Source organism: Myripristis murdjan, chromosome 12 (assembly GCF_902150065.1).
Source record: "Myripristis murdjan chromosome 12, fMyrMur1.1, whole genome shotgun sequence".
Lineage (NCBI taxonomy): Eukaryota > Metazoa > Chordata > Actinopteri > Holocentriformes > Holocentridae > Myripristis > Myripristis murdjan.
The window spans coordinates 30,055,270-30,120,864 of record NC_043991.1 but is presented as its reverse complement, the minus strand read 5'-3'; the positions used below and the strand labels follow the sequence as shown (position 1 = coordinate 30,120,864).

The window sequence follows — 65,595 nt, the reverse complement described above, 5'->3', positions numbered from 1 at the left end:
GGGAGCTGCTGCAAGAGGCTGCCACACTGGGGGGTGCCGGAAGTTCAGTATCCAACCAGGATTTTGACTCTGACATACAGTAAGCTCTTCTAATTAATATACTTTGATATGGGCTGAATCAGCGAGGAGATGAAAACAGCCTGTCTGGTCCTGACACAGAAACCCAGGGTTTGTTGAAGAAAACCTACCAGCAAGCAGGTCAGCGTCACACAGTTCTCATGCTTACTGAGCCAGAGTTTGAGTTACCTCTTTCTGGAACTGAAAGCCCAGAGTTTCTCTCATCTCAGGGTAACCAACTCAGAGTTTTCACTAAACTGGCTTCCTGGAAAACAGCCCCGGTGGAGCGGGGCGCCTTGGGTTCAAATCCAGCCTGATTCTGTTGCTGCATGTCATCTCCTCTTGTTCAACAGCTTTCCAAAGCTGATTTGACAGTGAATTTTTTTGTGTACAACTTTAGATGGTTTGGCCCACTTTTTTGTGTCTCTGCAGGTGAGGAGCCTGAGTCAGACAGTTTTCTCCTTTGCTATCGTCCTGAAACACTCTGCTGTTTTCAAATTCCATAATGTGGCTTTAACAATAAATTATTATCAAAAGGGAGATTTCCACAGTCAGACATATTCAATTCCATTAAACATACAGTGAAATTACTACTTTGGTGATTTCTACAATAACAACCCTTTTTTTGAGACATATTCAGAGTGTTTATTTTGAAAGGTAAATGTGGGAGGCAACAACAGCAGGGGATGAACTGTGATTAGTTTAATTCATGTTTACTCCTAGAGTGCATCCAAATTCTCCAGCAAAGAACCCTCTTTGAGAATGGACGTGACCTGTAAATATTTTGGATGGCAGCCGTGACAAGCAGCATCCAACTTGTCTGTCTCATGATGGAAAGGAGGCAGTTAGCTCCTTTGTTGCTTCCTTCCAGCAAGGAAACACGGGACCCACCTTGGAAGAAAGGAATGATCGATTATGGCCCATAATCTATCAAAGCTTGACAAACTGAAAACAGGATGGCCAGGTGCTCTCCCAGGCCATTTGCAAGATTACATGGCCTCACTGTGTAAATTAGGCAAGTTTACATTATGCAGCACAATGTATGTGCCTATTATTTTTAGGCTCTGAATGCTGAATTTATATGTCCCACAATACTGTAACACCGATGAACAACCGAACTAATGACATCATCAATAAAATGTTACAGTGACATTTCTAAAAAAAAAAAATAAAAAAATAAAAAAAAATTCTATAGGTGACTTGTCATGGCAACCCTGTCATCTAAACATTATGTTCCATGAAACTAAAACTAAAATCTAGCTCTTAATTCCGTTTCATGCTGTATTTTGCTGTGGATTACATTCTGACGTATCACAAGTATGTTTCTAACCAACATATTGTATCTTGTACATCATGTCAGTTGGCATTTTAGCAATTTTTGTTACTTTAGCCACCAAAAGTACTTGGTTAAGGTTAGAGAAAGTTTAGGTTGAGATATTTTGTTAAAGCTGAGACTGTGCCCTCACAATCAATTTCCTACAGATAAGCAAACAGGCTTTTAGACCGGTTCACTTTATTGGTGCTTTATTCATTCATATGTAGGCTTCATGCAATCAGTGTAGCTGCTCTGGGTTCTTTTAAAGTACTGAAACTTAATAATGGTAAGCCATCATAAATGATCCTTTAAAAGATGTATGCTTATGACATACAGGGTAGACCCATCACATAATCAGTTTTTCCTTCCTTTTTCTTTGTAGGATGTTTGTTTTAGATTGTAGACAATGGAGCATAGTCGCTGTTTATGCACTTCCATTACTACTGAGCACGGCTACATTTCAATTGGGGATTTGGGTTGGCTTTATATTGATTTAAAATAATATGCAATACATTGATACATTACATTTAAAACCTTGATAATTATGTATAAAGCAGCGAAAAAACAAGGTTCACTTCCTATAAATATTCAGACATTATTCTCTTTGTGACCAGGACCATACAAGAACATATACCTTTCAAAATAAATATGCTCAAGCCATCTTTAACACAAATGTGTATCTTGGCAAAGGAATAAACAAATGATAAGGACCAATATTCATCATTTATGTGAAAGGAAAAATGTAAAAACTATTTCTGAAGTGTCTTTGGTTATTTCACTTGAAAGTGCGTTAAAGTGTCTGAGTACTGCACACACATTATTGCACAAGAAAATTAAAAAAAAAAAAAATCATGAGTAATCACTAAGCAGCATGTATGGTTCACAGTACTCGTGAGTTTGGGAGGGTAAGGGAGAAAGAGAGAGAGAGAGAGAGAGAGAGAGAGAGAGAGAGAGCATGTGTTTGTGCATGTAGGTGACTGTGGATTTTCAGGAAGTCCTGGGCTATCACCATATGAGATATTAGCAGGTACGAGAACAGTGAAGCAAAGATTAGAGATGCAGAAGTGCAGTGGACTTGTGAAATGTGAAATGTTCATCGATTCACCATCTGTTCATATCAAATCTGCCCTGCCCCGCCCACTTGTGGGTGTGTTCCTCCCTTCTCTACCAGCCCCCCACACAAGAGTTGTATTTTCAAACAATAAACAAAACCAACTGTAAATGGCTGCTCCACATGAACAATATTAGTAATATTACTAAGTGATTTGCTTTTTTTTTTTTCTTTTTTGACATGGATAGAGTATCAACTATGGCACAAGATTCACAAGTCTCACTTTGGCAGACACTCACTCAGCAAGTGAACCAAGCCATTCTTTTGCAGGTGAAACGGGCTGGAGTGTGTTCAAGAAAGCAAACACACAGCCGATTTGGGTTGTTAACATTTAGCTACAGTGATTCAACAGAATTGGTCTTGGACTGCAGTCCACATATATAACATCCCTCGCCTGGAGGCTGAGCTCAAACAGAGAGACAAACGTGCCATGGATTTCTCAGCTGCCACTACTGCCCAAGCTAAACACCTTGCTTATCAGCATTAACATAAACATTGGTATGAATGACATTCCTAAGCAGCAGACCTACCTTTTAAAACGTGATTTCACTCACCTGTTTAACAATCTCAAACCTCTCAATGTTAAAATCTACATTTCCGGACCAATCCCCACATTTGGTCGTGGGAGGGGTGTTGAAGCAGGCTGTCATATGCCTGTGAAGCTCACAGTGTGGTTTTCATTGACAATTTTAATGTCATCTCGGAATGAGGCAAACTTTTTGGCAGGGACAGTCTCCACCTGAACAAAACTTATTTCATGGAAACCTCCATTTGGCTGCTCTCCACAGAAACCAACCATGCTACACTGCAGCTTTATTGACCAGAAATGGATGGTCCATCAGAGACTGATGCTCATTGGGCCCAGTCCCTATCTGTTTATTTCCACATTTAACACCGGTAATTATTCTATCAGACTTGGACCAAACACAATCACCTCCAAGAATCCTGTGAAAATCATTGATGCCCCGTGAGACCTGCAGGCCAACAATGCGGCACATGTCCAGGGAACCTGCCTAAAGCCTGCTCCATTTGCTCTCTCAACTCTAAAGCTGACTACTTCCAGGTCTTCCTCACTCCTTACTTCAGATATTAATTTAAACAATCCACCGGCTTTTAAGGCTGGAACTGCTTTTGGATTCATACATTTAAATATTTGTAGCTTATTAAGTTATAACAAATACGGTCACTTGGCTATTCTACTTCCTCAAACTTATCCAGATGTTATTTTTTTAATTGAGACTTGGCTGAAAAAAGAGATAAATAATCAAACTGTCTCTTTTAATGGTTTTAATCTTTTTAGATCTGATAAAGCTGGATGAGGTGGCAGTGTTGCAATCTATGTAAAATAATTTTTTCTGTACTTGTGCCGACCTCAGTCACAATTCCTGAATATTTTGAATTTTTGTCCCTGAAAATTGATTTGGGACATAATATTTCAGTGATAGTGATTGATGTCTATAGACCTCCCTCTGCCCCCTAAGAGGCTCTAAAAAGTGGGTAAATTAATTGCACCTTTTATTGAACATGAGGTGATTATCATTGGTGACCACAATTTAGATTGTCTGACCTCGGCATCTAATAATCTTGAAGAACTTTTTTACAATCTTTATTTTACTCAGTTTATCTCATGTCCCACTCATGTCGAATTTCTGACACTGGCCTTAAATTATTTTCTGATTGTTTTCAAATATGTTTTAGATAAGCATGTATCTTTAAAAATGACAAGAACAAAATGTAGCTCTACGCCCTGGTTTACTGCTGAGTTTTCTATTTTATTTCGCTCTAGAAATAAAGCACCTACAGTCTTTCACTAATTCCTCATATAACCCAAGTAAATTCTGGAAAATAGTCAAATCTACCTCTAACAATTCCAGCACTCCTAAATGGCCAAACTCAGATAAATGATACCCTTGAAATTTGCTTTTAACAATCCTTTTGCTCCATCATGCCAGTTATTCAACAGTCTCAGTATTGATCCCAATGTTTATGTGGAAGAACATAGGTTGTCCTTTGATGGCACTCATTAACTCATTATCAACATTGATGCCCAAAAATCAACAGGTGATGACAAACTGGAGCCATTTGCTTTGAAATCCCCAGCACAATTCATTTCTGAATATATATCCCACATTTTCAGCCTTAACATTATGTCTGGTATCATCAGTTTGGAAGACTGCCCATGTTCTTCCCCTTCATAAAGGCGGTAGCAAATCTGATTTAAATAATTACCGTCTGATTTCAAAAGTCTCTTGTCTTGCAAAAATACTGGAGTCTCTCGTTAACAAACAGTTGAAATTGTTTCTAACCACTTACTCCTTACTAACTCCATTTCAGTGTGGCTTTAGGCCTAAGCATAGTACTATCTCTGCTACGTCTTTAGTTATTAATAACATAGTCTCAGCTTTGAATAACAAAAAACATTGCTACTTTCTTTATTGATTTACTAGAGGCCTTTGACACAGTTGACCACTCTCTGCTCTTACAAAGGCTCAAAACCTACAGCTATCATTCAACCTCCTTCAAAAGCACTTCCATATTTTGAAACAGGTCCTAAACTGTGAAAAGACTACATGGCTGTTGTTTTCAAATGCAAGAAACACTGATTATGACAGTCTCGAAATTTGTTCTGTTGATAACACACTAATAGAGAGAGTGCAACATACTAAATGTTTAGGCATATGGATCAATAGAAATAAATCATACTTTCTGTTATTTATAAGAAAAAGTATTACTGAAGCAGTTTTCCTCTCTGTGCTGGATTATAGGGATGTTATTTATGGACAGGTGGCAAGTTCCACTCTCAAACCCTTAGATGCAGTATACCACTAAGATTACAGGACACATAATTTCCTTCTTTATCAAAAAACTGTCTTGCCTGTTCTGTCAGTGAGGAGGGATCAGTATTTGTTCTTATGTATTTATAAACTTACTACTAAACTAGTCTACAAAAGCCCCCTACACCTCTCAGGCCTGCTACACTGGAATACTGGTAACCACTGTACTCTCTAACAGTCTTAGCTGTGCATGTCCCGAAAATTTGTACAGTTAGGAAAATCTGCTTTTTGTTAAGGTGCTCGAGGTTTTAAATAAATAAAATGAATGAATGAATGAATGAATGACGGCATGAATGACTGACTGAATGAATAACATTACCTAGATTGATATTACATGCATAGGCTAACAATTAATGTTACTGTATGAAGTGCCGAACACGCGCGCACACACAGACACCACGTTATAGTTTTGAAGTGCTCTGCAATTTGTTAACTGATACACACTGAGTGTGAGTGTGAGCCCTGAGTGACAGTCGCGTCAGCCAGCCCCTCTCCCTGTCCCACCCCCTCATGTCTTGACATGTCTCATGTATTGCTACACTTAATTAAATAATAATTACCTAATTAAATAATTAGGTGTAGCAAAAACATATGTATGCGATAGGACTTAGTTATAGTAGCATTCGGGTTGCAAATGGTATCATTATCCAACTAAACTCTCAGCTTACAGGCTTAAGGCTGAATTATGCTTCAGCGTTGGAAGAGCGTACGGGGGTTGTGCGAAGCACGCATTTCCTACGCAGCGCGTGTGTGTCCAACATACCTCTGCAAACACACAGAGCAATTCTCCTCCCACCAACGTAGACCCTGTGACGTATGGTCGCTGCTCTTCTGTGGCGAGTGGACAAGTCGTATAGGTGCGGGCACTCTCCAAAGTTTTCAAACACAACCGACGAGTCGAGACACAACAGTTTAAAAAAAAAAAAAAAAAAAAAAAAAAAAAAAAACGGCGCTGACGGCACAACAACAGGAATATGATGCCGGTTGCAACGAAATGCCGGAAATAGTGTACTTCGGCGGACCAATCACAGCTCTTGTGGGGCTGCGGAGGGTCCGCGTAGTTACAATTTTTGGGAGGCGCGCGGCAAGGCTCTGCGGTGGTCGCACAACCCCCGTAAGCTTCGCACAACCTCCGTACGCTCTTCCTACGCGGAAGCATAATTCAGCCTTTATCCGTCACAATCATTCTCAGTTTACTAGTTAGCAAGCTGAACGATTCAGTAATCTTTTGAATTAACTGATTGTAATGATCCAGTACCCTGAGCAGAACTGCTTTGCCCATCACGGGTATCTCCTGCTGGATCAGTGCTGCACATGTGCAATTCTCATCTGCAAGAAATGGGATCTGATAAAATCCCCAATAAAACGGTGAAAACTATAAACAGCATAGCCTTTATGTGCTTTGAAAATCAGAGGCAGGCTGGTTGTTTCCATTAGCTTAATAAGTTAATATAGTTAACAGGCTAACTAAAGTTTTTTTTTTTTTCCACTGTTTTATTCAAGCAACCATAAAACAAAGTCTTTAGGGAATAAATGACTGAAGCTTATTCAGGTGCACATGCGCAATACCCACCGGGCAGAAGGTTCGGATCCAGTAGCGACAATGGACCTAAAAGGCTGGTTGCCGACCGCCAGTAAAAACCAAGAAGAAACGGCAGCAGCAGCAGCAGAAGAAGAAACCATCAATGTTGTGAGTCCTGTCTAGATGGTAACCCTAAATTTACGAAACTCTCGCACCTGCGCATTTGATTCGGCATAGTAGCGCTCTGCTCTAACATTAGGGAATCTTAACCTTAACCCTAACCCTGCACTTAACTCTTTACCTAACCTACACCACACTTGCGAGAGTTTCGCAGATCTAGGGTTACCATGTAGACAGGACCGGTGTTGTGGTGTAGAGCAATGCATCGTCGCTACGTCACTGCCCGGGGTTTCCTAAAGAAGTGAACCTGAAGGCATTATGGAAGAGGCCGGTTGTTGGAGGACTCTCTGCTGAAATGCCAGCTTTATGTAATCGCAGTTTAGCGACGAACGGTTGACTTTGTTTACATCAGTGGAAGCCTAAAGAAACCGAGATTTTTGGGGGGAGGGGGGGTGTCAAGAAACGCTGCACCAGTTTCACCGAGCTGAACCGTTCAGGGCTGCTCTCCCTGGCTGGGAGTTAGCTGCTAGGTGCTACCAGTGTCTGCTAGCCAAGAAAATAAAGGAAAACAGGACTGCCCAAGTCAGACGGGAGATTCAGACGGGAATCTCACCAGATTTTCCAGGTAACAAATTAGAATTGCATACACCCGTAGCTCAGCGAGAAAGTGGGATAATGCTAATATGGTAGTGTTACAGCCATTGGAAGCAGGGAGTTGTTGAAAGCAAGAAGGAAGAGGGTTAACGTTAGTTTGGTTTTGCGGGGAAAATAATGAATGTTAGACGAGTTTTAAGTTAACAGATACAGGCATTTTCATGAGGCATCGCCGACGAGAAAGTTGTGTATTAACTCAGTTATATCTGGAAAGCGAACATTTAGGTGGTTTACTTATTAGACCAGCGTTAGTTTTATTATTTCGTTAGCTGCCATGCTAGCCACACGCCGCGCACCTTGCCGTAGCTAACATGCTCAGTTAGCACTGGGCTAAGTTAGCATTGTTTAGCTTACCTGCTAAGTTAGCATCCCTGTCAACTCTTGTTTACGTTATCCTTACCCATAGTTCAGAAGGTTAACGTGAAAGGAAAAAATGAATAAACATTAGACTTAACGTTACACTTAAGACTGGCAGCTGCTATGGAATCGTGCCACCAGTTAAATTCATATATATGTACTGTCTTGGAGCTTGTAGGCTAAAGAAACAGTGTAGCAAACCCTGATGTTAACTGCTACAAAGAGACGTAAACTTTTATTCTGCCACGGTAAGGTAATGTAACTGCCGCTAGTATTGTGCTACTCTCGTTTGTTCAACGACACTATGCCCCATTTGGCCTGTGATTAAGCTAAGTCGCTGGCTGGCTAACGGCCGCACTGACCGACTGCACGTTGGGGCTACCCCGCCAACAGTTAGCCATCGCTAACATTGTCTAGCTAACGACGCTGGTGATAGCGACTTAGCTACAAACTAAACATTATCCACACTTGTAATTCTCGACGGCGACGAAGTTGACGTAAGACTGCTAATTTGACTAGGTGTTTTGAGCCGTGTTTAATGGGCGAATGTGGATGTTGTGGTGTGTATTGAGAGCGGCTGCTAGTCTTTGGAGCAGAAAACGCACTCGTGTTCATGTAGGCCTCATCAGGCCACTGCAGCCGGGGAGTAAATAACAGCCTCGATATGTAGCTGCCCACTAAATTCAGCCAGTGCTGTTTCAGCAGTAGATGTTTACAGCAATCATATATTTTAAGGTGCCGTAGAGAACGCCAGTTTGTTTCTTTGAAGGAAACATAACGTGAAATGGTATTCGCCCGCTTGAAAAGCGCTGTTTTCAGTTAGTTGATTCAGCTTTGAAAAGGTCACAACTGGCTAGCGAAGGGATTTACTGAACTGCATGACTCTTTCAGGACAGGAGCTAGGGCAGCACGATATAGACTAAATTCCATGCCTGGATATTTATGCCAAACATCTAGATGGCGATAAGATATATGATATGACTGAGTTCACACCTACATGAAGTTTTAAGTGTAGCAGCAGTGAACATGGAGCATTCTTAGAAAACATAGTAATACTAAATGGATGTAGAGAATAAATTACTTAACAAAGTATTTTGTTGATCAGAACAATGTCTAAGGCAGCATTAAAATAATAAAATAAAATCATACATTTTGCATCAAGACAATGATTCAACAATATTGTAAGTGTAGCAACAGTGAACATTGAGCACTCTTAAAAAAGCATAATGATACCAACTGGATGTAGAGAATGCTGTTACTTCACAAAGTGTTTTATTGAAGATTTGTATCAAATCAGACCAATCACAGTCTTATGCTAACCCTAAATTTGATATTGTCCATGTCATTACCTTTTGAGATGTTAATGTCATGCATTTTCATATCTAGAAAACTATGTAATATACTTCTCAACCCTAACAAGCACCTGGATCTGTGCAGTGTTATTTTTTGCAAGTGTGAGTTTGTTTAATTAAGTTAAGAGCTTTTTCTATCAATCCCATTTTACATGGTCATAATGACTACATAATTTAAGTTCACTGAGTCAGCTTTGACGAAGTCATGTCTGTTGTGGTATTTATTTTGTTGGTAATATCTATTTTCCTTTTACAGGTTGACTGTGAGGGACAAAAGACTGTATAGATTACTTATTGTTGGAAATTTTATAATTTGGACTTTATCATGGCTGGGCGCTGTGAAGATGAAAGTGTAAGCAACTCCAGTGGAGAATCAAGGTAACAGAATTTGTTATGTCTCAGACAAGGGGTGATTTAACAACTTCATAGTCACTAATAAAAACCTATTGTTTATATTAAAACTGTCAGCACAAATACAAGCTGCATGCTGAGTAGCTGGTTATCCAAACCCATTATTTGTACTTAGAGTACACACAACCCATGATAATCTTTGAGGTGACCTTTTACTTTGAGCAATAATGGAATAAGGCAAAGAACTTATATTACTGAAAACTGCTTTGGCTGGATGTGAAAGAAACACACAATATCAAAGAATAGCTGTGAGGTTTTAAAGGCACATTCTTCGATTTCTGTCCAGTGTGCCCCTAGTGTTTGAGGCAAACTGTACAAAAACATTGTTCTGGTTTTGAATAGGACAGCAGGTACCCCACTCAGCTGTCTTTGCTCTTCCTACTTCATTTACAATTGCAGTATTGAAGAGTGTGCTTTTTTAATAGTAATTGAGATTATAATGATAATAGTTCATTATTTTGGTTAAAGTAGACACAGCTCTTCCTTGTGTTAAAGCAGCGTCTTCAGACAGATGTTGCAGTCAGAGTAGTGCAGTCATGTCAATGACATAATGAGATTCTTGATATTAGGGCACATAGAGGATCTGCAAGTTTGATGCAGTGGGCATTTTTTCATAAATACTTAAAAGCATTAAAAGAAATATAGAAGACACTGTTGGGTGGTATGCCAACATATTTGTGATGTCATAAGGCTCTCCCTACATTCACTAATGGTATTAGTTAAAGAAATTAACCATCTGAGTGAAACTTGTTAAAAAAAATTAAATTAAAATAATAAAAAAAATTAAACAGAATGAAATGTTAGCACTACTTGAGCTTGTTCATTTAGAGTATGATCTATTTGTGTTGCATAACCTGTGTTTAAGGTCAGCTCCAAGCTTGTAAAAAGTCTTAATGCATATTCAAATAAATTATTTAAGTATGCTGTTACAAAATATTATATGCCTTAAATACATTTATTCCCATTTTTATTTTTTATCATCATACAATGACAGATCTTAGTGCTGCATTCCCAATTTTAAATTGTAACAAAAGAACTGTAGTAGAACAATATTGTACTAGAACAATATGGATCCTATCTGTTTTATGTAGCAATGCTTTACTAATAACTTAATTAAGTAATTAACTTAGTTAAATTATATTCTACTCAGCAACAAAGGATCGTTTCACTTATTTTCAATAGGGGCCTTATTTTCCATGCTTTCCTGCTGTGGTAATAGTTTATATTCAAGGTTTTGTTGCAAACTTAACTGGAGTTTTATACAGCTTGAGTTTGCTGGAAGTGCTCTTCTCCAAAATACTCTAGGGCCAAAGCTGGCTCCAACAATTAAACTCAAAAGCAATGAAAACATGTCTTGTCAACACAGTTACACTCAGACTGTAGTTTGACATGTCTTTAAATAGCTGTGAATGAACCCATATAACAGCATTTTTGTTTTATGATTGCTCTCAGTTGTTGCACACACTAGTTTACTTTGCTGGCTGCTGTTTTGTCTGCTTTATGCAGGTGATATTGGAAGAACAAGCTGTGACACACTTGCTTGACACACTTTGGCACTTTGTGTTACCAGATATAAGATAATGGAGCCCACAAACATCCTACATTTCCTACTTGTAATTACCATTAACATATTGATATGAACTGGTTTTCCCAGTTGGCAGTTTGCTTTAACAGAACATTCATTCTGGGTTCCTACACTGTCTTGAAAAGTATGGAAAAACTAGAATGTAATTGTGATAATTTCCAGGTCTGGATAGGTATGGAAAAAGAAGAGTATGGAAAACTATTTGAGTTCTCAGACTGGCTTTTGTTTTAACAGCAGTTTTAAAAATTTGTAATTCAGAAATCGTGATACTGAATTGATACTGAAAATTGTGATTGTGTTCACATTTAGAGCAGCCAGCTGAGTAAGTTTACTAGAGCATTTCAAACACCTGTCAATATTATGGTGCAACTCAACAATGGCACTTGGTGTGCCATCCCACCCAATGCCACAAGATGGGAAAATGCAAGTTTTCTGAGAAATGACTCACCCATCCAAAATATAAAAAATGTTTAGCAAAGGACCCTAAAACAGGGAGAAAGGAGCATGATGCACACTGTGTGAGAAATCATTCAACATCTCTAACATGAGCAAGGCAGCCATCACAAGTCATATGGAAGGGGAAGAGCACAGTGATCTTGATAAAGCAATGTCAGCACCCGATGTCATAATTTTTTGCTCAATCCACCAGTGTGTGGCTGACGAGTGCAACATTATGGCCTGTCTTAATACATTCAGTACAGAAGCTGACTTTAAGTGGTCATCCGTGGCACTCAATGAATTAACTGTTGGTAATAGTATAGATCCAGAATGTAACATTAAACATCTGGAGTATCAACATGCATGATAGACATGTTACCATCAGTAGGCAGACAAGTTACATTTTGTCTGGGAAAAAAAAAAAATCAACCGAGAAGTTCCTTGAATCCTTGAATCCTAGATAAGTCTGGAATTATGTACTGGAAAATGTGTAGGAATCCTTCACTTCAGTAATCTGGTCATTCACTTCATATGGGCACTTATGTAGTTTTCCCAAATGCCATGTAAATGAGAAAGCAGGTTTCATAATCAGGGTAAGGGATTAAAGAAATACTCCAACAATTAGGGGAAAATGCCCTTTTTCTGATTTACCCAGACTGAGATGTTCAATACCATTTTCACATCTGTAAGTTCACTGGTTTGGTGCCTATGGGTAGCTTTTCATTGCACGCCTTCAGTGGTGTGCAGATCACTGTGTTAGACAGAACGATACATGCATTTTGGCCTAGTGGTTACAGTTCAACCAGCCATGTAACTTCTCCTTAATACACAAATCAATTTAAATCCACATGATATGCTGTTTAAATAAGACAGCTTCGGAGCTGCTGTAATGTTTATTTTTTTGACTTTGACAGAGTTAGCCTAATGACTCCTTTAGACTTAAAGTCTTTATTCTAAGTTAACACAAAATGCTACCCATAGGAACCGAAAAAATGGTATTGAACATCTTCTCAGTCTGGGTAAGTCGGAAAAAGGGTATTTTTGCCCAAAATGTTGGTGTACTGTTTTAAGGGAAATTGCATAAGGCAGCTAGATTTCTTGTGGGGGAAAAAAAGGCTTATTGTGCCATGTAAACTCAAATGTGTACTGGGATTTTAAGTACTCAGAGTAAGGTAGAACATGTAAATGCGTTGCCTGATTTCCTACTGTAGCCTGTTTAGGAATTACAGTTTTATACCGTGCAACCCCATTTTCAGAGGCTCAAAAGTAATTGGACACTAGACTGAAAAGCAGTTTCATGTGGGTAATGCCATATTTTTGTTCAGCTCCTTAAATTAGAGCTGAAAGCCTGCACTTCAGTCACATCATGATTACTCCATTTCAATTCCACTTGCACAAGGGCAAAATTCTGAATATTGTGTCAGTATCCAATTACTTATGGACCTAACTATCTATCACAGACCCCCTCTTTTGACTTTGTTTTAGTCCAGCAGTTTTTTTGGGCTCAGACGCACCTTCATGATCAAAGTGGCAAATTACAGCTTGTGGTTGCACGCATAACCAGACAAGCACACTGCTACCTCTGGTGCTCCTGTAGTCATTCTGTAGCATTGTTGCTGCAGAGAATCAGCCTCCCCAGACCCTGCTGATTTGTCAGGGATAGGGCATCAGTTCATCTCAACTGGCTTTGAAGACCAAATCCATCTCTCTCTCTCTCTCTCTCTTTACTGTTGTTTACTAGCAGGGCCTACAATTTTGTTTAAATATATTTTTACTGCATTTTTACAAAAAAATGCACATCTTTGACTTATAGTGCTTCAGATTACTGTTATCTTGGGATTCATTGTAAAATGAGATAGAATAATTCAAATGGAATTCAATGTAAACAAATGTCTCAAAAGTTTGTAGTACACCTTTAAATAGTCAAACATTTCATTATAAAATTAATGGGATATTTTGCTGTAAGAAATATTCAGAAGTATTTAATCTAATTATTTGAGCAATAAAATACTAAATCATGAATTGAATAGTAAGATGCAGTCTCACATCATGAATTTTCTATTGCACTGTTGTGTTGAAAAAAGCTTTTTAATTGCTTGGGGTTCAAGTGTTAGAGCTTGGGCCCTTGAATGTACATTGAAGAAAAGTGCTATAGGTGAACTGAAGATACGTAAAGCTGTATTGTGAAATAAAATGATGCAGGAAAATAAGGCTTACTTTGAAAATAGTTGGAATCATCCCTTGAATAGAATAGAATAGAAATTTATTGTCACTGTTAAAAACAATGAAACACAGTTCAGCAGCTCCAGCATGACAGCAGCATCACAAAAATAAACAAATAAAAAAAAATAATGTTTTAAATTTGGCTCTCTGAAACCTGTGGATTCACTGAATACTACTACCATACACAATAGACATTGTTGATATTGTTGGAAGAGTCCCAAATACTGTGATAAAGTATAAATCTGTTTATTTGTGAATTTGCAGTCACTCTGATGATTCTGGTTCTGGATCGGGCTCTGGGTCTGGGTCAGGCTCAGGCTCCAGCTCCAGTTCGAGCAGCAGCAGCCAATCAGGGAGCAGCGACTCAGGAAGTGGCTCAGACTCTGGCAGCCAGTCAGATTCTGATTCAGAGAAATCCAAGGAGAAGATTGAACCCCCAAATAAGTCAAACATCGATGGAGCTGAGGTAGAGAAGCATGTTATCAAGATAATACCATAACCAGTATTAAATTCTATGCTATACAAGATATGCGTAAAGATGCCATCTTAGTGAACATCACATGACCCACAATGTAAAGAATTAAAATGACAGCATTTTTCTCTCCAGTGCAGAAACCCTGGTTGTTTGCTGCAGTTGGATTGGTCTGAAAGGCCCTGGCATCTTTATACACATTTTTTGGAGATGACTCTGCTCAGAGAACATTTGAACATTGATATGTGTTAACTGTAAGCTCCACTTAACTTGCTCCACTGTATTGATTGCAGTTCTGGAAGTCAAACCCAAGTATCCTAGCAGTGCAAAGGTCAGCTATGCTCAGGAAACAGCAACTTCAGCAGCAGCAGCAGCAGCAAAGCTCTTCAAATAGCGGAACAGATGAGGTTAGTAGCTATACTGTTGTTTAATATTGATTGGTATGGTCCTTTTAAATGATGTAAAGTCATGTGGCTTTTAATTGTTAGGGATAGGAGAGAGGAGAGGACGCTGGCGTCTGTTTGTTTGCCGCTTCTCCGTCTCTGAGTTTTTAATCTTGCTGATATTTACTGTGTTTTCTATTTTCTTTTCTTGTTTTTTACCTGTAGCACCTTGAGATTCTCGAATGAAAAGTGCTTTACAAATAAAATCTATTACTATTATTATTATTATTATTATGTTTAAAAAAAATCTGACTATTAGGCATGAACCTCTTATACCTGACTGCTATAAATACAGCAAATTTGGTCATCTTTGCTGTAATAGCTATACACAGATGTGTCTCAACAACGTAAAGGCACTGTGGCTTTTAGGTTTTAGTTTGTTGAATTTTTAAGGTGTGACTCTGGAGTGGAAGTTACGTCTTACGCCTTTCAATCCAGCCTAGACATGCTGCACGTTTATTAGGACCATTCGAGACATTTTGGTTCCAGCTAGCCACACACAACAAAAGTCATCAATATAAATAAGACTGGACAAATTGCATTCATTCTGTGAATTACCATTAAAGAGAACAAAGGAAATCTGAATCAACCCAAACCCATATTACCTCAACCCTACAAAAAAAAAAAAAAAAAACTCAAACAAAAATACAGCAGTGTGGCAAAAGTTTCTAACAAAATACCCACTAATTGAGTGCTTGATCTGAGAAAGTTGGCTTTGTCACACCACAACAAAAGCTGTCCATATATAGGGGACTTTGTGGGGAAGTCAGTAGAATGTCAGTAAGCCTTAAATTATATTTCAACACTTGTACTGTATATTGACATGTCTTTTAATTGCCCTTTATCTTTTTAAATGATGTAAACTAAATCTCTTTAAAAATTCAACAGAATGCCAGTAGATGCGGTAAAATTTATATGTTCTGTTCACTCTCTATTGATATATAAGCTGTATAAAAACAAGAAGGTATTTAAGGCAGGTCACACGAGAGCGATGACAGAATCACAGTCGTGCAGATATTCAGTGGAACAGCACAACCTCAGGCATGATATTGCTTTTATATAACAGTTCTAAAAACAACCTCATCCTCCTCTGACCACCATTAATAATTTAACTCCTTTTATGAATTGTTGTCAAAACAGCATATATCGCATATACATATATATATGTGAACTTGAATGTGTAAGACCCTTTTTACATTTGGTTTTAATGTGTATTGGGAGTGATGGGAGCACAAGTGGACAGCACTAAATGTAAACAACTGGAAAGACGCATTGTGAAATCACTCAGCACTTGTTAAGGTGGTCTTGGATGTATTTGACCACTTATCATTTGTAGTGTAAATGGGTCAATATATAATTACAGGACTTTTTGAGTTTGTAAATTTCTGGAAAAAAAGTTAATATTTGCCAATATATTTATTTTTTTCCTTAAGAAGTACCCCTGAAATGTTATGTTTTTAGTAATTTCCATATTCAGTATGAGCTTGAGCTTGAATATTCAGATATTTATTTAAAAACAGAGATGCTAACTGATTATTTGGTCAACTATGTTACGGACAAAAACAGTAAAGTTTTAACTTTTGGATACACACCAGATATGAAAAAAATGCATTGTTCCTGGAAGAATATGTGTCCATTTACCTACATGTTTAATTGTAATCCCCAATTAATAAAGAGAATTACCTTTAAAAAAAAAAAAAAAAAAAAAAAAAAAAAAAAAATTCTAACCCCTTATTTCAGAGAATGCATTTAATGGTCTACATATTTTCTCTGAAAACTAATGAAATTCATAGTAGTTTTCTTATTTCAATTATTGTGAGCTACATACTTCACAGCTACTAGGTTTCTAACCATTTCCTTAGTGTTTAGGGAACAGTTAAATATTATTTTTCATTAAAAACATAATGGTAATGTAGTTGACGGCATGGTATCATAGTTGACAAAAGTAACAGAGTTGACTGGACATTAAAAAATATAATGATTTCTTTAGCATAATTATGAACAAAATTAACAGTTTATTATTATTTTATGTTAGCAAGCTGCATATTCCATTACTTGCATTTAATTAAAACCATTTGGTATCATTGTGACATCACAAATAATACAACTAGTTTGTATGGATCACTTGCACGTTTATTAACTGCAATGTCACACACATCACAAAAATTTTGTGACCAAATAAATCTGTGATCATATAACCTTCAAAAGACAAGACAAAAGCGTCATTTGATGACGCTTTTGCAAATCAAAAAATGTGAAAACAAAATAGTAATTCTTTCAGTCAAAATTTTGAACAAAAAACAAAAGTGCTTTAAATTTAGTGCAAAACCAAAATAGCACAATAAACAAAGTAATGTTACATTCAGTCAAAAAGTATGCATCCCGTTTTTGCGGGGTCGGCATCTCTCTGTGCACGGTAACAACGCTGCTTTTCTGCAGCAGATAGTGGCATTTTCCTGAAAAACAAGTTTGTTTTAAGAATATTTATTAAAAACAATGTTTTTTTATTTACTGCAAATGTTTTATATTAAACGAACTCCTGAAAACTATAAAAAAAAAAAAAAAGTGCCAAGAACATATCATGAGTGTCAGCTATGTCACTCTTAGTCCACTCGGTTACCTTTACAGGGTAACATAGTTGACAGTATCATAGTTGACATTTTTACTGTTTTCAGGCCTAAAGTCAACATTGCTGCTTATAACCAAACACCACATGGTGTTTTTCCAGAAAGATCCTTCTCATTATGACATATATAATTGAGTAAAACTATTATTCAGTGTTATTTATAGTGATTATTACAGTAACACTGTTGACATGCACTAAATACAGACTTGACTCACACACTACTTTTATAATAAATAATTAAGATAGACTAGCGAGTACATACCTTGAAGACTTGCCAGTCTTTTCTTCAAGAGGAAATGACTTCATGTGATTTGGAAAAAACAAACCTCCCTGAGAGGTGTTTTTACAGTCGGTAACTTAGTTGAAAATGATTTCTCGGACATAGATAAAATGTGTTATTTTCCATATAATATTTGATATACAGCCAAAAAATCTCATATAAAATGATCAAAATAATTTTTGAATAAGCTCATTTTATTATTTTTTGGCTAATTAGAAGGTGGCTGTTATTAAATTCGGATGGTTACTTAGTTGACATTTTAGTGATTTCCAACCATTTTTTATTAGTAAGTGTTTGTTTCCATAATAAATAATGATAGTATTTGTGAAAACATGATCATATGTAAACATAAAAAATCATTTATTTTAACTTTTAATAAATATGCATATTAGATATATCCCATGGACTTAAAAAGTCCATGGGATATATGGCAATTAGGTTATATATTGATCCAAATGCTAATGTCTCCTGATGTGTCCCCAACAAGGATGAAGTGAACAAAGTGATGTAAGCATTAATGGAAGTGGTCAGCTAACGCACTTGCGACACATGATAAAGACAGATGTGAATGGCGATGTGTCTTGGCTGTCATCAGTGGTTGGGATCACCACTGTTAAAACCAGGTGTAAACAGTGTCTTTGTGACACACTCTGCTGAGTGACTCACGAAATCACTGATGTGGAACACCCACAGATACTTTACTGACACACTGTATGAACAATTTGACTTCACAAATCAAAATCAGTGGCCGTTGATTAAGTGACCATCAATACACACAACAGAATCTCTTGAAAACAAAAATTTGCAATAAAATGATAAAAAAAACATAGTTGCCTAAGTAATAATACTCATTTTCTTTTTGTCAATATGCTAACACTGAAATCCTGAAAAGAAAAAAGACAATATTTCTGGCATAGTAAAATGCATATGTTTTTGCAACATGTGTCAACTTTACAGAACAAGCAGATAAATAAATCTGAATGCTGAATTGTTGAATTGTTGTGATTTGCTGCCAAGTCATCCTCAACATCACATAGCCTGTCACAACAGTGAGATTGCTACTGGGTCTTGGCAGCAGCAGGAAAGAATCTGATGTGTGGCTGCATTTTGAAAACCAAGACAATGTAAAAAATGTCACTTGTAAAAGGAAACTGTTCTATCAGGCAACACCATCAATCTGTGTTCATGTGAAAAGATGTCATCCTTCATCATCAAGTACCTCTGCTGCTCCACACAGCAACAAGTGACATGCTACCTTATGGAAACCCATGTTGAGCTTTCTAGTGCAGTTATAAGTGTGTGTGTACAGTCATTTCTCTAATGGATCTCCATGATGGCCCCTGCTGTGGACGTGATATTTGTGATGCAGCTGTACAAATTATATCAATCAATCAATCAGTCAGACTTTATTTATATAGCACTTTGATGTAACCATATAGGATGAGTAGACATGGGACAACACCGTTCATGCCTTTTGGATGTGACAGTGTAATTTGAAGTTCTCGCATAATTGGCACAGGATGATTATTCATGAACATTGATACATTGATCCTGATAATCTTTTATAGGACTCATCAAGTAGCGATGATTCAGACTCTTCAAGTGGATCCATGAGGAGAGGAAACTCAGGCTCTTCAGACTCTCGATCTGTTTCTGGATCTGGGAGTGGTTCTGGATCTGACTCAACAGCAGAGGACAACAGTGATGAGACTGCATCTGACTATGAGCCCAGACACAAGGTCAAGAGCAGAAAGCCGCCAACCAAGTAAGTAGCTAGTCGCCCTATTTAGCTGATTAACTGTATATCAGATCAATCTAACAAGATTTCAGTACTGACTCATGAGACTTTGCCTATATTTCCACTTCTGAGTATCCCAGCTACTGTCCATAGTCTGGTTATGATCTTATTCAGTTTAATCAATTTATAGGCAGTGCTTGTAATTCAGATAATTCAGGAAAAGCTAAAGTTGACTCATTGCTTTCTACAAATGGTAATCACATTACTTCACTAATTAGTCTCTTTAAAAAATAACTATATTACTAATTACTTTATAAATCATGAGTGCCAGTGTAGATTCAGTTTTACCTTTTTAATACCTTCTAATAAATAAGTTATAAAAATCTGAATCTAGAACAGCAGACAGGAGTTAGACTGGCTGGGACAATCCTTCATCAGACTTGGCCTTAAACTCAACTCGCGTTATTCTCTTCTCTCCACTAAGAATCGAATTCTTTCAAAAAGCTCCATGATCAGGTAATGGGAGTAATTTAGGGGTGCAATGATTTGTCGAAATTGTGTTAAAAAATCAATGATTAGTTGTTGACGATTTTAATTGTCAATAAATTATCTGTTACATCATCACGTGTGTTTTTATGCTGTATGTGGACCTGACATTGCTTTCTGGAGATGAATTCCTGAGGATTGAGCCATGTTGCATCATTACTATCTTTGCTGAGAGTTAAGTGTGCCATACAGTGACTGGGAAACAACACATAAATACAAAATGTAGCAAAATGGCAGCGGCCGATGCAACACCATTGCGCCCCAAAACTTTAAAAGTCTGAGAGTATTTCACCCAGAACCCTCAATAGATGAGGATTAGCTGCAAGATTTGTAAAGCAGAACTTGCATATCATGGGAGCACATCGGTCACGCACAAACATTTGAAATGAAGGCACGTTGGACTTGAGGATGATGCAGACTCGTCCAGGTAAAATAATTAGCCTCTCAGCCAGCGGATGTCAGCTATCTCTAGACGCAGTTGTATTGGCTTTTAACCTCTTCCACCCGGGGCTTCCCATCCGGACTTGCCATCTCTCTGTGTTAGTGTTCATTCAGCTTCTTTACACTCAAGAAAACATTTCGAAAAAGGCAGTTTTGCCAACTCAGGTCTGCGCGTTAATTTTACTCATGTAAAAATAAAACTGTTTGTACAGCTAGGGACATTACTGTAATGCAGGTTAACTCAAGAATCGGGCAATTAATTGAATTAGTTTACTGAACAAATACCTTTAGCTAATAATTTTCAAGGGACAAAAACTTGATACTGATTTTTTTTTTATCTTTTGTATTAGTAGTGGTTAAATCAGCAGCAGATTAATAAAAGACATATTTTTGAATGAAGAAGTCATATACGCTCAGTTGCCACTTTCTCAGGTCCACCTGTACAATCTGATGCATTTCAGTGCAACAGCTCTGCCATAAATGCTACCTTTAACAAAGTTTATAATGTCCATCTGTGTTGACATTGGGGAGAATGTCAATTTAATTCTATGTTTATTATTGAGGTTGTAGTTTGCAGAGGTCTTGTACTGGACTACATTATACTGAGAGGTGTTTCTAATTGTTTGTTCTCCCTATTTATATACACGAGGGGTACAGAATATTAGAAACAGCTTTCAATAAAATGCACTCCAGTACAACAGCACCACTGACTATGAACTTAATGCCAAGCGTTGAATTGAATGAACACCTCTGTTACTGTAACAAAAAAAACATGAGAATTATATGCATCATAAAGGTAAACTTGATGGCAGAGCAGTTTTATTGGATTGTATTAGACTGTACCGGTGGGCCTAATAAAGTGGCCACTGAGTGTATATTGTCTTTGTTAGCACATGCTTAAAACGTTAATTTAAAAGCTCTATAGCTAAATAAGAGCCATTCAGAGATTGTGCAAATTAAATATCTGATTGCTTTCAATAACTGATAACCAATCGACTATCAAAGTAGTCGTTAGTTGTAGCCCTAGAGTAATGAGAATTTTGATAGAAAAGACAGCTCTAATGTGATTACTGAAAATAAAAACATAATCCCTTACATTACCATATAGCTGGGAAAAGTTATCTAATTACTCCCTACAATGTTTACAGGAATGTTTGATACCCTAACAATGAGTCTCCATTTTACCATGGAAAAAAAAATAGTTAACAGTTACTGCCCTGCTCTCTTTGATGGAGCAATACTTTGCAAACAGAGGTAAGAAAACCGGAAGGCCTAGAACACACTATGGGCACAACATTTTGCAACTGGCCCAGTAACGCCTCAGGGTCTGCCAGGTGCTGATTTTTGAATGGATGGAATCTGAAGGGAGCACACAGCCAGGGGCCTTAATAAGTAAATAAATTAACCCTGTCTTCGGTTATAAATTGATTATTTGTTCTGACATGCTGTGTCATCAGTGTGTGTAGTGGAACCTAATGATGGGCAGAGAAATGTGGCGATATTTGTGTTACAGTCATATGAAAGTGATAGTTGGGATAGTGTAATACATCCAAGTTTGGTCCATTAACTCCATCGCAAAAACAAGAGTTTCACCAGGAGGGTGCTGCCCCAAAATTAATGAAGTGGATCTAGACTGGATAACAACACGATTTTGAGTAGTCAATGCAATCTATATCTAAAATGTGATGTGAACATCTGGGGAATAACTTGATCATAATCTGTGTTTATGTATTGATATAGATAGACCAGTTTAGAACATCTGTTCTACAGGAATATACGGAGTGACATCAGTTTAACTTTACTTGGCTGCTGTTTTTGCCTTTTAGGGTGAATGCCCGAAATGGAAAGAAAAGCAGCATTCAGAGGAAGGCACATGAGTGTTTGTCTTCTGAGGATGAGGATTGTGGATACAAGAAAGTGGTTTCAGCAGGTCCACGGCGGCAGGCCACTGTCAACATAAGCTACAAGGAGGATGAGGAGCTGAAGACGGACTCAGATGATCTGGTGGAGGTGCTGGGTGAGGATGTCCCCCAGCCTGAGGAGGATGAGTTTGAAACCCTGGAGAGAGTGATGGAGAGCAGGATAGGAAGGAAAGGAGGTGAGGAACATGCTGCTAAGATTGATGTCGTTATCCACTTTATTTAAGGCGTGCGGTAAGCTGGTTTCTCTTGTCATGGAATTTTGAGATATATATTCTACACAGGTTATTTGGGGAATTTTATAGTCTCTTTGGAAGTCAGGAAATATCAGTATGTAATTGTAAATAATTGTTCTTACATTTTGTTTGGTCCCTTTTGTTTTCTTTCTCTTTGCCATTAGTCAAAACCACACTGTTTACCCCCTTGAAATTGTGATGAACTGAAACACATGAATAAGGAGAAGCAATGTGTCTAGGTCTTGGAAGTCCTCTAATTTGGCTGTGGAAAGTCGTGGAATTTTACATCAGGCCAGCTGTGAAAACCCTGAATAAACTTTGCCTTGAAGATATCTGTCAAGGAACATTCTGTGTTATTGACATCATGATCAGTTGAATTGAAAATTGAACATTTTACCCAAAAATTGAGGATAAAGTGCATTGTGTTTTATTCCTGCTGGTAAACCTCACATTTCTACTCTACAAACCATAAATTATGCTACCAGGTCACAGGAATGATAAGTTTAGTTAGTTAAATGGACCAAATGGAACAGACTTCAAAGCAAATTGGTCAGTGCTCTTTTTAAAGAGAGGCCTGAATTTAACTGAAATAACAAATATTTCTTGATAACTTTCAACAGGATATGAGGAAAAAATGAACATGTAGCACAGTTTTGCAATATTTCTCTTATAGCAACTGGAGGCACCACTACGGTATACGCTGTAGAGGCAGACGGGGATCCTAATGGCAACTTCAACGCTAATAAAGAGGTTGGTGAGACCCAGTACCTGATCAAGTGGAAGAACTGGTCCCACATCCACAACACCTGGGAGACAGAAGAGACCCTCAAACTACAGAATGTCAAGGGGATGAAAAAACTGGACAACTTTAAGAAGAAAGAACAGGAGAAAAAAAAATGGTAAGACCTGGAATTGCAGCAGGGAATAATTATTATTTTACTTTGTTTTTAACTGTTTAACTGTTAATAGTCCAGAATGCTGCTTTTTTGAGAATTACCCTGCCTCACATCCATACAGTTGCATATGCTCACTCTTTGGAGCTGCCAAGTGCAACCACAGTCTTCTGCTGTTATCCAGTGAGCAACTCCAGTGGAGTAGCTTGAGGGTTAGTTCCTTGTGCAAAGACACATTTGACAGTAGTTGTTTAAGGTTGTTGAAGGATAGCAGAGCACTGATGGTTTACTGCTCTTGCCTTTGATTTCTCAGCTGGTCTAGCAATTCGAATTGGCAACCGTCTGGTTGCTTCTCCAACTTCTAGGCCACTGCTGCTACACAATGCAATCTTACTTTTTGATGTGAAACCAGAATTTGTCAAATTGCTTAGGCTTTGTCCACACCAAGCCAGGTAAATCTGAAACCACCATTTTGCCCTTCCAACCACACTACACCTCACTAACTGTTTCACACTGTTTTTTCCAAATGCCTACGATCCACACTAAAACGCCCCAAAATGCCCCAAGCCCCCTATTCTGCATGGCTACATCTATGCTTCCACTCTACAACACAGAAACATTCACTCATCACATTGCGTCATCATTTTCAGGAAGCTTAGTTTTACCCATCTATACGAAAACATGAGACCAGCATTTTTAGATTTGCACACTTTGGAGGCAATTTTTGAAAAGCTCTGTTTTCCGTAGTGGAAAATGCTGGCTTTGTGTGAATAGAATGCCAAAACTGAGAGAAATACATTTTCATATGTGACCAGCTTAGTGTGGACATGGACTGAGAAGTTCTTCATTTGGCCACTAATGGCAGAAGAATATGGGTTCTCAGTCACTTTAATACTTTATTCTCTCCTAGGTTGAAGTCGGCATCACCAGAGGATGTAGAGTATTTCAACTGTCAAGAAGAGCTCATGGATGACCTGCATTCACAGTATCAACTTGTAGAGCGAATCATAGGTGTGCTTTCTCATATGTACCATCAGTTTAAGTATAAGGAAATATATATATACTGAGTAGCTGCTGTCGTTTGATTGACACAAGTACATTGGCATGTGAATCTCTTGAGCAGGGCATTCAAACCAGAAGTCGGCAGCTGGCTACCCAGACTACCTGTGCAAGTGGCAAGGTTTGCCATACTCAGAATGTAGCTGGGAAGACGGAGGCCTGATTGCCAGGAAGTTCCAGAAATGCATAGATGACTACATGAACAGAAACCAGTCCAAGACCATTCCCTCTAGAGACTGCAAGGTAACTTTCAAGTACCCACTTTATTTTTGTCTGTCGAGTTGTCTTTTGTGACTGAATACTGGTGCCTAGAGGTATATTCAGCTGCTAGTATTAAACTGTGATTTTGATATGACGATTAAAAGTGATATTTACGGTTCTTAAATTTCTTTGTATATAAATAATACCCTCAAGTGAAAATAGTGTATTTCCATTCTTCATATACACAAGTGGCTTCAGAAAAAATGGATCAGAAGTGTAAAATTAACAGTAGTGATGGATGTCTCCTGTCTTTTGAGTATGTGAATGGAGGATTGACTTTCTTTCCACATTCATGAATTGCTTTGTATCTAAAATGCTCTTAGAGTCTTTGGAAACTTTCAGATCCCCTGTTTGCCTCTTTTTCATAGTTTTATGCTTTGATTCAATGAATAGCCTACTTTTTAAACAGTTTTGTTGAGTTACCTGCAGATTTTTTTTTTTTTTTGTCTAGCCTGATGTGATCTTCCCTGTGTCACAGGTATACAGATTAAAGTAAACTGAAGTGCGGAGTACTTTATGAACAAAGTGTAACTAGCTGTTGTATTTGCTTCTAGGTGCTGAAGCAGAGACCAAGATTTGTGCCCATGAAGAAGCAGCCATCTTATATTGGAGGCGATGGCTTAGAACTTCGAGACTACCAGCTGGACAGTCTGAACTGGATGGCCCACTCCTGGTGCAAGTATGCTTCTGTGAATCCTCAGTATCATTATCATAGTACAGGGTTTCCGCTACATGTAATTCATCGTGGCGCACCGCCATGGCAAAATAAAAGCCGCCACACCTTCGGAATGATTTTTTTTTCTTCGAGATGTTAAAACAATTTAAAAAGGATATATATACATATACATAGGCTATCTAGCCTTTTTTGCGCAAATATATTTATTATAATCAGTTTGAAATGATAATTTAAATATCATGAAATGGTACAAAACACTGCAATTAACTTTATTTTGAAAAATGAACACCGGAGTCATCACCCGTTTACTGTCTGCAGCGCGCTCGCAGAGGGAGAGAAACCTAACCCTAACCCTAACGACCATGAAGCCCTCCCCCACAGTTTCAAAAAATCCTAGAGGAAACCCTGTAGTACTTTTTCCCTCCTGTATTTACTAGCATGTACTGCTAATCGGTGATTGATTCTAAATTGGTCTGTCCAAGATGTCAAGATGTTTATGTCAACAATGTTCATAGATTTAATGAAGCTCAGACATTTTAGTAAATTGCATCTGTCTGTTCTAATAAGATGAGGAGGTTCCATATCATTGTACCTCTGCATTGAATATGTAATTGTTTGCTTTGAACTAAAGTAATTTTTCTTAAAAAAAAAATAATAATAATAATAATATCTTGTATTTTAAGGATGAATTGAGGATTAGGAAGAATGCATTTTGATTTAACAGGTGCTCAAGTTTCCTGTGGTAAAAATGAAGGTGCTGAATCCCAAAACTAATTATTATTCTGATGAGTCTTTGTGTAATGGAAGTGTATCTAAAACCCCTGACACACCAAGCCAAGAGTCAGCAGTCGATTTTTGTAGGACCTTCTGTGCCTGACAGTTGCCTGTAGTCTGTGCATACATGTCCCCCACTTCAGCATGACGAATCAGCAATGAAGGCCATCGAGGAGAGAGGGCTTTCTGATTGGCTGTTTGGCTTAAGCAAATCAGGGCACAAGAGAAGAAACAAATACTGTTGTGTTGATTTTGTGCCAACTAGCTAGAGGCTCACTATTCAGGCAGAGCTGTTTGTGGTAAACACACGCACCGCAAACAAGACACTCATGCTGACAGTATCAGTCCTAGTTGCAATAGGCCCGTTTCCACCGCCGGAACTTCGGGGTAATTTTACGGGGCCGGGGCCGTTGTCACGTGTCTCCACTGCCAGAATTACCCCGAAGAATATTAATAATGCTAGGTTTTGTGTGAGCCCGCAACTACAACTCTTCGCTGCTCTCGGTACGAATGATATACGGCACCACCCGCAGTGGAAGCCTACAACAGACATGGCGATTTCTCTGCTCCGCGCTGAGTTTTTGAGGTTCTGAGTTTTTCCGCCCAACGGCGGGGTCCGCTCGCCCTCCCACCCGGTCCGGTGTTCCGTCGGCCCTCGGAGACGTGGACAATCGGGAACAAAACACACCGGCATCTTGACTTGAATCTGGATGGAGGGAAACGGCGATGACGTGACGTCACATACGCAACACAGCATGTAGTCTTTCTAATTGTGTTTTCTCAACAGCATTTAACTGAACAATGGCGCAATAAATGGTCAAACTCTTGACATGAAAATTTGTAATTTAAGCCTATAAACAACATTTGTGTAATCCATGGCATAACGACGGGGGGACCAGAAAATAATTATTTCTCCGAAAGGTCCCATCGGGGCCCACCGGAAGGGGTGGGACTTCACCACTCTATATCCAACTGTATACTGCTTGGTCTATGAAATTCCTGGCATATTTGTGATTGGTATATCTGGTGGTTGTTAGCTGAATGTTGCATGCTGTGCATAACAGAGGTTGGTATTGTTTTGACAGATCTGAAATTCCAAACTTCTCCTCTGTTTCTCTTTCCTGCCCCCAAAAATAGAGGCAATAGTTGCATCCTTGCTGATGAGATGGGCTTGGGGAAGACCATCCAGACTATCTGCTTCCTTAATCACCTGTTTCATGAACACCAACTCTATGGGCCCTTTTTGCTGGTGGTGCCTCTCTCCACGTTGACATCCTGGCAGAGAGAGATCCAGCTCTGGGCCCCTCAGATGAACATTGTGGTCTACCTGGGAGACATCAGCAGCAGGAACATGGTATTATGGGGATATTATGCTCTAAACAATTTGTACAACATCATATGGAAGCAGATATAATATTCATTGTAAACCTTGTGGGATCCACATAGATGTTCTTCCTGTGATAACTTGTATTATTACTTATTATGAGGCCTTTTCTGAGTATCTTTAAGTATTATATATCCTTAAAATCTACACAACCTAAACTAAATGATTATGTTCTTCAGTACATAGTAAAATTGTGTTACAAGTGAGGGAAAAAATCTGTCTACTGTGTTTAACTACTCTGTACTTTTCACCACCATTACCATTCTAATCATTCCAATTTAATCTACAAAAATCAGGTTGCAAATGTATAAGGATCTATACTCAGAAAATATATGAACTCTTACTCTTAGTACTGTTTTTCATATTACATCAAAACATCTACTAAGGAAGACGAAAGAGTGGCTGCAGGCTATGGTGCCATATAGCAGAGGGAGATTTAGAAATATTTACAGTTAACAAGAGCAAAGGGCTTCCACATTCTCCAACTTTTCTTTATGTGTTAGTGTTGCAAAAATTGGAAAATAAACCTTGAGAAAGGTTACAAGGTTAGAATGTCTTTTGTTGCCCCTCTGTGTTATTCTTTCTGCTAAATGTGCAATTCATTTTCAAAACAGCGGATGGCTTAGTGATCCGCTGTATTCTCACAGAAACTTGTTTATTTAACATTTGTAGGCATACTGTTATTGGTTGTATTTTGATTTTATTGTAAAGATATCACCGACAATAATATTGACAATAGTAATAAATTGCATTCATTTGCATTCAGACAGATACACAATTCGTGTTTCAACCAGTTTGAAAATTAAATCCTAGTAATAATTAAAACATTATGGTAAAAAAAAAATACTGGGTAAAAGAGGCATAAAGCCCAAAGTTAATATTGTAATGCACAAATGTACATTTTGTTAGAAAAATACTACTTATAATAAGAATAGCAAGAGCATCAACTATCTGGTTTTGATGAATTTGATGTGATTTCCTTCATTTTGTGGTATTTCTTTATGTAGCATTCAATTACAGAAAAATGTATTAGAGTGTGTATGTACGTAACACAGATTGTGCTTTCTCAAACAACTGGCTTTAAGTGTTTTTCCTCCCCTGTTTTTAGATTCGAACACATGAATGGATGCACGTCCAGAACAAGAGACTTAAATTTAACATCTTACTCACAACATATGAAATCCTCCTCAAAGACAAGGTCAGCAGCTGCTCTTATCATGACAAATTGTTGAAAGCCTTTGTTTTTGCTGTTTTGTTTTGCTTTGCCTTCCTCCTAATATGATATTAATTTAATCTTGCAAAGTGATGTTAGCACATCCAGAAGTTGTAACAGTTGCTGGTGTGTGTGTGTGTCTTCAGTCATTCCTAGGCAATGTTAACTGGGCCTTCATTGGTGTGGATGAGGCACACCGGCTGAAGAACGATGACTCGCTCCTCTACAAAACGATGATCGACTTCAAGTCCAATCACAGGCTCCTCATTACAGGCACCCCGCTGCAGAACTCCCTCAAAGAGCTGTGGTCCCTGTTGCACTTCATTATGCCTGAGAAGTAGGCCACCTTACAGTAATACTTAAATTTATGAGAGTCAATGTGTGTGCTTGGCTTGCTACCTCAGGGCAGGTGTGTGAAAGAAATCACAAATCACATTAACAGGAAAGACAGAAAGAAATTGACACTGTTAAGGGGATACAGTATAATGTCAAATAATTCAGCAATATAATTGTAGTAAACAGAAAATGGCTATGTAAAGAAGAAGAATTGATGTTTTAAATACATGAGAATTACGACATGGAAAATGGACAAAATGTGGACATGTGAAAACATGCAGACAGGAGGTTGGCCAATATAATTGTCTGTTGATATCATTGTAAAGAATACATTAGCCTATTTCTAGTATTTCTTATTTCACCACTGTAATTCTAGTTAAATCCCAACTTTATTTTATTTTATCTTTACTCAAACTATTTTAACCCGCTCACCTTGCTTGTCCCTTCATTTGTTTCCCACACACTTGCCTACACTTCTTTGGTCACTCACTGCACAGACACCAGCTTGTCCCAATACTTTCTCCATCAGTTCTGACTCCCAAAAAAACAACTTGCGTCTTGATTTTTTTTTTTCACTCGCAATTAGATTTTCACAACAGCAGGTGAGCAGCTGTGGAGGCACCTTGTTAATGACATATGGAAACGATTGAAAACCAATGTGTTATTGAAAGACTGTAGCAGCAAGGCATTTATGGTACCGTGAAGGTACCTCAGATAGAGAGATTTGAGATCTTACTCAGCTTTTCTCCATAGTCCCTCAAGGGTTAATTTTAGCTCCCCATCAAGTTGTAACAGATATTGGTTGTTATTGATTTGTTTCTTTCATTGCTGATTTTAGGTATTTCCAAAAAGGGATTAAAAAGTGTTTTGTGTGTCCAGGTTTCACTCATGGGAATTGTTTGAGGAGGAGCATGGTAAAGGCCGGGACTCAGGATACACCAGCCTGCACAAGGAGCTTGAGCCTTTTCTATTGCGCAGGGTCAAGAAGGATGTGGAAAAATCTCTTCCTGCTAAAGTGGAGCAAATCCTCCGAGTGGAGATGAGTGCTATCCAGAAACAGTACTACAAGTAAGAATGGGACAGTACCTTTCCATTTATGTTTGTTACAACTACTACTAGTGTCACTGTTTTTGTCTGGCCAGTGGTCGTTGTGTATGTGTATATGTTACACATAAATAATAGAGATAGATAGTAAGATATATGACATATCATAGGTGGATAGATCCACAAAAACAAAACAAAACATTTGAAACTTTTCTCAAATGATAAAATTGAAATGATTTAAATTCTTCACTGCAAGTAATCAATCATCAATCAGTCATTCATAGCCCACGTGTGTGTGTGTGTGTGTGTGTGTGTGTGTGTGTGTGTGTGTGTGTGTGTGTGTGTGTGTGTGTGTGTGTGCGCCTGCGCCTACACCTGCGCCTGCACCTGCGCCTGCGCCTGCCAACATGTGATCAGGTGGATCCTGACCAGGAACTACAAAGCTCTGAGTAAAGGCACCAAGGGTAGCACCTCCGGCTTCCTTAACATTATGATGGAACTGAAGAAATGCTGTAACCATTGCTACCTTATCAAGCCACCAGAGGACGAGTTCTACAACAAAGGGGAAGCTTTACAGGTATGTTTCATTTGTGTCTAGATGCATAAAGAGGAAATCTCCAGGCTTATGTTGTACATTGTGAACAGCTTAAGAGTTTCTATGTCATGGAAATCCTCAAGAGGCTGTGAAGTTTTGTGTTTTTCAAAGCTGCAGTACTGGATCGCTCACCAGTAGATGGTATTGAGAGCACAAACTGTTTGTACACACAGAGCCACTCCTTCCATGTATACGGCAGATAGCTTGTACAGGACTGAATGTCAAGGAGAAAGAAATTAGTTTTTGGATGGAAATGAGGGATACATTTCCCTCTCACAAGGCTTTCGTCAGATTAAAAGAGTGACATGGCAAGCTTACCTTTCAGTTAAGTTCCTGCCGTGGCGAAAAGACATGAAAAAGCACTGCCTCCCACCCAGACATAGTTGGAAGTTATGCAGAGATAATCCATTTTGCAAATCCTGTGACCTCTTGTACACATTCATTTGCATTTTAAAAAACACACACTTGCCACCTCAAGTCGTGCATCTCTCTGCTCTCTACTGCGTTGAAAACAAAACTTAACTGAATGATTTAGTGTGCTTGTTGTTTTACTCCAGAATGGAGTTCACTAGTGGAGTTCACATCCTCTCTGTTACAAGATAAGGTAATCTGTGAGATTACCAGTGTAGTTTTTGGTTGAAATGAAAACCTACAGACTCTTGGCCTTCCATGGCACATGTTTGCCTACCCACTAAGATAGATCAATAACTAGTTTTCCCTCCACAGCACTTGATTCGCTGCAGTGGGAAGCTTGTTCTTTTGGACAAGCTTCTTGTTCGTTTGAAGGAGCGCGGCCATAGGGTCCTCATCTTTTCCCAGATGGTTCGGATGCTGGACATCCTGGCTGAGTATTTGAGGAGCCGACAGTTCCTCTTTCAGGTATCTACAGATGATCTTCACGCATGCCACCATTCACTTAGAAAAAAGTCATTGACTCCATGATCAGACAAACAAAAACTCTGCAGGAATTAAACAGGTGCACCAATGTATATGTCACTTTTTGTCATTGTTTTGGAAGAAAACATTTGCAGTTACTTTTCCTAGTAGAAAGTCCCATAGCTTGCATTGACATCTTGTTAACAAGTAATTGGGCAAACAATGGGAAGTCATACCATACCTGTACATGACTGACAGTAATTATTAAGATTTATCATTATTATTAGGATTAAGTGATGTCCATGACTGTCATGCTATATACTGATTTATCTTTTAAATTGGACTTTTTGTAGAGATTAGATGGCTCCATCAAAGGAGAAATGAGGAAGCAGGCACTGGATCATTTTAATGCTGAAGGCTCAGAGGTAAATGCTATGCTCTTGATACAGAACATGCGACTCATGCTTCATTTGAATACATGCATTCTATCAGGTTTGTTACAAATACCTCCACTTCTCTGTGTAGGATTTCTGCTTCCTGCTTTCGACACGTGCCGGTGGTCTAGGTATCAACCTGGCATCAGCTGATACAGTAGTCATCTTTGACTCAGACTGGAACCCCCAGAATGATCTGCAGGCCCAAGCCAGAGCCCATAGGATTGGACAGAAGAGACAGGTACATAAAAATATGACATTTTTAACTTGAGAAACTATGTAAAAACATTTCATTTTAAAACCTTGGTTTACATCTATGCATTGTCACTGGAGTGTCAGTTAAAGATGTATTGACAGCAGTTGGTCAGAACTGATATGAGAATACATGCATCTATTTTCCACTGCATAATGAGGACCAGCTTCTGGCGGTAGCAGGCTAAGAAGGGTAGCCTTTTCCCAGTCACATCCACCTCCTGGGAGATCCAGAAGTGTTCCCGGGCCAGTCAGATGTGCCCAGAACACATTTACTTGGGGCGGTAACTCACTATCAAATCACAGAGTGCAAAGTTTAGGTTAAGGTTTTTTTAGAGGCCATATCACCGTTTACAGTCTCAAATGGCATTACAAGCCCACGGGCTTACAACAAACCAACAGGATGACAGCACCTGACCAAACCCTCATGGCGGGCAAGAAAAAACTCACCAATAAAAACAAAGATGGAAAAGGGAGGAAATCTTGAAAAGGACAGAGAAATGGGGCCTCTTCCTGGCCAGACAAGTGTGCAATATATTCTGACCAGGTGGGCAAATTATCAAGAATAATACTGTACAATTATAAAAGAAAACACGTTAGCAGACAAAGAACACAAAGTGCAGGGGGAGCCTCGGGGCATGAAGGCAGACTCAGTCCACTGACCTAAAGATGAGGCACGGATACAATCCACTGGCACAGACTGAGGAGAACAGATTAACAACATAGACAAGTCTAGAGGTGGAGAAGAAGGTGAGAAAGAGGAACTGAGGGAAACATCTAAATTGGCAGAGACTATAAACTAAAGTGAGTCTTGAGTTTGTGTAGGCAACTTTGTACCAATACACACTAACTGTTGCGCCAAATGTGGGTTTGTTGGTGCTTGTACAGATGTCAGCGCATCATCGCTTTTGTAGCATCAAAATAACAGAAAAGAAAGTGAACGGCATTTGCTGAAATGAGGAGGTTATACGATAATATATAGTGAGAGAGCTGGCAGCGGTGAGGATTTGATGGACAGTGGGACTGGTCCATAGAAAAACTGAAAGGAAAAAAACCTGTTCCATTCTGCAGTAGTTAGTTTGTGCCAGGTGTGCAGACTTTAACCACTCGATCCCTAGTTTCCTCTCGTGTGCATTCACACTGACGCGGCATGTGATGGGTGAGATATAGGGCAGGACTGTTGGAGTGTCAGCATGTCATTGGAAATGTGAATGCTTTTTGTTGTCGCAGTTTGAGACTGCAGGCCATTACCACTGTCTGGCTCAAAGATAGCCCTAGTTTGCCATGGCACAGCAGTGGAAAGGCGGTTAATATAGCCACATCTTACACAATTAGCCCACTGGATCTAGATGCATCAGTGAATTGTCATATCCCCAATAGCAGCAGTACCAATTCTACCACATCTTGTAGCAGTAGTGAGTTGTATTGTTATGGCCATTTTAAAACTGATATTAAATGGATGTGCAGGTGTTCCAAGGTAACATGGAAGATTTTTGACCATTTTTTCTGAAAGGTAATACTTAAGTCATGTTTCAAATTTTTGTTGGCCACAACTCACCAGCAATTCATCCCACACACATATTGTTTGCAAAATGTTTCATATAAAGCTGAACATGTACTGTGTGCTATATGTTTGGACCCTGTTAGTTATTGATTGCAGCTATGTTGTTTTGTTTGATTTTATATACAAATAACAAAGTACATAATTGACTGTGCTTGTTTCTCAGGTGAACATCTACCGTCTAGTGACAAAGGGCTCTGTGGAAGAGGACATCATAGAGAGGGCCAAGAAGAAGATGGTGCTGGATCACCTCGTTATTCAAAGGATGGACACTACGGGGAAGACTGTACTCCACACTGGTGCTGCTCCTTCTAGGCAAGCAATAAAAGCAACCTTTTTTCCCTTGTGCAACTGAATCTTGCTTAGTTCAAAGGTTTAGTCATGTGTTGCTCAGGTGAGTCAGAATAGTGGGGTGTCCCGGTCACTCACCGATAGAGTGCACACCACTTATCAGACTGAGTCCTTACCGCAGTGGCCTGGGTTGTATTCCAGACTGTATTCCAGGGATGACATGCTTTGCTGCATGTCATCCCCCTTTCTCCCCCTTCCCTTTCCTGTCCATCTTAGGGCTGTAGCGATACACTAATCTCACAATACGATTTATATATCATGATATTCGGCCAACGATACGATTCGATACACTTACATCATTTTCTGAAAGATTTTAAAGGGACAGTGATTTTGGTGACATCTTGTGAGTGTTCCATTGACTTGAATTGAATTAATTGAACTGAAAACCAAAGGAATCAATCAATTACACAATGTATGGCTCAGACTGGACAGAGAGTCTACAGCTTGCAAATGCTGGACAAAATGAATCACAGATGTGATGAGAAACTTAGTTTGATTTATTGAAACAGTGCAAACTGTGGCTTACAAGCCTTTGAAAATTGCAGTATCAAAAGTTAACAAAACTTGTGATACAATAATTTAACAATATGTTAAATTATTATTATTATTATTTTATAATATGTAAATTACTTATCAAACAGACCTAACAATTCAGCTACCAATAAATGAATAGTAGTATGCATATGAAAACATAGATTGAAAAATAAGCCGAAGTGATACCTCTTCTCTGAATAGACAAGCTAAGCCAGTGTGCTGCTGTTAGTCAGTGAAAATAGAGCGGAGTGGCAACTCTTCGCTTTGTTACACAATCCATGTCAGTGCGCTGCTGTAGTCTGGAAATCTTCTTTGCCTTTGCCAGACATACGTTCATATTACACACAAAGCAGCATTTCATTCAATTATGTCAAATTCCGCAATATTCCGCATTAAAAATAGATTCTGTTTTATTTGGCTAATTCCGCGATTCCGTCCGCAATTCTGTGATCGCGGAAATTATAGGGCCCTACCACTGTTATAAAAAAATAGTAGCGCAACTTGGTGGGCATTATCCTGGTAATTTCTCTGCGTGAGAAACACAAGGTGTGGAGTGTGAGCGTGTGAACGGGTTGAAATGCGTGTGTCTCACGCCCAATGCGTGAGACTTGAGAGCCCTGTTTCACGTTTTAGTGACACAGCTTGCAAACCGCCAGACTTTTATCTAAGTTGTCGCTTTCCTTCTTCTTTTTAAACCCGAAGTGCTCCCACACATCTGCTTTTAAATATGAAGGTGCTGGATTTATATTCGCTGCGGAAATGGAAACGGGGGAAATGGGCGGTGAGCAGAGCGCCAGACGGAACACGGGGGATTTGAATGGGGCTTAATGTATCGATACACAAAATATCGTTATATATCACAGAATCGATAAAATTGCTCAGCCTTAGTCCATCTCTACAGTAACTATTGAATAAAGCAGGAATGCCAATCTGGAGATCAACTGTGGATCCATATGAAATGAAAATTTGCCAATTTAAAATTGGCGGCCGATCTGTTGCAACATCCCCAAAAAGTAGTATGAATTTAGACATCTGTACCACTGGTGGTTCAATAATAAGGCACCATTGTATTAGCCTAACTTGTATGAAAAATATCACTCCTAATCTATTTACTGCCATTGTGATACTGAATTCATGGAAAGAAACATGGAGAACCAGTGCACAACAGAGCCAACCCTTTATTTTACGTTTCAGTGCTTTGGTGTAAGTAAAAGAGTAATGTTGAGCCTGATGTGTAATGAAGTTGTATTCGCTTGAATTGATGTGAATTTAACCAGTTTGTTTCTCACACAAGTCCAATGAGTCTGCTCTGTCCTGAGGTGTCCAATTCATTTATTTTGTTCTTTTTTGATACATGCAGCTCAACTCCATTCAACAAAGAGGAACTGTCTGCGATCCTGAAGTTCGGTGCTGAGGAGCTTTTCAAAGAGCCGGAGGGTGAGGAGCAGGAACCTCAGGTATGCAATCTATATATGAGGTGCAGCATATTGCATTGAATTTTAATAGAGTAACATCTTATGACCTGTTATACTCTGTAGGAAATGGACATTGATGAGATCCTAAAAAGAGCTGAAACCAGGGAGAATGACCCTGGACCTTCCACAGTGGGAGAGGAGCTGCTGTCACAGTTCAAGGTAAATACAGTTATATTGGACTGCACACACCAGACTTAAACTCATATGTGTTTGATTGATATCCATACAGGAAAATATTGTTCTCCTTTATTCTTCATTCACTTGATATTTATATGTTTTAATTCTTTTCGTATTACATTAATTTACATACCCCTTTTACCACATCTTACATACAGCTCAGTTGATTTGTTTTTGTGACCCATACAGGTAGCCAACTTTTCCATGATGGAAGATGAGGAAATTGACATTGACTCTGAGCGTAGCCAGCGGAGTTGGGACAGCATCATACCGGAGGAGCAAAGACGGAGGATGGAGGAAGAAGAGAGACAAAAGGAGCTGGAGGAGATCTACATGCTGCCACGCATGAGGAATTGTGCCAAACAGGTTAAAAAAAAAATCCTGGAATATCAAGAGGGCAATGCACATAAAGAAGTACAAAACTGTTAGAAACACCTACCAAAATATGAATATCTGTATCTAATAAGGATGTTTGGAGGCCCCCAGCAGTATTTTTTTGGCCCCTCAAATTACTTTTAAAATGTAGTTATTGTTTTTTTTTACACTTACAGACTGACATTGCAAGTCAACAGATCATGTGAAAGTATAAACTCCAATGAACTGTAACTCCAATGAAGAATACTTACTCATAATACTTACTCATGGTGTGATTGAGTAACCGTTGCAGGCAGTCAGTAATCCGACATGGGGCAACACTCCTAATGAATGAATAGGATGCAGACAGTGCCTGGTATTGAAATAGCCTTGTGGTATGAGGAAAAAAGAAACGATCGTTCAATAAATTGTTCAAGCGTATGTTAATTTTAATTTCTCTTTAGTTGTGGGCCAAAGGTGCCAAACTTAAGAATCAAGTGATAAATGAATTAACTTGGCCTAGTTAACTATGCAATGTGGATTATTAAGATCAACCAAAAATACGTAATGAGATGATATAAACATAGGTCCGAGGCTTTGTGTCACAGAAAGTCCCGAGATTTTTGGATAATGACATTTTGTCTTTGTAGATGGCAGGTTAATGGTTTGCTAATTCCCCCCTCAAGTCAGCTATGCCCAACCGCATCTACATCTTTTTAGCCAACCCAGCAGTACCAGTCAAATATTAATAAATAAATAAATAACTATTTCAAATCTGTTGACTAGCATGTGTGACATACACCAAGGAGACATTGTCTATTTGGCATTTGATTTAAATGATGGAGTCTGGCAAGCACAGCCCTGGCTGTCACAGTTGTTGTTTTTACACTAGATTTTAAGTTTTCTGGACATGGAACTCCCATTGATTAGTAATGATATACACTACTCACAAAAAGTTAGGGATATTCAGCTTTCGGGTGAAATTTCAGGATGAACCTAAAATGCATTATAACCTTTACAGGTGAACTTAATGTGACCTTCTGTAAACTTTTGAATGCACATGTCCAACTGTTCAATGTTTCAGTACTTTTTGCACAAGTTGCTGTTCTCTAACAAGGAGTTTAACGGCAAAATTCACATCAGGTGTTTGATGCTCCAGCTCATCGAGGTCGTATCATTAGGGAATGGCTGCTGAAGACTGGGGTACCTCAAATGGAGTGGCCTGCACTTTCTCAGACCTGAATCCCATAGAAAACCTATGGGATCAGCTGAGTGGCCGTGTAGAGGCTCGGAGCTCTGTACCCCAGAACCTCAATGTCCCTTCAAGAAGAGTGGGATGCCATGCCTCAGCAGACAATAAGTCGACTTGTGAACAGCATGAGACGTCGTTGTCAAGCTGTAATTGATGCTCAAGGGCACATGACAAGTTATTGACACTGACATTTTTTGTTGTGGTATACCCACCACTGTTGTTGGCTTTTGTTTCAAGAAATGGTTTGAGATGAGGAAATCACCACTGTATGCTTCTACTTAAATGCCCTACTTTCATGATATAATGTCACTGTAGCGTGAACTTTTTATATTTTTACATAAATTTCACCCAAAAGCCAAATATCCCTAACTTTTTGTGAGTAGTGTATGAGCTGTTGAGCTTGTTTGTATTGCTCATTGTCCTCCTTATAATTTTGTGTTAACAGATCAGCTTTAACGGCAGTGATGGCCGGCGTAGCAGGAACAGGAGGTACTCGGGTTCCGACAGCGATTCCACCTCAGACCGCAAGAGGCCAAAGAAACGGGGACGCCCTCGAACTATTCCACGAGAAAACATCAAGGGCTTTAGTGACGCTGAAATCCGGAGGTGATGATTTAACAAATGGAATATTGGGCTGTCCTGTATTATAATGGAATCACATCATCCTATATGATAATTGAATCACATCTTATTTCCAACTGCTTACAGATTTGTCAAGAGTTACAAAAAGTTCGGAGGACCCCTTGAAAGGTAGGCTGCAACACATTTTTGAATCAAAATCATCAGTAATATGCCATGCAGCCTGTTTGGTTGCTAAAAATATTTTGTCTTTTTTCTCAGGTTGGATGCTATTGCTCGTGATGCTGAGCTTGTGGATAAATCTGAACATGACCTGAAGCGGTTGGCAGAGACTGTTCACAATGGCTGTGTGAGAACACTACGGGAAAATCCATGTGGACCTGAAAAGACATCAGGTACTAATTATTATTATTTTTTTTTTAGCCCAGGTCATGTGGGGCTTAAGGTTTCACTTTCAGAGGGGAGAAATCTTCACGATATATTCTAAAATTGTATTACGGTAGCCTACCATCTGCCATGGTGAGATGAATTCTGCATTTTTATCAACTTAAGTATAGCCTGTTTATGCCGACATGGACCGTCATAATCAAAGTGACAAATGGCGGCTGCATAATTTAATTGTCATGGGAAGAATTTCCTGTCGTGTGAACATTTTCTGCTGCTACAAACATATTAATTATCCTTTAAAGATAAGTTAGATTGTCACTTGATGCAACTTGCTTGCAGTCGCCCCAGGCTGCATTATGTGTCTCAACATGAACAAATGTTAATTTGATTTCATTGATATCTGATCTGGAAAAAACACTTGGGGATGTGGCCAGAAAAAGAAATTATGCCCATGACATGTTAAATTCCAAACAAAAAAGATGGTATTTACAAAGTGTAGAGCAGTGCTGAAAAGAGTTGTTGGGATGGCTTATATTAGGGTTCCTACAAGCTCTGCAAAGTTTGTAAAAATTTGGAATTTGATTTTGATCATTTCGAGGTCTGGCAAAAGTTTGGAAATTTGAGGGAAAGATCTGGGGATTTGTAATTTTATAAAATTGCAGCACATAAATTATCATGGCTTTGTTGTTTGGAAGAGGCTGTGTTTTACATCAAGAGAGCATGCAAGAGAACAGTTCAGATGCCTCCTTACAATCGTTTGGGTCTTCTGTGCTGTGGTTGTACAGCTTGGCCAGGCACAACAGTGACTGTCACCCATGTCCACAATATAGACAAATGCCCCCCAAAAAATTTTCAGACATGTAGCTAATCTATCCAAACTACTCAAATAGTATACTACTCAAATAGCAAAGAATCTGAAATCCAGTGCAAAAGGTGTTTTTAAATTGTGTGGTAAATTATTTGATATATCAAACATGGTGAGGCAGCACTTGAGTCCCACAGAAGGCAAAAAGCACATGGAGCTTTTAAAGGTGTTGTCTATACCAAATGAAAATTGTCTAATGGCTTCACCAAGAAAACTATTTTTAGTGTTTTCTTTTTGTTGTTTGTTTTTTTTCTTCCCTTTTCTCCTCTTCTTACGGGGTGATGCTTTAGAAGATAAGCTTGTTAAGCAACCTCCTCATCTGAGGATTCAAAGGAAGTGTCCTGAGGCTCTTCTGCTTGTGGGGGCATCATCACTTAGATCAATCTCAAGACACAGAGTCTTGACAGTTATATGGTATAAGGGCCAGAAAAGTTTGTGGCCTTGCACCATAAAATGTTTGTGTCCATCAGTTATTTATTAAACAGAAATAAGAAAATCAAATTAAGAACCATGTACTGTTATAATGATAGTAATACCTTATGATACAAACATAAGTTTTAATTTAATAAAACTGATCAATTTGTTAAACCACATTTTTAGACAGTAAATGTAGATCCTCAAAAATTATTTCAGCATACATATATACAGGGTAATATAATAACATTAAATGTATCACTAACAATAATGAAAGATCAGATTATTTTTTACAACAGTAAATAGTCAATCTTAATTAAATTATCTTAGCTTTACTATCTTTAACCTAAAATGGCAGAGCATGTTTTTAGAAAAGTTACATACTTCTGCACAGCAAGACCTCTGAAGCTATAATGTTTAAAAATGTGTTGACAGGTTTCAATAGTATAATATCCATAGTATAGTTGAGTGACTTTGGTTAGCCATCCTCTCTTATTCTTGTGTTTATCCATCAGCAGGCAGAAGAGGGAAGGTAAAAGGCCCCACGTTTAGGATCTCTGGTGTCCAGGTGAATGCTAAGCTTGTCATCTCCCATGAGGAAGAATTGGCTCCACTCCACAAGGCCATTCCTGCTGACCCTGAGGAGAGAAAGAGGTATGGCTAACATCATGCTAGTTTCTGCTCTTGTCTCTGAGTTCTATCAGGGATTTTCTCAAACATGTTTAATTTTTACTATTTGAATTTGTCTTTTTCCCTGCTGTCATCTGAGTTGGTCAGCCATTGAAATCTGGGCCAGGATTTATGTTAGCCTTCAAAAAGTGGCTTTTAGCCTTAGTTTTAAGGGCAAGAAAGTAGAAGGAGTAGATACTCTGGTTAGAGTTCTCATATTCTGCCCGAACCCGACCCGACCCGACCCGACCCGACCCGACATTTTCGGGTCGGGTCGGGCCTAAAATTTACGTGAATTGGGCGGGTCGGGTCGGGCTTCGGGTTCTGTGGGGGATTTTTTTTTTTTTTTTTTTTAAGAGAATTATGTGTTTTGTTATTGATTATGACGTTTCATTTTTATGTGACTGGTGGAGAGAGTGAGAGACTGGATTGGATTTGGAGGCTAAACTTTCAGTGACAGACAGACAACCAGCTGTGCGAGCGCAGCGCAAACAAGTGAGAGAGGGTTGCAAGCAGCTGTGCTGGCAGACTCTGCAGCAGGGACGGTTTCTGCTATGGGCAGTGCAACTGGGGGCGCACGGGAAAAAAAAAATCTCCAGTTTTCTAGACTACCGTAGCCTATTGACCCGCACATGCTGCGGCACCATCAGTCGGCATCAGGCGGGCCTGCCGCGGCACCGTCCGATACCGCGCCCACCCGTCAGGTCTGCCGGATCTGACAGGTGAGCTGCCTGATGCTGGCCAGTGCCGCGGCCGGCCCGCTTGATAACGACTGATGGTGCCCCGGTGCCGCGGCCGACCGGCTCTGCTAAATAATGGCGAATTTGGCGATTTTTTTAATTCTTATATTTTTTTTTTTTTCGGGCTTTATCGGGCTGTCGGGCCTAAAGTTCGGCTAATTAGTCGGGTCGGGTCGGGCCTCGGGCTGGCCCAGTCCGGCCCGGGTCGGGTCGGGTCTTAATTTTCAGGCCCGATGAGAACTCTAACTCTGGTGGAAACCTTCAAGCAAGCTAGCTTGTGGTCAGGAAACTGTATATGTTTGTCACGACCGATCAGATACCTCCTACTTGATCAGTAACATTACTGTGCTTGTGCATCTAAATGAGCCACAGCTAAACATGTAAAAAATAAAACCATTTAGTCCCATGCTTTATTGTTGTGTCAGTAAAACAGTGAAAACCCTAAGCTTGTTAGTTAGCTTTGTTGGTTAAAGCTAGCCTTGTTTTTGTTGGCTTATGAAGCTAATGGCAACAACCTCCCTGCGTTTGTCAGATACATGAAAGCCAAGCCATTTTTAGCTATCAGACTTAGGTTTTTCCTGTTTAATCAGGGGTTTTTATCAGATCAGTTTCTGTTGCACATGCACAGTGCTGATGAGCAGGAGGAAAGGATCACTGTTAAGTTCAGCTGCTTGATTTCTGACTGAACTAATTGTGTTGGTGGATCAAATGAGTAAATCATAATCTGTTGTCTTATCACCGTAATTTGATGAAAGACCATGTTTGTAGAACTGTTGTATTAAAGCAGTATAACACTTACGTGCTGTTAAACTGAATTTCATCACGGCTGTGATTATCTTTGACTGAATGACAGCTGTGAAGAGGCAAGTGAAGGTGAAGTGAGGAGGTAATAGAAGTGAGGGTTTAGAGTCAGAATTAAAAAAATGAAGTGCTCTGTGTCCACATGGATTTTGGTTGTGTGCTTTAGTAGCACAAGTTGTTTTTTTTGTTTGTTTTTTTGTTTCCCTAAGACTGGAAAATCGGGTGGCGTTAGTGGTAGTGTGTGTTCCCAGGGTTGATTCTGTCCTCACACATGTTTTCCTTCATCATCCTTTGCCTTTCAACAGGTATATGATTCCATGCCACTCGAAGGCAGCACACTTTGACATTGATTGGGGGAAGGAAGATGACTCCAGTCTCCTCATTGGCATCTATGAGTATGGATATGGCAGTTGGGAGATGATCAAGATGGACCCTGACCTCAATCTCACTCACAAGGTAAGTTCAGAGGGTCATTTCAGCAATAACAAATACTAAATCTGTTTTCATCCAATTTAGTATAAGAAATTCTAAGAGAGATTGATCTGATCTTCAGTGGATTACATATTTAATTGTTTTGAAAATTATACATACTCACTGGGCCATATGCAGACACATTCTCTAAAATGACTGGCAGTTGTTGTGCTGTGTTTAAAATTCTCAAGCACATGCCACTAAAACAAGGCTTTAGGAAGAAAAAATAACTTCAGCTGTGTGGAAATCAAATTCAAGAGAGAGACAGAGAGAGAGCAAGAGAGGAAAACAGGGCCTGAGGTCAGATTTGAACCCAGAACGCTGTGATCAGGATCCTTGGTACACGGTACACGCTCTTATCCAGTGAGCCACCAGCACACCCCCTGTTAAATCAACTTAAAAAAAAAAAAAATTTAAAAGTGATTTTTTCCAGAGCGGCATCAGTACTGCTGTTACAGGAAAGTCAAAGTCAGCAACTGCAAAAAAATCTGTGATTCTGTGAATGTCATCTTAGCTGAGGGAGAATGGAGAATGGAGACCAAAAAAATCATTGGCCAAACCAAGCACTCCATGTTGACGAGTGCAGGACAGGACATGCTCTGAAGCCCCAACACCGACCGCAGTCTGCTTCAGCTAGATTAACATAGTTTATTTTTATGCATAAAACTATTCTTTTTCTAGCTGTTGGAGTTTATTTTATTTTATTGATTGATTGATTGATTGATTGATTGACTGATTGTTTCTATTAACTCTCAAACATCTGCATTCATGTTTATGGAAATTCTTTCTTATCGTGGTAAGAGTGCTCTTGACCTGTTAGCTCAGAGAAAAGCAAAAATGAGAAAACATTGGTAAATCTCAGAAATCTATGGGTACTAACAAAAGAAGAGCAAATCGCTTGAGTGGAACAAAAATAAAAGAAATAAAGGGATTCGTTCACACAACACTTCCTGCATCTGGCCCAGTGTATTAGAACAGCTTTTCATAATGGATGATATTGTTGTCACACAAACTAATTTATGGAAACTGCTTACAGAGTTGTGATATGTTGACATATGTGTATAATAAATCTGATTTTTTTTTTTCAACAATACCCCTTTAAAGATAGTATCATTTAACAGGAATTTTGCACTAACTTGTCTTTGTGGATTAGCTCCTACCAGATGACCCTGACAAGAAACCACAGGCCAAACAGCTGCAAACAAGAGCAGACTACCTCATCAAATTACTAAGCAAGGATCTGGCCAAAAAAGAAGCACAGAGACAAGCAGGGATGGTAAGTCGAATTAAGTATCAGGTTTATAACCTTCATGTCTCATTGTCCTTAAGTTAGTTAACTTATGGTTCCTTTGCCATGTTAGCAGATCATTAATCATTTCTCCTAAAATCATCCCCTAAGAACACGAGAAGGCCGTAAAACATGGCCTGCTCTAAAAACGGGCTTGCAATCTGGGAAAACATTAGCAAATATGGCCTCATATGTGAAATGGGTTTTAAGCAGTTAATTAAACGACAGACTGTAAACGCTGAATGGGAGCTGTCATCTGCAGTCTGTTTCATTATACAACAGATTCCATCAGTCAACATCATATCTCTTTATATATGCAGGCAAATTCACGGAAGAGGAAACCAAGGAGTAAGAAGAACAAAACTATGAAACCCACCAAGACAGATGAGGTGATGAAGAGTCCATCCTCAGATCCCCCATCAGACAAGAGGTCAGAGGATGATGATGAACTTGAAGATGAGAAGGTAATTCACACTGTTCTATATACTGTAGACATAGGCACTCTCTATGCCATATACCCGTTTATAGCACCAATACATTTTATGTCAACAGAAATGTGAAACTTGAGGGAAGTGAATAAAAACAGTTGCACTTGGTATTCTCTGACCAAAGTCAAGTCAGAGGAATAAATATAAAAAGAGATCTAAAATAGTTCACTTTATTTTAGGTGTCTGAAATAAAGGTGGCATCTCCCATCCTATAGTCATGATTAGGATATTAAAACAGCTGTTCAAAGCTATTGTCTGCAAGATTGTCATGTGACAGTCATTACCAAATTTTAACTTGATGTATCTAAAGCAACTGTAAGGGGTATTTATCTGGTGATGAAACAGTCTCAGTCTAATATCGATGCCTCTATATGACATACACAAGCAAACAAGACCATCAGCCAGAAGATTGGCTATTTCTGTATTGTTATTGTAAATGCCTGTTACTGGGTTGGTGTCCCAGCTGAATCAGATAAAACAGTTTACAGTACACAGAGTCGATCCTGGTGTACCGTTAACCTGCTCCACTGGATTTACCTTCACTCTGCCTCCGGCTCCATGTCTTGTCCTCCCCTCCTTTGCTGTTTCTTCCTTGGGCCATGTTTGACTCCTCTGCTTGCCATCTGACCGAGCTGTTACTACACTAGCTGGTCAGCTAATTCTGCACTAGTCTCAGAGCTAGCTAGCCCCTAATCCAGAAACATCAGTGGTTTTTCCTGCTTCCTCCCTTGCATAAAATATAGTCACTGCAGGTGTTGCATTTTGCTGTGTCCTTATCTTTTTTTTAGTGAAGCTAAGCCAAACTCTTGAGTGTTTGCTGTGGTCAGCCATGGTCTAGAATGTAAATAATAATAGTAGTAATAATAATAATAGTAATAATAGAATCAATGTAAAATCACCAATCACCAACATCACCACCTGTGGTGTCTTGACCTGAAAGATGTGGCACATTTGTTCTTTGTTCCTGCAACTTAAAGTTAACTACAGCCATTTGCCAATCTATAATGTACAAAATGTTGAGCTGCTGTCTTTTATGCTTTCAACCATTAAGGAGGTGCCACCTGTGAAATCACTGCCTAGAAGAACTCGGGCAGAAAGGGTGGTGGTGAAGGAGGAGGAGGAGCCCGACCAAGAAGATCTCCCTTTACCAGATGAGCGGGAGGTCAAAGAAAAGGAGATTAAGAAAGAGTGTAAAAAGGAAAAGAAAGAGGAAACCCGGGACACAAAAGAGAAAAAGGAGCAGAAAGAAACCAAGCCTCCTGAACCACTACATAAACAAGAGGAGAGCTTGGAGAAGGTATAATTATGTGGATGCTGAATGCTCTGACTGTAAAAAAAAAAAAAAAAAAAAAAACAGTGGAAAAATGGCTACTTTTTTTTTAAGGTCAAATTCTCTTGCCCTTCACAGCAGAATGAAGTGAAGGCTGAAGTACAAGAGAAGACAAAGAAACTCTCTGATGTGCCAGTCCACGTAACAGCAAGTGGAGAGAATGTGCCAATCTCTGAGGAGTCTGAGGAACTGGACCAGAAGACCTTTAGTGTGGTACGTTTTACTACCATATTGACATTAGAGCACAGCATCACTCTCTTCCATTGTAGTCAAAACACAGAAGTACAAGTGAAAATAGAACTTCAACCATCCATTCAAAAGTGTCCAGTAAAGCTCAATGGTCCTTGTTACACTGGCAGTCAAACCAGTCACTCAGGTTGGCTCTCAGAACGTAGTTTCTAGAGAAATGAACATGCTTCTTTGGCTGTTTTCAAGAAGCTGCTGGCTGTTAGTTCTTTCTTCACCTGGTCATATTCCTTTCTCCGTTAAGCGGCAGCAGGTCTCATGTCCAGGAATGGCATGAGACGGGGGCCATCATGTCAAATTGTGTTTCTCCTCTTTGTAGTGGCGCACGACCCTCTCTCCTGATACCTCAGGAATCTGAGTACAACAGGTCTCTGTTTCCTTTTTGGCGATGGTCTGGGGAACAGTGCCTTGTATGCCCACGCTATGATGGGTCGGAGAAGTTGTCAGGGCCCAGGGTAGAAGGGAGCCAGTCAGTGAAAAATTTTAACCGGGTTTGTGCCTTCACCTCCCACTGGTAGATTTACGATTCAAATGTTGTGCCTGCTGTAGTTTTCAAATTGATCGACTTTTTCAAGCAGGTAGTCATTGTGCTTGCATAGTTGAAGCACTGTGTTGTTCAGTCCTGGTGTGTCCTGTGCAGCATTGATGTGACTCTCTCTGTGACTTGTGACCAGTCCGTTTATAGTTTTCTCCAGATTTATGATAGCATTATTGATCTCTGTTATTTTGGAATCTAGTTGAGCAGCAGGTTTTTGGTTTCCTTCTTAGATCTCTGTCAGAATGTGGATCGTGTATTTTCTTTTCTCCTCATGCTCACTATCCTGGTTGTTGTTTCCATGTGGTTGATTAGTGTTAGCATCTTCTGCTTCCATAGTAGGCAAATGATTTACAAGTTGTTGTTTTTTTCTCCCTTTGGACATTGTAGTCTGCAATGTAGCAGGCAACCTGGGTCTAATATTTGTTTCAGCACAGGATTCATGGCAGAAAATTAAAACATATTCCAATAGGGTGGAGAGTTTGGAGTGATTTATTGATGGATTACTCTATTGTAATAGGCATGTAAAAACGACTGCACATTTAAAAAACAAAACAAACAAAAAAAAAAAAAAACGAATGCATATATGCCTGAAATTCAGACTTTGCTTTATTCATAGAACCAATGAAAGCTGTGCTTGTATGATGAGTAAAAATAATACTTGGCTGTTTAACAATTAAGTGAAAGTGGTGAGGGAGGGATTTAGTGAGAAGCACAGAAATATAGTTTTTTCTATTTAGTCTCACCCAAGTAAAATCACTTTGCACATTTTGAATAGTATTTAGTCAAGTATGTGATTACATAACAACCAGTTAATCCCTTCATTCTATTCCTCGATTTTTCCTCAAGTTTTGTTTTTTGAATTCGCTTTTGCAGTGCAAAGAGAGGATGCGGCCAGTGAAAGCAGCGCTGAAGCAGTTGGACAGACCAGAAAAAGGACTCTCAGAGCGCGAGCAGCTGGAACATACAAGACAGTGCCTCATCAAGATCGGAGATCACATCACTGAGTGTCTGAAGGAGTATTCAAACCCTGACCAGATCAAACAGTGGAGAAAGTTAGTATTTCTTTGCTTCTTACCTCTTTCAATTACTGATGCATGACTTCTTCAGCTTTGCTTTGGGTAATAAAGTGATGGTTATATACAGTGGTATTGTCTACTCCATACAAGCGTGATAGATCTCCAATTTGACTTATCATCTCCTTCACCGTCATAAGAACAAGTGCTTCACCGAGACTGTTCTCCAAAATGAACAGTTTTGAGCAGACACATGGAGCTTTTGTGTTAAAGAGACATTTTTTAATTGGTAAATGAGCTAGTGCAGAATATACCCAGTTAGTTTTGCTGCTAAAACGTTGTGGTGCGACCAGCCTTCATGTCTCCTTGTGAGCCCATGGTGTGAATATAAGCCGTCTGGGCCATAACTGAATTGTCTGCATCTGGAAAACACTTGTTAATATGCTTATTATGTCATGCTTCTCAAAATAAGTGTTGGTGTGTAAAGAGTTGTGGTGACTTTTTTTCTACCCTGCATAGGTCTGGCTGATATGACCTGAATTTTTTTTTTTTTTTTTTCCCCACGCCATGTCACATGATTTTAATCTGGGTGTTTTCCCCTTAAAAAACAAACCACAAAATACAAAGGAATTCCTCAAACAAGTTTTGCTTTTTATTTTGATAATAAAAATGATTCAGTAAAGCACATAAAAAAGATGAATTTCCTTATTGGGATGCAAACCTAACTTTCATGAGTGCAGTAAATTGCGCTATTTAAAAAAATGTCATGCAGTTTGTAGATTCCAAAACATACCTTTCCTAGACATAATTCCAAGACCTCTCAAATGTGGGAAAAGTTACTACATTTTGCATTCAGGGTTTTTATTGCTGAATGTGGAAAGTTATTACAAAATATGGGTTATTACAACATGAAAGAAAGTTATTACGTTTAGGGAAGCAGCATTACTACATAATGCAGCATTACTACATAATGCTGCTTCCCTAAATCTTTTTTTGTTTGTTTGTTTTGGGCATTTGTGCTTTTTTGGACACAGTGGAGAGAGGCAGGAAAGACAGGGCAGAGAGAGGCGATGATGTGCAGCAGAGTGTCTGGATCTGAAGGCTGCTGCAGCTTAGCCTTGGTATTTAGTGGTATGCGCTCTACAAGGTGAACTGCCAGGGCAGCCCAGTACGTCTCATCTAAAGATCTCATGAAGACATCATCCAGAGCATTAGGACACCTCCAGTGGTATATGTTGCATGTACTTCTCAGCAGCATAATTATCTCAGAAAGTTTCGTCATTCCCCTATTTTCATTCTTGTACAACTGCTGCATAAAAGCAATGCCAAACCTGAAGTCGTAGCAAGTGCTGTGGCCTACTCACTGACCATCTGCAGTCTTCAACATGCAACTCACTCAACATCTCACAGCCACGTTTTTTTTTTTTTTTTAAAGCCTTAGACAATAAGCTTCCACATTGTCACTCCAAGGCAAAACCAAACTGACAGCTAACAGCTTGCATAAACAGATTAAGCATTATGGGTCCAGTAATATAACCTAGCTAATCATGACATTAACAAAGTCCAGTATACATTTTTTTTTTAAAAAATATTTTCTTAATTTGAAAAAATTCAGTACAGTGATTATATAGCAGGGTTTCCCCCAGTGCTTTATAGGCCTGTGAACACATAGGGGGTGAGAGGTCAGGTGTATTTTCCATCACCTGAACCCCCAAAACCACTGCCAGTCTCTACCTGTCTACACGCTAACCCTGCTAATACTAACGCGAACTGGTGTCACGTGATTGAAACAGATGTTAGCCATTTGGCAATGTGCAGTGCCAGCTCCATTGTGTCTGGAGCTAACTGATTACATCCCACTTGTTCACACATTAAATTGTGTTGTTTGTCTTTTACAGAAACCTGTGGATTTTCGTTTCCAAATTCACTGAGTTTGATGCAAGAAAACTGCATAAACTGTACAAGCATGCAATCAAGAAAAGGCAGGAGAATGCCCAGGTATTTCAGACCCTGATATAGTTGTGACTTTGTGTCATGCTTTGAAATCCTGTTATTGGACAGTTCCATGATAACAGTGTTGTCATTGTTACAGGCAGCGGACCAGAACACTAGCAGTGTAAATACCCATGGCTTTAAACATGCAGGTAAAATCATTTCCCCTCCTTTGTACATACAAAATAGGAATTGTCACTTAGACCAAGTTGTTATGTTTTTACACATTATGTGTAACTCTTCATTTCCCATGTTCAGCAGACACTGAGAAGGTAAAGGACAACTCTCACCAAGACGACAGCAGCAGGGACAGCTGCAGCTTGGAGCGGCATCCGCCTCCAAGCAGATACCATGAAAGCAGCAGCAGTAAGGACCGACACACCACTGAGCCTCACAGGAAGACCGGAGGAAGTGGAGAGTCCAGGAAAAGACCATATTCCTCCTTCAGCAATGGCAAAGACCACCGAGACAGAGACCACTACAGGCCTGACAGCAGGGACCGGGACCGAGACAGAGATCGAGATCGAGATCGAGATCGAGATCGAGACAGAGATCGAGACAGAGACAGAGACCGAGACCGAGATAGAGACCGAGACAGAGATCGAGACAGAGACAGAGACAGAGACCGAGACCGACAAGAAAGGTGAGGGAGGAGCACTTCCTCAGTAATGCTCTAAAGGCTAATGTATCCTGTTTTGCTTTGGGTTATGAATCAGTTGTCCTTTAAACACTGTCAATAGTGTTTCCAGTAGTAGGGCAAGTAGATGGGTAGAGGCCTGGCTCACACTAAACCAGGGTCTGTCCTGGACCTTCCTGCCATCTGGAAATACACGCCTTTTTGTCTTCTACTTTTATCCTGGTTTTCAGTACAGGTACCCATAGTTCTGGCTAGGAATTGCAATGTCTAATTTGAAATTTAAAGGTACGCCTCTTGATGCTCCTTCAGAGTGTCTCTATGTTTAAGGCAAGTAGTGTGAAAATGTTTTGGTTTTGATCTCAGGAGCAAGCTTGTTGTTTGTCTTTGCCCTTTACTACCTCATTTACAGCTGCACTATTTTGTTGTGGTAAAAAGTTTGGGGAGCTCTTTTTCCACATAATCAAAATAGACAAGTGTGCTTTTAAAGGGCTAGTTCACAACGTTTGACAGGGCGATATGGGGCAGGGGTTCCGGAGAAGTGGAGCCTTACCTGGAAGGTTGTTGGTGGCTTCATAGGCCAATAGTATTTTACAGTTTTTTTATTTTACTTATTTTATGATTGAACCTCCCCCTGCATTGTTGCTGTGGCAGAATGTATCTTTAAATGGATGTTTGCGTATGTATATGAGCAGATTTAACTGAACACATGGAAATATGGTTTGTATTTTTAGATACTACGACAGTAAACACAGGAAAGTGGACGAGTTTCGCTCTAGCCGAGACCATCGGCTGGACATGAAGGATCATTCCCATTCGGAGCACCGCTCTTCCCACCGTTATCACTCGGACTGGCAGACGGACCAGCGAACCTCTGCCGGCGGACCCCGCTCTCCCAGAGACCAGCGCTCACCCTACGACTCACGCTCACCCATGGGACACCGGTCACCTTTAGAGTATTCATCAGACCACAAGAGCACACCTGAACAGATCTGGAGCAGCCGGAAAACATAACAGGATCTGAGGCGGGCCGCTGGTTAACAGCCATAGACTCTCGAACAGAGGAGATGCCTTACAGGGACTGTGGACAAAAACCTGTATCACACATATCAGCTGGCTCAGTGTGGCTGTGGTCTCCATGCTTCAACAGCAGCAGATCTCCAAAATCTGAGGAATGGAAGGCCAGGGAGCAGGGTTAAATAAGGCAGCAGATAAAAAAAAAAAAATGCATATTTTTGTATTTGCAAGAGTTCAAAGCTGCACTGTTCTGTACGCGTAACAGAACACAGCATATTTTCTTTTATTTTTATAGTCGGATTTTTTTACACTTTGAAAAATGGACACAATTTACCTTGAGTGCTGCCTCACCTTCTCACCGACCCATGACACTGGATCCTGTATTTTGACTGTTTTCTCCATTTCTCTCTCTCTCTCATCATGCATTATATGGTTATTGATTTTATTTAATTACATGTCGAATCAATAAGGAAAGTTAATAATTGTGTTTGTCACATTAATCATGTTGATGAGTTGATGGTTGAAAGCAGCCTGGGCTCAGGCTCACCATCTGAAGTACCTCATATACAGCATTTCTCAATTCCTGATTTTTTTTTTCCCCCCTCCCCTTTCTTTCTTTCTCCCCATCATGAATTATTTAATTACTTGTCTTAGCTGTAAATTTTTTTTATTATTTTTTTTTGGAGGGGGGGTGACTTACATCTTTTTTTCATGAATAATACTGTTGTACATTATTGTAATATAGTAAATCGGTGGTCTTTTTCTTCTCAGGCTCTCTGGATTTATTATGACTCTACCTTTCTCCATCAACTCAGGCATTTTGTCAGATATATCTGTACAATAGTTCTTAATGATAATGCTACTCAGAATGTAACTTTTTGGTAGTGAGAAATAATCTTTTAGCTGTACTCCTTGGTTTTAATTACAAGCTGTCAGTTCCTGTTTCCTCTCAGTGTGTGCCAGTTGGAAAGAACTGAGTTTTTACTAAATGATGGTCTAAACAAAACAAGTCTTTCATATAGAAGGAATAAACTAGACTTTCTACATTCTTTTCCCATTTTTTCTTTACCTTTCATTTTGTTTTCTACGTAGGCAATAATATCAATGTTCTATGCAGCCAGTAAACTTCTGAGGAACAGCCCAGTTGAGTGAAGTTGCTGTTACAGTTCACACCATTGTACATAAATTTCCTCTATATTTCAAAATGAATTTACACTGAAAATGCATGAATTTTTAAGGATTGTTTTATATAGTTGTTTATGAAGCCATTAAACTCAATCACTGACTCACTTGTAACAGTTCTCCTGATGAATGTGTGACGTTTTTCATCCTCTTTACCATGAAAATCGGAACGTAAAATCAATCACACCACAAAAAATCAGGATTTCATATTTATCCAGCAGCCGCATCCTGAGCCAACATCAACAGCCAAACCTTGAGGCTCCATGACATGAAATGTTTTTGCCCCAGATATAATACTCACCTCATAACTAAGTCCTATCACATCCTATAACAATATAATTCATCTCAGCATACCTTTTAATACACAGTGAAGTAAAAGAATGTAGAATCAGAATACAGGAGGTCAGTGATGATTTTTTATTTGGTTTGTAAGCATCAGGGGCAACAGTGATTTGATAGCCTGCAGATATAAAGAGAAGTTCAAACTGGAAATTGTCTTGGGGAAATAGCTCACTTCATATGTGGAACATCACCATCTATTACAGCTTTTAAGGACAAAGACCAAGGGTGCTAACTTTTCAGGATAATTTATTTAAAAAAAAAAAACAAAAACAAAGACATTGATGGCGACATGTCTTGAGCTGTGAGGCCGTGGGCTCAGAGGACGCTGCACACAGGCCGGCTCTAGGTGCTCTTCTTCTCCTCAAACATGATGTTTGCTGTGGCTCTCTTGGCTGTGGACAGAGAACACAGTCATGTGAGCAGTCGGTCCCAACTCCGATCGCTGGAAAACAGATTCTCCTGTTTGCCATCTAAGACAGTGGTGTTCAAAGTGAGGCCCACAGACCCCCAGGGGTCCGTGAAGGCCCTGTGGGGGGGTCCTCAGCCAAATGAGGCGGGCACATTTCACAAGCATTTAAACAGAAATCTGATGTCAGTCCAGCATCAGTGACCTGACCTTTAAATAAATATATCATTTACTTAATCTTTATACAGCTTTTTTTTTTCTTCAAATTTAAAGTATTTTTGTTACAATTTCTTGTGCTTTTTTTGCTCATTTTTGTCTTCTTTTTTTTTTTTTTTAACAAATGTTCCAATATTTTTTCCTGTTGCTAATTTGCTAGTCACCTTTTTCCCATGTTTTTGAAAAAAATTGAGTGAATTTGCTCAGGTTTTATAAAGGTTCATTTTACCGTTAATTAACTCCCTAGAACGTGTCAGGATACAAAAAAGTGTGATTATTCAAACATGATGTCACAATCTCACCTCTTTGACTCTTTGACAGTGTTGAAGATTGGCATTTAAACAAATGAATACTTCACACAAAGACAAATATCTTGTCTTTTCAGGGGGCCCAAGGCAAAATCTTCTCAGACGGTGGCCTACAGCTCAATGAAAATCAACTTGGGGGTCCATTTCATGAAAACGATTGAAAATTCCTGATCTAGCGTGCTCTATTGCTTGGGTCACTTGTTAAAAGCAGCCACTGGAAAGAGTTTCAGAGAACGGTAATTCTATATTCCATCCTTTCAGTGCTAATGAAGCATGAAAGTGCAGCTTCTGGAAACCGTGCTGTTTCCCTCCATACTTTGTGTGTGTGCAAGTTGTCCAAATCCAACCTGTAGATTGAGTAGAAACATCTCTGACTGATTCAAAGTTTTACTTCTTAAACCCCGGTCACTGTGCTGGTGGTCAGTGAGCTGCCAAAGTGGAGGTTGTAACAGAGATGGTTTTGGGGAAATGTGCTTCATAAGCCTGTTTCAGTGCAGCAGGACAGCTGTGTGACCGGACACTTGGACCCACAGTGGATTGAAACGAGGCGAACCACCGCCGGCTTGGTGCATGCTGGGAGGATGCAATACGCTTAATTTCATCCACTTTGCGATACGCGCACATTGACCTCGATCCTACTTTCCAGATTGCACACATGCAGCTCTCACTGTCTGGAAAGTCTGACAAGTCCCTCAAACTGAAACCTGATCTAAACTAGGACCAAAACTAAAAGCAGCACACCTGGGATCTTGAATGTTTGGCTCATCGGCTACAGTTCACCCACATTTTACACTGCAACCAACCATGTGGCAAATCATGTGGGTGCACTAAAGATTTCCCAACATGCAAATGAAACCCTTCGACTGTCAAGTATGAATTTTTGGTTGACTAATGCTCTGTTTCTGTAGCTGACAGTCGTCAACAGTCATAACCCACAGAAGTGATAATGGCTGTGGAAAGCTCCTCCTCTGTTTGCTCTGCGGTTTTCTGGCCTGGAGAACTTTGCACTCTGCTCCTGACATGTAAGAGCACGTCCAGGTGTGGCTCATTCCACCTGGTTGTACTCCTTAATTGTAATTATAAAGCACCAGCCAAGATATAAGCTTCCCACCCATCCAGCTGTTTTATATCTGATCATCATCACTCCTTTTCCAGGATTTATCCTTCATCCTTACTCATCTTTCTTCTTCTTTCTGTGTTTTTCTGAGTTTCTGCAGCTGTTTTTATTGTCTCTTCCTCTAATTAGTTTACCTTCTGTATTTCCTCTTTTGTTTTAATCTCTTGCTTTCACAGAAGCCCTTCTAGGAACAGGTGCTGCACATTAGCATCCTCTATCCCCCCTCTGCTACCTGCATCAGAGACCTGACCTCAGCTGATCTGTGTGCCCTGTGTCTGTCCCGATTAAATGCAGCAAAATAAAAGAAATAGTCATGTGTTGGCCTGCCTGCAGGGACATTCCTGAAGTGGTCATCTGTTTGGATGTGGCTAAAGCATTTGACACGATGGAGGGGAACTACTGATTTCATTTCTTGTTTTCTTATTGCCTGTTGCTCCTGTAGTTTAGCCACTCTCCTCCTGCTCCACCTCCATTCCATTTCCAATCCATTACTCAGTCTGAAATGGCCCCTGTGCTAGCTGATTACTGTGGGCAGAGCCATCTGAAACCCACTAACCAATCACTGGCAACTGACATGTCCCGACACTGAGACGTAGTTTTCTGCTTTAGCCAGTTCACAGCACTGCTGCAAATCAGTGTAACTTTAGCCAGAGTAAAGCAGAGATGCCAAAAAAATCTTTAAAGAAGGTGAACCTGAGCTGACTCTAACCGGCTGACGTTATTTGGAGTTAACATGACAAAAAATGTTTTGTTAAAAATATTGGTCAGGACAATTCCTGAGTCCCTTGACATTTGTAGGGACACTGTCCATATGTACCTCAGTCTGCACCAGTGGATTTAAGCCCTCAGATTCAAGACAACCACCTCCCCTCCCACATGCGGGCTGGCCTCAAACGCTTAGGCATTCATATCTCATACAGTGTCAGGCCTTATGTAGGAAAGATTTGAAACCGTTATTTGACTAAATTCCCAGAGACAGAGTGCTATCCGTGTGTGTGCTGGGTTTCTGTATGTTTCAGTGTCAGCATCAGTGAAATACCTGTAGGTCTCCAGCATCTTTTCTTTGGCCGTACAAAGAGACAGAGACTCAGGCTAAGAGACACGCTGCTGAAGGTTTTGCTCACACTTCATAGAGGAGCTGATGAGCACCGTGTGTGATCACTGAGATCTCTGCTAAGAAACATTTTACTAAGAATTAAAGACATGCTGACCTTTACTTTAACATCTATAGACATTCCTCTGCCAGATTAGTGGCAGACGCCTGATATAATACCTCATATCTGCTGGATATTAGCAGACAAGCTGGTTTTTTTTTCAATTTTTTTCCACTGAGTCACTTTGTTCCATATGAACAGTGATGTTAAAATATAAGTCCATATTTATATGTACTCAGAAGTGGTCTTGTTGCTATCAGGTGAGCGTGTGCGGGCTCTGGAGACGTGACACTGATATGTTGACACATCTATTCTGCTGAATGGGTTTTGTGAATTTGGTGAACTTTGTGAATGACAAAAAATATAAGAAAATAATGAGAAAATTTGAGGAGGAAGTAAAAAAATTACAAGAAAATGACCAGAAAAGTACAGAAAAAAAGTACAAGAAATGTCTCAGAAAATTATTCAAAACAAAAAAAACAAGAAAATGATGAAGAAAATTAGAAAATAAAATGAACGTGTGGAAAATTAGCAAAAAAAAAAGTACAAAAATTACAAGACAACTGTATTTATAATTATGCAATTATATGTATATATATATATATATTATATTATTATATATATTTAAGATCAAATGTGTGCCAGCAGTGTGTGACAGCAGAGTGACACAGGGCTGAACACAGGAACACGGCTGTGCGTCATTACATGGTGACACGTCAGCACAAAGCAGCCATTGCTCTCAGGATTGTTCTTAGCTTGTGAAATCACACAGCGCGGCTTTAGCTGGAGGTAGAATTAGGATAATACCCCTCGACACACACATCACACCACCGGCATGAGCTCAGCGCTGTGGCACACACACACAGGACAGCCGAGCTCCGTCCTCATGCAGGACAGTCACGTGGACTGTCCTGACCCGCTCACCTTCATCCTGGATCTTGTCCGCAGCCTCTGACGCCTTGTCTTTGATGTTCTTCAACACGTCGTCTATCTTGGTTTCATTCTTGAGGAAGAAGGGTCGGATTACGCGGGTGTAGATGACCACTGATCCGTTTGAGGGAGTAGGAGCCATGCACCACACCAAGAAACCACACTGAGGAGACAAACAAGAACTATTTGTGTTGATGACCCTTTAAAGAACCCCAAAGGTGCCTCAGAGAACCATGAAAAATGATTCCTATAGGAATAAAAGGTTCTTTGAGTGTTTTCAATCAAAAATTGTGCCACCAAATAACTCCAATAACAATAAAGAACCCCTATTGCCTTAAAGAACCACAGAAAGTGTGTGAAGAACCAGCCCCTAAATAAAGAGGTTCTCCAACTGGTTCTTTGTGGAACCAGAGAGCATTTTGAGGATCCATTTAAGAAGCATTGTTTTTCTGAGAGTACTTCAACTGATCATGTCTGAAATGTCATACTGGAATTTAAAAAAAAAAAAAAAGACAAAATGACCAGAAAATTAGGGAAAAAGAAGTTCAAGAAATGTGAAGAAAATGGGTAAATAATACTAACAACAACAATAACAACAACAACAACAACAACAACAACAATAATAATAATAATAATAATAATAATAATAATAATTTTCAAAGAGAAAAAATGATTAGAAAATTTATGAGAAAGTTATTTTAAAAAATAAAAATAAAATGACCACAAAATGTGTGGAGAATTAGCACAAAATAACAGCACAAAAATTGCAAGAAAACTATAATTATAATTACACAATTATATATTTAACATAAAATAACAAGGAAATGATCATAAATTATGCAAAACTTTGTAAAAAAAAAAAAATTACAAGGAAAAATTTACCAAAATATTCCCCTAAAATAAATAAATAAATAAATAAATAAATAAATAAAGTGACTGTTGTTCCATGGGTGAAATATCATCTTTCAAAATAAAAGCCCACCTATCCACTTCTGGGTTTCAAAGTGTTAATTAATACTTTCTGTTATTTCTGTATTGTTATTAATTCAAGCTACATTACATTGTGTGACAGTGGTTCTTCTTCTTCTTCTTCTTGATACTAATACTACCACTTATAATAATAATGATGATAATAATAAAATATAAATACAAATACATAAAAGAGCTGCTGGTGTGAGAAACTGCTGATGAAGGACAGACAAACACACACACACACACACACACACACACACACACACACAAGAACACAGTGCAGCTGGATTACCTTTCCTATGTAGTAGAAGGGGAACCAGGAGAGGAAGATATCAGCGAAGAACTCAGCCACACTGAAGATGCCGTACACCACCCAGTAGGTCAGCCATTTTGTGTCATCCTCTTTGGTGGCACTTTCAATGGCCTTGATCCTGCAGTTCAACAGAGGGACGTTTGACTGTTTGGATGGCTGCTGCTAGGACATGTTGCACAGTTTGACTCCCAGTCATGAACAATATCATTTCCATAGTGATCAGCATCAGTTCGCGTGCTCGGTGTTCACACTGGGGCTTTGAAAACTATCAAGACACATTTCATTTTTGTGCTTTTTGTGTAAAGTCTCACATTTTTTAAAAAAAAATAATAAATTTTTGTGAAAATAAATTTTTAAAAAGTGAGAAAAAAAACATCTTGTTTTCTTAGTTTGTGCGATTTTGGTTGTAGGCAACCAAAATCGCACTCATTTAACCATAATGCCTTGCAGTACACAGCTCAGTCAGCTCCACCCTCTGTGCCTGGCCAGTGATCAGGCAGGTGTACAAGGCATCTGCTCACCAAAAACACTGCCTGGAACTTGTTACCACTCATGGGTTCCATGTTTTTTACTTTTTTTTTTACTTTTAACTGTGTGACCTGCATTCTGAGCGTCCAGATGAATTATGGGACAAATGGTGTTTTAGGGTTAACTGTCATTTTAAGCAATATCACACAAGAATATCAGCACGGCTGTGCTTTGGTCGTACAAGATAACCACAGCTGTGCTGATTGGGTTTTCAGTTTAGCAGCAAGTGTTTTAGTGCTTTTATACAACAGCTACTCTGTGGATACTGCTGGAAACTGTGAATTTCCTTCGGGATGAATAAAGTATCTAACTAACTAACTTACTAACTCTACAAACCATGCAGTTTGTCAAATCACATAATTAGCAACAACTGATTGTGATTTTTGTGGCTTCACCAACACAAATATTCTGCCAGACTTCAATGCTTATGTTCAGCTGAACTGAACGTAAACCTGAACTGAACATTACCTGAGCACAAGCTCTCTTGCTGGGAGCTTTGCATCACAGTATCTGCTCCTGGTACTTTGTTGCCTGTCAAGTAATCAAACCCAAACCCTGAGTGAGACCGAGCCTGAGAGGCAGCGCTGCCTGACAGTCACCAGTGGCGGCAAGAGCAAAGAAACGCAGGAAGCGTCAGTATCCAGGCTTCTTTCCTTCCCCTCATCTTTTTGATGACCATTTAGACAGCTGTTAGAGAACGTGTTTAAAGCTGAGTGACACATAATGGTAAAGTGTCTCACAGGCTACTGTATATCAGCACTCATGGAGCCGCTGGTCCACCAGAGCTATCTGTTGTATGATATATCTTAGGACATTGGTTGTTGGTTGTATGATATTGTTAGTATACAGTGTGGATACTTCTTGTTATTTGCTACTTGCTACTTGTTTATTTAATGTGGATACCAACATGTGTCATGTGACATCACACTCACATTTGTATTGGTCTGTTAGTGTCTTGTCTGCTCATGTTGGACTGGGCATCTTCAAAACATGTAAGACATTATAATAAGGAGGATAATAAGGAAGATCATTTTATTGAAAATTTTTAAAACTTCCATTTGCTGGAGCTCCATATACTGAATTCTTGAAAGCTGTGAATAAATAGTTTTTTTCATTGCTGCCTTACCTGTGTAGTCCCTTACTACCATGAAGCCTCTGGGTAAAGTGATCAGCATCCTGATGCCCCGCCTCTCTGTTTGACTCATGCAACTCACCTGTGACCCATTTTGATGTTTGCTAACAGTGTGAGGCGCTCCACTCCAATTACGCATTCATTTTCTCTCCTTTGCAGCAGCCATTGTTTGCTGGCTGGGAGCTGCAGCAGTGTCAGAGCCCCCCCGGCCCTGCACCCCGCCCAACTCAGCAGGTGTGTGACAGCCCCCCGGCCCCGTCCAGGCCTGAGACCAGGCCTGAGCTCAGCACCTGGACCAGGCCTGAGCTCAGCACCTGGACCAGGCCTACAAACTGAGCTTTGTCTGTTTGACGTGGCCACTCCCAATCAGGTGAACTAAGATGATAGTGCTGACTGTGAATCTGGCTGTGGCTGTTCACATGCACATATTTTGTGATTCTAAATGATGGGATTTTATTTCAATAAAAAAAAAAAAAAAATCTTTTTTTTTTTTTTAATATAATTTTCAGGCTATTTTCTTTATCACTTTTTGCTAATTACCTGTTATTTTTAATTAATAATGATTAATAATTAATCATTCCTTTGTCTTGAGCTTTTCACTTCATTTCTTTCTAGTTTGATCATAACCTTTGTTTCCCATGTTTTTGAAAGACATGAAGTGAACATCCAAACTAACCAAAAGAAAAAAGAAAAGAAAAAAAAGCTCAAAACAAAGGAATCCACAAACTGAACTGTGATGTCATAGAAGAAGCTACTCTGCTTCCACATAGAACGAAGAACCATTTCTTTGAAATGGCTGAAATGTAGCTCAAAGAGCCATGCAAACAGCTCTGCGAGGAAGCAGCAGTGGTTTTTCGAAGAAGAGAGAAGAGAAAAGGTTCATGGAAACAGCAGTTCATGCTCATTGCTGAAGGGAAACTAGTTCTTCACAGTCATGCCATAGGAGAACCATTTCTCATTCCACAAAGAACCTTTCAGACCTTTAAAGAACCATTTATTTAAAGAACAGTTCTTTAGATTGTTCTTCAAGAATTCTTAGTTTTTATTTCAAGGACCTGTCAGAAAAGTTCTTTGAGGTGGTGCTGAAAATCTTTTTCAAAGAAATTTAACTCAACCTTTTTGAAAATAGTTCTTGGAAGGTTTTTCAAATGAGGAACCATCCGCTATTCCTCCAAGTATTTCTTTAGTAGCTGATGGTTCTTCGTGAAACTATTAAAGAACTATTTTAGAAGCATTTTTTCTGTGCAATACACAGCCTGGCTGGCAGTTTGACTCCCTACAATGCAACTACGCACTTCATGCTTTGCATGTGTCAGGGTTCTGAATGCCAACCGAGGCAAAGAGGCTCCCACCCCGATCTTCAAAGTGGCTGGCACACTCAGCTGCCCGCCAGTTGTAGGAAAATGGCTTCGAAACAAATGAAGAAATTCATAAAAGCATTAGGCCAGCTGCCAGTTGAGTCACTGGACTGAACTGAAGCCTCACAAAGACAGGTGCTGAGAGAGCTTCAGCCGGCCTGAGCACGGCTCGCTCTGCTCCCCCAGTGCGGATGAGCCCTCAGGGCATTAGTCAAACAAGTCATTTGATATGATGCAGCAGCTATGGTGCTGTGGTGGATCAAAACACTGTGGTCTGAGGCTCACATGAGAAGAGCAGGAACTGGAGCGGGGACCGTCAGTACTGCCTGTTTTCATCGATCTTAAAGAGCCAAGCAGAATGAGTCCAGACAGTGGGAGGCCGGAGGGGGTTTTCAAGGATTTTTTGCCGTTTGCTTTTTTGGTCACTCTTTCTTTGGATAGTCCCGTATAGATACTGAACATAAAGTCAACTGATATTAACTATTAATAAGAGTTCAATCCACTATCAATAAGCCATAAATTATATTTCAGCAACATACTGACATATCTATTGTTATTCTGTTGTATGTGTTTGCTGAACCTTAACAGACATGCAGACCTAGCTGATGTTATTGCTGCTGTGTTATTATAAAACCCACTGCAGATCTGGGCTACATGAGCCCACAGGGTTAAGGTTAGGGCTCTGGTTGGGTGAGGGCTTGTGTCAGGCCTGTTTTAGCAAATAAGCAACAGGCCAACACATTTTGTAATCAATCACTGCACTGGTGGGCGTATCTTGCGCAGAACTCTGGTGGAATCCATACCAACACTTTACAGACATGTTGTTGAAATGTAATTTATGGTTTATTGATATTCTACTGAACTCTTGTTGATGTTTAACTTATATATCAATTGACATTCTGTTGAATGGGGATGAGGACTCCAGAGACAGTGGTTCCTTGTTCAGATGACACACTCTAACACTGACACGTGGTGAAGTTAAACCACAAGGAAGAAAATGGCATCATGACCCCTCCTACATTTTCTGCATTGTAACATTTTGTTACAATGCAGAATTTTGCCGAGGGCCCCCTGGGAGGGCCCTCAAGGACCCCTTGGGGATCTCTGGACCACACTTTGAAAAGCTCTGTGGTCTTCAGCATAGGGATCCTGTCATTTCCTGTAGCGGACCACATCCTGTATCTTGTCATGATGAGACACAGAACATCATCAAAACCCTTCTTGTCAGGGGGCAGCCTGGCAACATGGGAGGGTTCACTTCATTCACCATCTTGAGTGTGTGTGCGTGTGTGCGTGTGGGTGAGTGAGTGAGTGTTGGCTGGGGTAGAGTTAATGACTTACGATATGTATGCTGGGTAAAGAAATCCGATGAGGTTGCACAGGAGGGAGGCTCCATAGCCGATCACCAAGTAAACTGCGATCACCCCGATGACAGCTGGAACACACGATGTGACATGGTTAGCACAGCGGCAGCGTCTAGATCCGGATACACACTAAACAACCGTGGAGTTATTACACCCAGAGAGCTCGGGGGTTATTGTTCCCGTCCTGAGAATGATCATAGCGGTCTTGTTGCTCTTCCTCAACCCATGTCGCCCTGTCACAACCTACCGAGCGCGATGACGGTCCTGCTCACTCCGGTTTTGGCCTCGATCTTCGCCAGAACATCTGTGATCAGGTTCTTCTCATGCAGGAACTTTTCAAATCTTTCTTTGAGCGCCTGTGCCATGGCTGCGCTTCCTCCTTCACTGTGCTGCTGGCAAACTGCGACACCCCTGAAACCCAATCCAGTGGTTTGACATGAGAGTCAAGGCAGCCGCACTGCGGGATGTGGCTTCAACTTGGAGCCCTTCAGCATAAAGGCCTCCCTCACACAGGCTCTAGGATTTCAGCTCAGCTCTCTGGGATTCGGATCAGAATTCTGATCTTAATCCAAGAATTTGCCCCCCCCCCCCCCCCCCCCCCCCAAAAAAAAAAAATGAGATTAAAGGCGGGATTCTGAGATTAAAATCACAATCCCGACTGTAATACAAGTCAGGATTGTGATAATGAAGACAGAATTCTAATGATGATAATAATAATAATATAAATCACGTAAAATGTAACCTGAAAATTGCTGAAACGATGACAAGAAACAATTTATAATTATTCAAATGATAGGCTTCTATTTAAAGGTTTCAAGGGGTTTAATTGTTTCAGTATCATACTTAAAACTGTCGTCATTGTGCGATTAAACCAGAAAGAAAATATTAAAATGATCCATATGTTTTTATTTTCCTGTATTCTCACAATTTATATCCAGTTAAATTACAGTGAACTAACTTTCCAGAGGCGGCTCGTTTACTTGTAGTTTTATTTTGAAGTCAGATGTCGGCACGTCCGGTCTCTTCTTCTAGAAATGTGGTTCACTTGACGCGTCAGGCTGCTGGGGAAGCATCGCCTCCCCGGAACGTTTCCCGGCCGCACGGCCACACCCTGGCCTGCTCTGATGGCAGCGCGCAGCGGAGCCAGAGCAGGGGAGCGGGCCTGCATCTGAACCAGGGCAGGGGAGCAGGCCTGCAGCGGAACCAGGGCAGGGGAGCGGGCCTGCAGCGGAACCAGGGCAGGGGAGCAGGCCTGCAGCGGAACCAGGGCAGGGGAGCAGGCCTGCGTCCTGCTGCTGCTGTCTCAGAGGCCAGGTTACACCCTGCACATTGTTTACACTCTGGTATTGTCATCTGAACATCTGCTCCAGCGGCTCAAACACAGGCCAGGCAGCGCTGCCATCATAACCCTGGAACATTAGCATTACATAATTTATTGCCATAATAATGACTTTGGCAAGAGAGTTATTACAATAGAATAGAGCAAAATATCTTTATTGGCACTGTATTGTTGTGCACAAAGACAGCGAGATTAATTTTGCGACTTCCGAACTAGGTGCTATAAAAAAAAATAATAATAATAAATAAATAAATAAATAAATAAATAAGGTAGCAGAGCAATAAATAAAACAGCTGTAAAGTAACAAACAGGATGAACCGTGCAACCTCTGCAGCACAACCAATACACTGCATGAAGCAGCGAAGTGGCAGTAAATGAATCAGCAGTATTTAGTCCACAACAGTGGAAACAGTGGAGAAACAGTGTATGTCAGTTATAATATAATGCAAACAGCGACGTGTGCAACATGATCAATATATTCCTATATAAGCAAAATATATAATATATAATACACATAGTGAACAAAATACGCAGACAGCAGCACAGGGTGGATGTTGTCATGTATTTGACAATAACAGCAATACAACTTCTGGTGCGCATATACACAATACATTACGGCATGTGCTTGACAATAACATTAGATTGTACAACTTCTGGTGCGCATCTATTCAAAGCATTATGGTCATGAAACGGAAAAAGTGACACGGTAGACTCAGGAACAATTTATTTATTTATTTTTAATGAGACAACAGCATCGTTTCCAAACACATGAAGCAACAAGGCAACAAGACAAACAGTAGTGCAAAAGAAAAAAAAATATAGCAAAAATAAAACCAAACTAACAAAAAAGACTAGATTTTTTCCAAATTTAAACAAATAAATAAATACATAAAAAAGGCCAGTGTGTGGTAATTAACTCCCTTAAAAACGTATAAGTATTGCATGCATTCATGGATTTATAGCTTTTTGCTTTGTGAGAAAAAAAAAATCGTTGATATGCACTGTTCAAATTCCTTCATAAAGACAAAAAAAGTAAAGAGTTTTCTTGTTTGTAAGTTTGCAGCTGTGAATGTGGAATTTGGCAATAAGTAAAATTAAATTAATAAGAAAAAATGCATTATCAGCCTTGTTACTAGAAACACAGCACCCAAATATAATGTTTACACAGAAAAGAGTGAAATCTGAGAAAATGTTAACTATAAAGTTATTCATATCTTTCCACAGTCCAGAGTAGTGGGATCTGCTTCCAGATGCTGTGACAGGAGTGTGGCATCGCTACAC

The 65,595-nt window shown here is 39.5% G+C and overlaps 2 protein-coding genes across 5 annotated transcripts; one reads left to right on the top strand and one right to left on the bottom strand.

Moving 5' to 3' along the window:
* Positions 1 to 7,246: 7,246 nt before the first annotated feature.
* On the top strand, positions 7,247 to 52,954 carry chd1 (chromodomain helicase DNA binding protein 1). Of its 4 annotated transcripts, none has more exons than XM_030064839.1 (36): positions 7,247 to 7,584; positions 9,579 to 9,700; positions 14,244 to 14,445; positions 14,745 to 14,858; positions 19,369 to 19,565; positions 22,352 to 22,623; positions 23,354 to 23,579; positions 24,484 to 24,584; positions 24,697 to 24,875; positions 25,448 to 25,572; positions 27,481 to 27,697; positions 28,836 to 28,925; positions 29,087 to 29,277; positions 30,156 to 30,344; positions 30,738 to 30,897; positions 31,642 to 31,794; positions 32,145 to 32,216; positions 32,317 to 32,466; positions 34,205 to 34,353; positions 36,284 to 36,380; positions 36,462 to 36,557; positions 36,765 to 36,941; positions 38,627 to 38,787; positions 38,890 to 38,931; positions 39,022 to 39,155; positions 40,942 to 41,080; positions 42,942 to 43,092; positions 44,261 to 44,383; positions 44,716 to 44,859; positions 45,935 to 46,180; positions 46,295 to 46,426; positions 47,871 to 48,049; positions 49,909 to 50,008; positions 50,103 to 50,154; positions 50,264 to 50,645; positions 51,371 to 52,954. In XM_030064839.1, exons 2-36 carry the CDS (start codon positions 9,648 to 9,650, stop codon positions 51,648 to 51,650), a joined length of 5,475 nt encoding a protein of 1,824 aa, XP_029920699.1. In that variant the 5' UTR covers positions 7,247 to 7,584; positions 9,579 to 9,647; the 3' UTR covers positions 51,651 to 52,954. The 4 variants fall into 4 exon arrangements, with proteins under 4 accessions (XP_029920699.1, XP_029920697.1, XP_029920696.1 ...); XM_030064837.1 differs by having other exon boundaries at positions 50,261 to 50,645; XM_030064836.1 differs by having other exon boundaries at positions 7,248 to 7,584; positions 46,292 to 46,426.
* Positions 52,955 to 53,237: 283 nt separating this feature from the next.
* Positions 53,238 to 63,437, bottom strand: reep5 (receptor accessory protein 5). The gene is made up of 5 exons (XM_030064834.1): positions 63,223 to 63,437; positions 62,953 to 63,046; positions 58,573 to 58,711; positions 57,303 to 57,471; positions 53,238 to 53,569 (listed from the first exon to the last, which is right to left on the bottom strand). Exons 1-5 carry the CDS (start codon positions 63,338 to 63,340, stop codon positions 53,520 to 53,522), a joined length of 570 nt encoding a protein of 189 aa, XP_029920694.1. The 5' UTR covers positions 63,341 to 63,437; the 3' UTR covers positions 53,238 to 53,519.
* Between the last annotated feature and the right edge of the window lie 2,158 nt (positions 63,438 to 65,595).

Excerpts from the sequence above, each read along its gene's own strand:
- chd1 (XM_030064835.1), top strand. The coding sequence starts at position 9,648 with ATGGCTGGGCGCTGTGAAGATGAAAGTGTAAGCAACTCCAGTGGAGAA. Across the intron at positions 30,345-30,737 it reads ATCCAGAAACAGTACTACAA|GTGGATCCTGACCAGGAACT; the intron begins GTAAGAATGGGA and ends ACATGTGATCAG. Across the intron at positions 50,155-50,260 it reads CCATGGCTTTAAACATGCAG|CAGACACTGAGAAGGTAAAG; the intron begins GTAAAATCATTT and ends TCCCATGTTCAG.
- reep5 (XM_030064834.1), bottom strand. The coding sequence starts at position 63,340 with ATGGCACAGGCGCTCAAAGAAAGATTTGAAAAGTTCCTGCATGAGAAG. Across the intron at positions 63,047-63,222 it reads CAGGACCGTCATCGCGCTCG|CTGTCATCGGGGTGATCGCA; the intron begins GTAGGTTGTGAC and ends CGTGTGTTCCAG. Across the intron at positions 53,570-57,302 it reads GGACAAGATCCAGGATGAAG|CCAAGAGAGCCACAGCAAAC; the intron begins GTGAGCGGGTCA and ends CTCTGTCCACAG.